Below are 57,445 nucleotides of genomic sequence, written 5' to 3'. Positions count from 1 at the left end.
AGTGCAAGGAGCAGACTTCTCGCAAGTAGTAATGATGCTTCATAGTTGGAAGAATGAGCACGTGTATTTGAATGCAAGAAAACTGTCAGGAACAGCTTTAGCTGTTTTAATTATGTAGTTAATGTTTATGTAGAGTTTCAGAATGGTGCAATAGAGCTGTAGTACAGAAACTAATTGCATGCTGAGATTGAGCATTGATGTTACTATAGGTAGTAGGAGGAGAGCTTTACAGTGTAGGAAGAGAACCCTTACACAGTTTTCATCTCCAGCTCAGCTCTATGCTTAGCTGGGCTGTATCTTCCTCCTGGCCTCTTGTCTCTCTGTTGTTGCCCACGGCTGTCATTACAAAGCTGAACTCCTTTTCTACAGTACTATGAAGAAACATATTCCTGAATGTTCCGGGTCATTTTAGTCCGCCCTCTCTGTAAAGATATAGTGCTCTGGTTTTTTGGTGGGAAATTACCAGGAGCTTTGTACTCAGCATCTCTTAGGATCAAGGTAAATATTTTTGTCTGATTTGTTATTTGGTGAAATAATAATTCCTAACATGCAGCTTGATTCAGTTGCACAAATCCGGTAGTTTATTCTGATCTTGTTCTTTTAAATAGCAGCTTTTCCCAGAGATTTTTATGTTTTTTTTAATCGGGGTTAATCTCCCCAAATGCTTGGTTGTATAACAGCATCCTGTATTTTAGTGTACAATGCTACGTAATGAATTTCTGAGAACAGGATTGGTGGTTTTTTTAATCACAGAAACTATCAGCATGGTAGAAATCTTAGGAACCCAACATTCAATCCTTCATTTATTGATTTTATTTTACGTGTTTGAAGTCGGTTTGTGATACAGATCATGGTTAATTCTGCAGTTTCCTATTCACGGGTAAGACATTTCTCTTTGAATTGTTCAGCTCAAGATCTCTGTTTCTGTATTACTAGAGGTGTGATAATCAAGGTTGATAACGAACCTAGAAAAATCTGTGTATACTGCATCAAGAGTATACTGGCTGTTTTCTAAAAGTAAAATCTTCGCAGGCTCTGTCCACTTTTCAAGTCAGCTGCTGTATCTTACCATTGGTGGGTTTGAATGTGGCAAAGAGGTCTGGTGAAAAGGAAATATTTCCTTCCCATGCCGGCATCGCAGCTCTTCCTGCCAAATGAAGAGCAAAGGCTTAGGCTCTGTCGCTGCTACCAGGCCAGCTGCGTATTCGCCCTGTTTATTTTGTGTTCTGGAGAAAGCGTTACAAATGTCTCTTTCTGCAGTTGGTCCTTGTCTTGTTCTGAGCGTGCTGAGTCAGGACAATAGAGGCAGCCCTGTCTGTCCCCTCAGAAGCAGTCGCTCTCCTGTAAAGTTAACTTTTGGCAGGGGCGCAGTACAGTAAGGAGGAAGAGAAGGGAAACCACGCAGTATCACCAGTACATCGAGTTGCTACAGTGATATCTTGCTTCCAGGCCACAAGGCCAGCGCTTTGCTTCGGTGTTGAAGTGGAAAAAATTTGACAATGTGCTTACAAAGGCATCAATGGAAGGGCTGATTTGTTCTAGTGTAGAAAAGAAGCCCTGTGATGCGGTGAATGGTTAGTATAGTGAGAGGGACTTCTCAGGGAATTAGTAAACAGGATATGGAATAAATAAATTCAAGTTATGACTTCAGTCACAAGAGAGTTTTGGGTACCCTCAGAAAGTAAAGCAGTACTTTGAATTGCAAGTGACAGGAGGCTGCTTGAATAAGTAATTTATGTCTCCTTTGTATCCTTCAGGGGAACAGCTCTCTTGGATGGCCATGCCTGATTCTGTCCTTAGGGACAATGTTGTGAGTGCAAGCATTCAATACTTGTCAAACAAGTTAATTTGTCTGCTTTTGCTAGTATTATCTCCTTTTATTTCTCAATAGCAATTGGTGCCATATAAGAAATTCCATTCATCAGTTCTGATAATTTATAATTCTACATTCAACAAAAATTTGTCCTATTTCTCCTTTTTGGAGATTGGTTTGGTGGATTATTTTTTTTTCCTGATGTGACAAAATATTTTCTTATATTGGTGCTAACTTACTGCTTATTGCTATCAGAAAAGCAACTAGCAAATCTGTTGCTAGCTGCTAATTACATATTTGAATAAAATTTCTATGTCTAATTACCCTGGTTCGTGTAAAGCAGCAGCTTTGCAGGTATCCTCCTCAGTGACCTTATGTGTTTTCTCATCTTTGATCATTGTCTTGCTTGCTTTTGGTTAAGCACAGAATTGTATCTCCATTTTTTTCTTCAGAGCAGCAGTTCACTGGAGTCTGTTCCAGAGTCTCTTTCCACTTAGACTTGGAGGTTTAAATTAGCAAAACATAAGAATTGTATTGGTCCTGTAACAGATGGTAGTATTTTGTCCATGGTAAGTAACAGCTATGGGATCAAAAGTCCTGAATGAACTGAAACACATCAGACTTCACATGCCTGGGGATCTTGCAGTTTAATTGGTTTCCCACTTAGCTATACAAGAGTCTTAGTAAAAGAAAATTCAAGGAAAAATGCAAAAATCTCAGTCATTGCTTTTGAGAAATTCATCCTACAGGTCATCTCTGTTTCCCTCATAGCATAGCATCTGAATATTGGCATCTTATTTGGGCCCTCTCCAGTATCAAACCCTTCAACAATAACAGAAAATCCTTTCCAGCCATAAACATAGGAACTGCTATACTGCAGAAGGGGAGGGCTGTGCAGTTTTGTCATGTTTTGCAAAGGAAGATACAAGAGGAACCTTTTAGATGATTATGAGCAGGCTGCCAGAATAGTGAGGATTTTTTTTCTTACTGCTCTGATGCCAGGGTAAGAACTACAAAGGTTTAGTTAAAAAAGGATTTAGAAAGGGATACAGTGTTATGCTGAATGTTCTCGGAACCTGTTTTCCATTGTGTTTGCCGGTGGCAGTTGTGCATTGTCAAAACTGTTTGTCTTTCAGTTGTCAAAACATCTCCACCTTTTTTCCAACTTTCATGAATTTTGCTCTAAGTCTACAGGATTTTTTTTTTTGAAGTGTGGCTGACCCTCAACCACTTTGAATCTGTTGAAGCTGATCCAGTAAAAAATTGTGATAGATAACAGCCACAGATACGTAAATCAGAACAAAATATATATACAAGCAGTCCTTTAAAATGCTTCAGGCTATACATTGATTGGTATTTGCCTTTATAGACAGGCTGCAGATAATAATTCACCAGTGTGTGTTCTCAGCTGAAGCAAATGGTGTTCAGCACTCTGCTCCAACAGGGGCAAGTTATATGGCTCAATCTGGATATTTTAGATTCCCTGTTCTAGGATAGGCCCCTCTGTATCTGCACAAAGTCAGAAAGGGAGGATAGATGTGCTTTTCTGTTTCATGGATAAAAAAGCTGGGAGTCTTTAAAGAAGGATGCTGGGTTTCTTTCTTCATACTAGAGGGGGGAATTCTGAAACCTTTTAATTGTGCAATATTAAGTGGTTAAGGGTTTTTTGTCGAGTCAGCAGTAGAAGACAACTTCTAAGTGGTAGCTACGCCTGTATAACCTGCTGTAAGGTCTAGGAGCAGCTATCCAAGAACTGCTGTCTGGAACAGGATTATTTTGATCTGTGTGTTTCAGGCTGAGTGCACTCCCTTCTTACTCAGGCCATTCAGACTTTCTGTTTTATTTATCTAAAGACTGCAAAGGAATAATAAATAAATAAATATGTAAAGGTGTAACTGTCAGTCACTATCCAGAAGGCTGGGATTTGCCTAAAACCAGAAATCCTTTTTTGTTGTTGTACATAATGCAGAAAATCCACAGCTTATTTCAAGCTGCAGGTAGACAGTGTGTGACAATGCAGGGCATTTTTCTAATTTGTCCTTTTATTAAATTACCTTAGTTGTAGTTCATCAGCCTAAACATATTTTTTCTCTTTAAGCACCTAATAAATCGGCATGCCTGCTTAACCATCATATTCACTGACAACTTAATAGGTTGAAAGATCTCCTTTTTCCAAATAGCCACAAATGCGTGTCTTCTGTTTGCTTTTCCCTGCGGGCAGTACCTTAGCGGGAACGAATCGGGTCGATTGGGCATACAGATCTGTTACGCAAACATCTTGATGATTCCACTCAGATATTCAGTACAGCATCATAAAAATAGGGCTGAAAGGGACCCTGGGAGGTAATTAAAGTACCAGTCCATCTATTAGCAGAATCAACTGTAGCCATCCAATTACCCATTTTATGGATGAAATGTTGTGCATAAATGGATTATATTACGCATTAAATAACAGGGTTTTTTTTATTACTGTCAGAGATTTGGAATTTTTAATTTAATATAGGTTAGGAAGATGGCAGAAAGGACTCAAAATGATTTTTGCTTTCAGTTTTTCCCCAGGATAATTCTGAAGCAAGATAAAGGATGTTTTAAATCGTATTGGGGTGCCAGTGGAGCAAGGAGGGCAATGCATCCACAGATGACTCTCAGGGCTACAGTGACTGCCATCATGTTTGCTGCCTGCTACTGCTTGGTCTTTAGTCTGTGTCAGTGAGAGAGGGGCTGTGGTAGGGATGAGAAATTTTGTATGCTGATTATCTTGTACGGTATTCTACATCAGAATCACAGTGCTCTGGAGAATCAAAGCCAAAATGTTGGGGCTAGGATGGGGAGATTGTTTAGACTTGTCTCAGTCTATAGTTTTTTTTTTTAAAAAAACAAAATCACAAAAGCATAAAAATTCAGAGCATGTGTGTCGTTTCGCCAGTGTATTTAGATGCTGTTCCTTGACCTATTATTGAAAATAATCAGTTAAGGCTGACATGTGAAAGCTTAGATTTTGTAATTTCACATCTTTAGTTACCCGGGGCAGAGCAAAACACTGTGGTCTCAGACATCCGTGCCTATTTAGATTGCCATGCTTAAATAAGCATAAAATTAAATGAAAGGGAAAGAAAACCACTTTAAGGTATAACACTTGGGCTTCTTCAGTGTCAGAAAGACCACATTCCTTCAACAAAGTTCCCCCTAGAACCAAACTCCCTCCAAAGGAGGGCTGGGCCAACAGTGGGCATGTATAAGGGGCTTCATAACAAATGCGATGGTTGGAAATGAGGTCTGAACTGTAGCTACAGAAGTTGCATGAAATCTGCCTGCCTGCCTATACTGCTTTTTGTGTAGTGTGAGTGAAGGACATGAGCAACTAATGTGAGGCAGAGGAGAAATTCACCCTAAAATCACAGTGCAGATAACTGCTGGCCAACAGCTGCCACTAATCTTTACAGACCCCTATCTTTCAAGGTGCTTGCAGCAGTGTCTGTGGGCCGGCTCAGAGCTGTCCCAGTATGGGCAGTCTGGTGTTTCTCTCATCACCACATCGTACAGGCTCTGGATATACAGTGTCCTTCTACTGAGTCCTCTTGAGCCCCTCAGCAAGCCAAGGACAGAACAGTACAGCTGGGTTTCCACAAAACACAGCCGTGGCTGCTGTCCTTCATGGGCATCCCAGGAACCCAGGAACGGAGACTCCAACTCAGCTTCCTTGTAGCACTTCCAAGGCCTCATCATGCAGAAAGGTGCCATATCCACCAGGAGACAGCTAACCTGAAGCTATCGGGGATGTCAACAGGCTGATTTGTGTGACAGCTTTTCCCACAGGAGTTGTTCCATGATGCAGCAGAAGATTCACGATGTGTTTGTAAGAGGTGAGATGGACTGGGACAGGCCTGGCTGTTCCATTTGTCACCTGCAAGAGGAGAGCAGCAAGCTCTGGTGTCTGCTTCTGAGGGTGGGAAGTAGGCATTTATGTGCCTTTAAGATGTGGATTTAGGCCTCAGTCCATTGGGTAACTTCGTTGCAAACTGTTCCTAGAGGGATGGAGGTCTGAAACTCCTTCCCTGCCAGTGCACAGTCAGATGCTATTGCTTAAAAATCCTGAGAGATTCACGTATAGCTTAACATCTGTTTGTCATCTTCTAATGTCAGGACATGTAAAAGCATCCTGAAAATTTGTCCATCTGCGCTTTCTTAATTGAGCTATTGCTTGTTTACTGCCCAAGCTGAGCACAGGAGTTCACCCTCTTAAACCACAGCTCTGGCCAGGAGAGTTTTAAGGATGGAATTCCAAATTTTGGTGAACGGTTTATTCAGAAATGAACACGTGGGACTGTACTCCTTCTGTGTTTTGTAGAACCCTCCACAAAGCCAGACTAATATGATTTGTTATACTTCACAAATCTTACAGTCTAAACTTTTAGTAAGGTAATATGCTTTGAACTGCAAAAATTTTATGCCTTTAGAGCACTTGGAAAGCCAAAAAGGTACAAAACTTAGCACCTATTGTAGTTTTTGCCTTAAAAAAATAATCTATCTTATCAGATTAATTTCTAATAAGGAGTAGAGAATCATCTTTTGCTTTCAGCTATGCAAGTTTAGAATTCAGCATTGTGGATTATTTAATGAAAGCGAAAGTTTAAAACTACACGAATACTTGCAGGGACAGAACGAGACACATCCATTCCCAGGAAATGAAGAGTTATTTCTGGTTCAGCTTCTGTGCCCTTTCTTTTCAAGCCGATGGCTAGCAGTTGGGCTGTGGAAACTGAGGAAAAAGAACGCTATTTGGAAGAGAACTGAGTTTCTGCAACAAAAATGGAATGAACACCATTAAATAAAAGGTTGTTTTATGTTTATATGATTTTCTATTATAAACATCATTTCTAGGGAAAGGCCGTGCTTCTTGTAGCTACTTCTTTGCCAAATTCTTTCATATCTTAGGTATACAATGAGTGCAACCTCTTGGTTATGATGAATTCTCATCATATGAAAACTCAGAGCACAAACAGTGGATTTTGTTAGTTTTCCCTTGGCTGATCAGAAACTGCCCTCAGATAGTTCCAAAGGGATTTTGGATATACAGATGGTAAGCAAAAATGCTTACTGTGTCAAAACCAGCAATCCCTTTCTGTCAGTGTCAGAGAAGCGATCCATCAGAAAATGAGCTTGGTTTGAGTCTTTCTGTTAAAATATTGTTAAATTATTACATAAAATAAATTCTGATAAAATGTTGAGCGCTGTGTTAAATGGTTATTGCTGAGTCTCGTCTGTATGGTATCTACACCCAAGGGGCAGAAAGAAAAAGCACTGTATTGTAGGTTATCTTGGTCTCACTTCAAAAATAACCTAGCAATTTGCAATTTAGCTGTTAAGGGAGGTTAAAATGTTAAACTCTGGTATGGTTGTACGTGGACACAGCTCAATCAAAAACAGAAAAAACCTACAGATAACCATCTGAATTCAAGTTCACAGCTTGGGGCTAAATTTACAGAACACACTTAAGCAATTTTATCCCAGAGAGGCTGGGAATCAATCTGCAGTCTGGAATCTGAGTTCCCAAGTTTAGTTTCTATTGTACATGCACAAATACCGGCTCTCATAATAATACATCGGTGCAAGCTCTTCATTATGCAACAGTATATGTAATTTTAATGCAACTTGCAAAACCTTTGCAACAATTTTTTTTTGAAGATATCTAACAGCCAGAAATTCATATTACTAACATAAACTTGACAAAATATTTTTAAATTATATAAAATTACAGATGGTCCTCTTTTATTGGACATGTTGTTTATAATATGAGAGACGCAAATGTGCATTTTCACAGAAAAAAAAAAGTCCATACATTTACACGTTTTTATTTTTAAAGGGAAATGCTTAAAGCCAATTATCGAGTTATGTTCTTTTGACTGCCTCTTCTCATAAATGTTACATGGAAAGTAAGAACCATCATATATAAATTTTATGAGTGTTAAATAGATTTCCATAAAAACGGTGTGAGAATCTCTATTTGTCACTCAGCTATTTCCATTGCAACTGTGATCTGTTTGCTACTAACAACATTTTTTTTCCCTATGCCAAGAGTAAAATTCTAACCCCATGCTGGCCCAACCGAAGGTAAAATACTTGTTGACCTGAGTTCTGTTTAGAGAACCAGGGTGTTCAGAAATTATTAACGGCAAGTTTCCACGGTTCATCTTTGGCTCTGGTCAGCTGGTTAGTGGGCTGTGGTGGGTTTGCCAAAAGCTAACTGCTCAAAGGTAAGCAAGCAGGTGTAACAATTTTCCAAATACAAAATATACTCTTAGGTTTGCTGGATCCTATTAAATGAACAGAAATAGATGATGGCAAAATTTTTGTAACATATATATTTATAGATAATATATATTCCAATTTATTTTGAAATTATGAATCATTCCATCATTGACTAATGAATTTCAAAAGAATAAATAAATCAACACCTGTTATGAAAAAAAGAATGAGATTAATTTAGGGATTCGTTATTGGCTGGTGTCTATTAAGGATCATGTTAATTGCAACCTCTATCACGTGAAACCCACATTCCTCCTTCACCCCCCAAAAGAAGACGTATTAGAAGCTCAGTTAATGAGATAAATACGTAATTGTGCTATTTTTACTTGTTTTTCTTAAGCCTCCGCTAGTGGTCACTGTTGGGGACAGGGCACATAGTTAAGTGGACGTCAAACCCCACCTACGGCTGCTATTGAGTTTCAAGAAGAGTGGCCTCTTTTGACCATTATGAAGCTTTTATTGGTTTTTTTAAAATTATTTTTTTCACCTATTTCTGTCTACAAAAAAATGAACAGATACCAGAAAAGAGTGAGGAAGTTACGAGTGGAAAAAAAACCCTCATATATTTTGCAGAAATGCTCTAAAAAAATAAAGTTGTGGTTGACAGGCAACATACATGGGTCTACATCAGGGCTTACAAAGCTACCACAATACTGTTTAGAGAAAGAAAGAAAAAAAAAAGAATAAAAAATGTTCTTCATGCATGCTTGGTTTTCTAACTATTGCTTGCTTTCTGCTTAGAATCCAAGTGGCTTGCCATGGGTTTCTTGTCTTGGTGGGAGATTTGCTCTCCTTCACCAGGCGCTTCCTGCTTAGCACCATTCATTGGCTCTTCATCAGGGTCCACTGGAAGAGGTCAGATCTGTCCTTGCAGAAGAGATGTGGGTTCAGCAGCTCTGCTTGCTTTGGTTCCGTAGGAAATTCACTCACGGGGCTGGGAACATGTCTGAATCTATGTTAGTGGTCTTTTACAGCTGTCCATGTCACTTGTCACACCCCCACACAGAAGCTTTTCGATGTGTTCCACATCCAGAAGCCACGTCTGTCACATTTCTGTCCTTCAACAGACCCAGCTCGGGCTGAACGCTGGGTGGATTTGAATGGGGAAGCAGACAGCCAGGCCAAGCTTTGGAGTGGGAGGACAAGCATGCTCAGCCCTCCATGTCCTCCTGCTCGCTTCCCTGTCTCCCTCTCCCACTGCAGGAGGGACCCAGCTCCATGATGCAGCTCTTACCTACCCGTGTCCCTGTCTGAGCTGGGATAAAAATTTCAGATGAAAGTCGGAAACTCCAGTGGGTTCACTGTTACCACTGGAAAGCCCCACCACCTAACTACTCTTATTTTTTTCCTCTCTGAAAAGCCAACCGTGCTATTGCTCAATAATGTGAAATTTGGAAAACAAAACCCTGCTATATTGCATGTAAGTGAAACTTTCTTGGAAAAAAAAAGCCCCTCGGGCCATTTTCCAGAGCACAGACTTGGCCACTGGAGTGGCACCACAGCAGTGCCTGGTGCTACCATGGGAGCAGCGGAGCTGTGTCCTCTTCTGTCCCGCTCCATGGCTCCCCAAAACACCCTCCCACTCTGGTGGTGCCCATCGACGCCTGGAAATGTTAGAAGGACCAGTTAACTGCGGATCTGCTGCTCTGTCTGGAGACACTGAAAATGGCCATGGGGAGGAGGGAAGGGGCTCCTCGCATCCCTGACCCGGCCCAGGCAGCGTTTCTGGTGGGAGTTATACCAGACGACCTGATCATAGTTTCCCCAACCTGGCCAGTAACTCTTCAAACTAAAACATGTTAATAACTTCCTTCCATGTGCTATAAAGGGCTTGTGGAGGGAGAGGTAATGAAAAACATGACCATCCTTATTTACTTCTGGGAGAAAATGTCTGGAGCCATGGATGGACCTGGGACGGTGCCCAAAGAATGGAAATACGGGTTCTTTAAAAAAACTCAGTAAGGTAATGCTCTCGTGTCCTGAGGGTCCCTCTTCCACGAGGTGCCACTCGTGGGTCGCGAAGGGCCGGGCCCTCCCCGGCTCTCCCCACGCAGGGCGGCCCTTCGGGCCAGGCCGGCCGGGCGGACGGCGCCGCCGCCTCAGCGCTTCCCGCCGCCTCAGCGCTTCCCGCCGCCCGGCTCCTCCCAAGATGGCGGCGGTCCCGCCCCGCGCGGGTGGTGTCCGGGAGCCCGTCCCCCGGCGGCGGGGTGTATGACCGCGGCAGCGCGGGGAGCGGGGCTGTCGGCAGGCGGGCGCTGGGGGCGGCAGCCGGAGCGGAGCGCGCCGGGTGAGCAGCGCGGTGCCGGCCGCGTCCCAGGTGGCGGGGTTCGGCCGCCGGGGCCGGTCGGGGAGGAAGAGGGAAACTTTCCTGGCGGAGCCCTTCCCCGCCGGGGCTCCGGCCGCTTTTCCGCGGCCATGTTGGGAGCCGGGGGCTGCCTGGCGGGGAAGGAGCTTCGCCCGGTGGGAGGCGGCGCCGGCGGCCGCTGAGCGGGGCTGTCCCGCCGCGGGGCTGGGGCGCTCCCGGCCGCCCGCGGGGCCACGGCCGCTTCCCGCCGGGAGGGAGGCGGTGGGGCGGGAGGGAGCCGGGGAGGAAAGGGACGGTAGCGGCGGCGGGCGCTGGCTCGTCCCCGGGCGCCGAGGGAGTTGCGGGGCCTTGGAAACGAGTTCGCCTTCGGGGTGGGGTGGGACAACAATGACAGCGGCCCCGCGGTGTTACATAAGCGCCTGGAGCTCCCCAACTCGTGACTGGCGCCGAGGCCCGGGCGGCGGCGGGACGGGACGGGACGGGGCGGAGGGCGCTTCCTCCCGCGGCCGGCACCCGCCGCCCGCCCGCCGCGGGGAGACCCCTCGCTCTCCCGCCGAAACTCCTCGCAAGCCAGTCGCCTGAAAAGTCCTGATGCTGTGGTTAGAAAAAATAAAAAATAATAAAAGGCAGCGGAACCGCGAGCGGTGCGGCTGCGAGCTTACGGTGCTATTTTCTTCTGTGAGACTCGCGTATTTTGTGGAGAGGAACGTGACTGGTCCGCTTCAGATATATAAGGCGCTTTAGCTGTTGTCTGAAAGCGGTTGAGGGAAAGGCGGACACGTGTTTTTCCTCTTGCCTGATCTGAAATGCTGTGTGCATAGACACTGATATTTATAAATGGCAAAACTGCTCATCGCAGCAAAAAAGCAACGAGCGAGTCTGCAGAGCAGCACATCTCAGTGTCGTCTTTGTCCCCTCTAAGAGAAACGGCTGTAGCTCCAGCCTGGATGTGAAACACGAGTGCAATAGTTGTTGGTAACCAAAATGACCTGTTATATGTCCTTAACCAGAGATCGAGGACTCCTTTGCCTGTCACGTGGTTGAATTGATAAGAGTGGTTCCAGAAGCATTATTGGATCCTAACTCGGGCTGTCCAGTGTGCGGAGTGGTTACCGTGGGGGTTGATGCTGGTTTGGCAGACACTGCATCTGAGGCTGCAAGGTGCCTGACAGCTTAACTTCGAACAAGGTTAATACAGTAGGCAAAGCGAGTCTAAAAATCAAACCCACAACACTGGAATCGGTTTCAGAACTGAGGTTGCTGATTCCTCTTTCCTGAAATAAAGAGAACTTAAATATTTGGCTTTCAAGTTCTAAGACTGTTGCGTTATTTTAGGGATGGCTATCTGAAAGAAGGGGTGTGTTTAATGATGGCAGCGTAATTGGTGCTGAGGGCCTGCAGATGATGTGCTTTGTGTGCAGTCATCGACATGCAGAAGGGAATTGGTTATTTAGTCCAGAAGGCAGTGTTCTTGCTTTTAACCTATATAATCTAAATACTGTTGACTAATCAAGTGGGAAATAAGAATCCCTGGGTAGTTAAATCTCATGTGTATCAGCTGCGTTTAACAATTTCCCAGGTGTTTTAGTGCTGTGCTGCTTAATGTTGAAAACAGCAGTGATAGTGGAGTGTTGTGAGCTTGAATCCCAAAATCTTGCTTCTGAATGCAAATTGGCCATGTGCTTTTGGAAGTGTCTGAGTTTTGCTGTGTATAGAAACCCACATAGAGAAAGTCCCTCAAACGCTAAATGAAAACCAGTGAGTAGAAATTTGGAGTTGGAGAAGCTGGATAAGTTTCTTCTGTCATACCCTCTGGAGAGAGGTAGAGCAGTGTCTTTTCACCTAGAAGCAAGTTTTCATTAGATGCAGTGATGAAGTAATTCTTTAGCAAGAGCTGTGTCCCGTTTCCCTTAAATAATGGGATAAGACTTAACTCTAGTATTACATACATCCCTGGACTAGCAGAAGATCTACCCCTAACATCTTGATGGCATTTAGTTTACAAAAATATATCATTGGCAAAATGGTCTTAATATTCAAATGGCATGGTGGCTTAGGTTTCACTGTTGCTATTAGTGGGTGCAGGAAGGTTTCAGAGCAGTAATGAGAGGTTGAACTGCAAGTTTCAGGTGAGGCATGATATGACAGAGCTTGGTACAACTCCTTTACCTCTCCAAGAGCCAAGTGAGGGCAATAGAAGCAGGGTACAAACACTGGTTTTGTTACACTTGCAGCATTTTTGGTGCACACCGAAGTGGGCTAGATGTGTTAGAGTGAAAGCTTATGGTCAAATTATGGCACGTAGATGGGGGCAGCTTGGAAGCTTTTAACACTTGCAGATGCAATTTTGTGAAAATACGTTTGTTGGATAAAAAGTTGGAAGGGGTGGTCAAGCAAACAAGTGGCATGCAAGTTTTTGTTCTTAAAGGCCATTTATTAGTGGGTGAGGTCAAATAAGGAAACCCCAGCATTAACAATGGATATGTTTCTTAGATGTTGATTGGGAAGGCTAACTACTTGATTTTTGTATTAAGAAATTAAAGGTTATTCTGTACTGCTTCAAGTTCTAAAGGTTCATTTGTGACTCATTCCGAGCTCTGTTGATAGTCAAGCTTACTTTTCCATTTAATTCATGTAATTTTGTTAGAATTATAGATGGTGCTTGTGTATGTGTATATATATATTTATTATTTTTTTTACTACTGTCAAGGATTAATTCAGTTATTTGATGAAAGGATGATAATCTTGGAATTGTTCCAAAAGAGAATACATAAAGTGCAAAACCAGGCTTTTGAAATAGAATCACATATTTAAACATTTTCCCTATGAAGTAAATGGCAGAGTTCGCTGTTGTGGAATAAGTTTTGTTTTCATATTTAGTGAAGGACTTGTTTTTACAGTTGAGGGGGATGAAAAGCTACTCTGTAGATAGGTGTGGTAGAACATGTTTACTATACTGAGGATTATTTTAGCAGTCATGAGCTGTAAGATGTGATGATGACTGTGTTAGCAAGTAGCGTCCTGTAAATTTGAGCCACATCAGTCGTCCTGTTGAAATAGATGAGTCCACTTGCATGAGAAGAGGCTTGACTGAGAGTTGTAGGACAAAGATTCTCCTTACATGAAAATAAGTATTATTGTGCAGAAGTGTTACTGAACACAAGGGTGCTTCATGTTTGTCAGCCTGTTGCTTTAATACTGCATAGTAAAAAATGCGCTGATATGTTTACTTTGTTTTTTAAAAGTTGCATAAATAGGTAAGAGTGCTGCTGGCTTGGACATAATGTGGTTTGTGTTTTGTTTTGGGGTTGTTTTTTTGGTTTTTTTTTTTAAGCCTGCTGGTGGTTGTAAATAATTTCAGTATTTTAAAAATTATTTGGGAGTGACTTTGTTTTCTCTTTGCATCATTATGTTTTACAATACAACAGCATTAAGCATAATACACGTAAGTGTATGTAATGTAGCAGGATTTTGGCATTTTGTATAAGTTTAAAATAAGGACAAATAGTTGAAGGTTAAGGATTTCAAATACAGGAATATGTTCTCTACACACATCCCAGCTCCTAAATGTAATAGCATCACAAACAAGCAGTTAGTTGCTGTGTTGAGATGCAATCTCTTGAGAAGTTGTACTGGTTCAAACAGATACGGGTAAGCTGCTAGATAGTGATGTATCTGATCTTTCTGTCAGCAGCTTTGGCTTTCCCTAGATACCGCTTGTACTTCAAACATACCATCCAGAGGTAACAGTTTTGCTTTTAAGTACTTAATATGCCTTCTACAAAAGGAAAAGTTACAGCATGTTCTTTGATATTTGCATTTCTAAAGCGTATGCGTAATTTGTTAATGCAAATTAATATTAAAGAGTGTACTGTACATGCTACTCTTCAGGTTGTCCGATAGCATCTTTCTCGAAACAGTGAGCTGTGCAGGTTAACTTCAGTGCAAACCTCTATGCAGCTTCCACAGTTTCCTCTAGATCGTCATCTTTGCTGCAGCAGTGAGGGCCTAAAAGCAAAGGAAAATGGCCTGCTGGATGAGAATCATGTGGGCCACAAGCCCCTGTGGTATTCTGGACGGTGTTTATTGCACTCAGAGGACTGGGTTGTGCTGAGTGCTCTAATGTCTGTACTCCAAGTGCTTTCTGCATAACTTTAAAATGCATCAAACACATTTGCCAAGCAGTAAAAGGGAAAAAGGCCAGTGAGTACATTTCCCAGGAAGGCCACCTAAAGCAAACCATTGTGATTACGGGGTTCTTTCAGGAAGTGACATTCACCCCCACCCCCTTCTTTAAACTTCTTCTGACTTAGCTGGTAAATGTAAAACTTCTGAGACTGAGATTTTCAGCGTACTTCTGTTCTGAAAGCTCTGTGTTGACAGTGATCCTCCCTCCTCCCCCTCCTCTCTGATGTAAGTTAGCAGCATGGAGACAAGTGAACTGCCCTTTTAACACACAGGTTATGACTGCAAAGCTGGTTACGTGACTGACAAATTTTATTTATGGTGTCATTGTTAAAGCTTTCCTTTTGGCTTTTGTTGATAGCTGTCAGATGTTTGTTTTCTAGACCTTCACTGTTCACCCATACATCACCAGGTAGCAGCATGTGGTATAAAAAAGGGCTTATGTCCTTTGGTCAAGAAAGAGCAATTCAATGCATGGCTTATCACCTTATATATTTTAAATATTGCTGGATAAATAAATTTTAAGTGTTGCTGGGGGACCGCAGTGACAGGTCCACGACTGTAGCGCTTCAGTATTGTCAGGCTTCCCGAAAATCACAACATGTGGTTTGTTTCCAAGCCCCAAGCTGTGTTTTGGCTGCCGGTGAACCCCTGGTTTCTGCTGGGCTGGTGGTTTGCAGCCTGATGATAGCCCTGCTGTGCGCATGGCTACTGGGGCTTGAGCCACTTTTTGGTACCAATTTGAGTGACTTCTTTAGGAGGTTTAGTTTAAATGGTAGGAAGAAGGTTCCTTGCAGCCAGCCATACTTGCCCTTAGTCTGTTGTTGCTGGTGAATAAGTGTTAGAAATTATTTGGCACTTTCTTTTTGAGTTAAGAATTTTAAGGAATAAATATGTCTGAACATGCCGGAGTTTGTACTGCAATACTGAAAATACACCGTAGCAGTGCTTTGTCTGACCCTGTTAGGTAGTGGCCAGCTGCCTAGCCTCCTGAAAGTATTTCTACAGTATAATATAGTATTAGGGTTGATCCCTAAATAGGAGATTTCTTACCTTGAGTTAAGAGCAGCAGCAAAGTTGAAGTGATTGCACCTGGTTAGAGAAGGAGGTTGAGTGTTGTTACTTGGCTTGTGTATTGTGTAGTTTTGTGGAAATGCTTGGAATTACTGAGCTGGTAAAAAAAAAAAAGCCTCTTTATTATGCAGCTTCTTTTCCTATAACAGGATAGCTGAGTTTAAAGGACACATGTATGTGAAAATAATATTGATATAATAAAATGAGATAGTGATGATGTGGTTATGCTACTGTGCTTGTAAACTGTGAGACTGCATGGGAAAACTTTGCTCCATTTTAAAACATGGTTAGCTAAAAGCAGAGGTCCTTTTGTGTTGCAGTTATTGGTAGGAAGTTAATTGCTCTTTGCCTAGATTTGGCTGCTTGGTAACTCTCTGTAGCTTGGTCGTACTATAATCAATTACGTATAGTCTAGTCCTCGTTAGGGCTGCTAGTAAAATTCGGTAACTTCTCTCATAATGTTAATAAAAGTAAACTAAAGAAAACCTATTACAGAAAACTTGTTTTTTAATACTGGCTGTTTTAAGTACCTGTGCATAGCAAAAAGGCATAAGCCAATGAGCAAAGCCAGGTGTGTCATAGATGTGCATTCATGAAGAAAGGGAAAATAAAATCCTGTTAACTTGAGGAAGCTTACTTGAACATGTAGATGTTCTGGTAGCTCTCAAGTGCTAAAACATGCAGGTGCTTTGAAATCTAGGAGGTGCAATTTTTAGTGTATACTTGCGTATAAGAAATACACATTGGAAATCCTATAAATGTTCTCTACTTGTAGGTTAAAGAAGCAGCATGCTGGCAAATACTATTTATTTCAGTCACTGAAGACCAAATCCTCTTTTTCACATTGACTGAGAGACAGTCTAGCTAGCTGTTAGCAAGTTGCCTCCACGTGTGCTCCCAATACAATAATCTGTAACAACAACAAACCACACAACCAATCTGGTTTTGGAGAACTGCTTGCAAGATGGATTTGGCAACGCTTCATCTTGAACAGCTGTATCGGGATCTGTTTTTCCTGTACTTATGATGCTGTGTCCCTTCCCCGAAAGAATTTAAGTAAGTCTGTTTATTTCAAGATTTAAAAGGTATGTTGATGCTTGTGGCTTCTCTTCAGTGTGCTGGGCTGGCAAAAACTTAAGGCAGGATCTAGATTGCTCTGAAACTGGTCAGATCCTTGTGATTGATTTTTCATGTCCCTCCCCCAATCCATTTAATGTTAAGCGTGGTGGTATTTGTGTATGTAAAGTTATTTGCTAGCCCAGGTGTGTGCCCCTGTGCTGCCGAAGTGGGCTGTCACCAGTTAAGCTGTTCCTTCACAGGCAGCATAGATGGGAAGGGCACACCCGGCGCCTGTCCAGGCAGCCTGGAAGGGAGGAGTACATCGCTGCTGCCAAACTGGAAAATAACATTTGCTGGGAGAGACTCTTCAAACAGCTAAACAATTGGAGTAGGGAAACATTAAGTTGTAAACAGAAAAACTTACTCCAGTTTTTGGTATCACAGCCTGGTCAAGTAATCCTTTAAGCATGGGCCCATCATGGGTTCATGTCTGCTGGAGCTTCTCGAACCAGAGCAGGATCCCAGGCTCCTGTCCTCTGCCTTTGACTTTTCTGGCGCATTTCAGAGGTGTTGGTCTGTTGTCTGTGTTGTTCTGGTGGCTTTTAGCTACTCAGAGCTGTGGAGAATTTTGGAAGGAACTTGGATGTTTTTGGACTCAGGATCTGTGGAATCTGGTTTTGAAACGATTCTCGTGTATGTTCCCAGTACTTTGGTTAAGATGAAAGATGCAATTTGCTAGTAGCAGAGGCTAAGCTAACCACTGCTAGTGCTCCTAAATAAATGCAAATGGAAAGTTGAAATATAAGGGCATTTTCCCATGGCAGCAAAGATTTGATTTTAGTATTGGATTTTTTCAGTTGATTGTTGTTGATTAAGTAAAAGGTCACATGTGTATTATAGTTTTTATATATACGTGGGGTTATATATATATATATATATAAAAACATAGAAAACCTCAGCCTTTTTACTTATACCCATTTCAGTATCCATATTTGCTGGATCTTGCTTTCTGTGCTTTGGTAGATGAGTTTGATGTCACACTGGAAACACTGGTCGTGGTGGGTCAGGCCTGCCTGTTCACCTCTGCAGAACTCGAGCTTTCAGGCTTGTGTGACTGGGGGGTTTTTTGGTTTTGCTTCTTTTTTTAATTCCTTTAATTCTAGCCATTACCTGGTTTACACATGCGTGTGCTGGCTACTTCCTCTTTCACGGCATTAAGAATTTTCTCATCTGAATGGCAGCGGTTCGACTGGCAGTACTGTGTTTCACAAGGGCTGTTCGGAGCTGTGTAAGCCTGTAGTGGTGCTTGGAGAGTGCTCAGCTTGTTGACAGACGGATAAAGGACATGGAGATGAAATGAGTTTAGGAAGTTGCTCCCTTTGCTCCTCCAGCCCTTGATTACGAACCAGGTGGTGGGTGGAGAACTGCATGTTTCTTTCCAGCAGCAGCTCTGTCTTTATTGTGCCAAGAGACAAAACCAGTATCAGCTACCATGGTTCATTATAAATAGAAGTATATTTATTATAAATAGAAGTATATACTACTATAAATAGTAGTAATAAGCAGCTGATTTCATTAACAAGCTGGATCTCTTACATGTGTATTGCTCCTGGGCTTCCACAGTGAGGCTTCTTCTACGCCAAGAGACATTCAAGGACTTTTTCCAGTGAAGCTGAGGGCAGAATACAACCACTTCCAGTTGGTCGAGGCTCTCCTGATCAGGTGCTTCCCTGTGGTGTGAACCCTTCAATACTGTTTGGGTTCTCGTCTTCTGTATTTTCTGTTGCTGCCAAATGGGAGAAGGTAGTGGGAACAGCTCTGGGACTCAGCAGTTCTGTATTTCTGTGTCTGTTTAATGGGTGCCACATGTTTCTTGCTTGGAGCAGGGGTGCTGGCATTTATGGCACGTGGCGTTACAGCTGAGGTGGTTCTTCTCGCCTTTCGTGCAGGGCGGGCTGCAAACTGGCCAGACTTGTCCGGTGGGGCAGCCAGCTTCCCCATGACTTTGTTTTCCTCAGGTCCCCTCTATGATTAGTTAGCATTACAACTCATTCAGGACGTGGGAGCTAGTCTTTCTGTTTACAAGCAGGTTAAATTGGTGTCCTCTTTCCAGCTGAGGGTTATTATGTTAAATACCAAACCTCGTGAGAAGCTAATGTCAGGACTTGGATGGTTTTGCCTTGATACAGCAGCTCAGGCAGTGTACTGGCTGTGAGGGAGGGTAGCCTGGACAATAAAACAGCATTGCTCTGCTCTTGCTGTGCTAATACATATGCTACTTGGCAAAACAGATAGTGTTTTGCTAAAAACAGCTTTTTGTATCCAAACTAGCTTCTGAGTGGGCTGGGGAATATAATAATGTCATACATCTTGAAAGCTTTACCTAGAAATTATCTCCATCCCCCAAATGCAGTTGGCCTTTCTCGGCATTCCTAGCTTAATTGCATAATGGCTATTGCAAATTTGGAGAGTTAATGCATTTGCCATGCAGGTTTGATAATAAAGGTTTTTTTGTTCATTTAGTCATTTACATTCTCTGAGCAATTCTTGCACAACTGGTCAATTAAAGTGAAATGGCAGTCCTTTATAAGTTGGAAATCAAGAGTTTACTAAAATTAACTGCAGTGTATTGAAAGAATTTCTAAATTGTAAATTGTTAGGCAGTTAAAACAGGGATTTCTATGTTTTACCTTCAAGAAGAGTTTTAGTAGGACTGGACTTGTGACAGTCATTTGCAGCAATTTAAAAACAAAACCCAAACATCTGCCTGGGTTACTATGGTAATTATAGGTTTATGAAGATACCTGACTAAACAAATGCATGGATTTACTTTTGTGATTTATTTGGACATGACTAAATGCTGGACTGAGAAATAATCTAAAGATTTCTAAAATATTTCAAGGCAGAGTATTACAGTATGAAGTAACGTGATTGCTGTTAACATATTTCCCGCATGGTTTCTGTGAGCCTGTGGCTGATGCCAGAACATCAGCCAACAGGTTGAGACAAATGAAAGGTTAAGACTGGTGGTTTGTACTGGATATATGAGTGAGGGAGTGAGTTAGCTCATCTGTGTTTCCCCACACTGCAGCCATTGCTCCACAGGCTTGTGCAATGCAGGAAGCAGTGTCTTCACAGTGGGGAATTGAAAAATCACATTCACGTAGAAAACATTGCCCTCAGAATCATAGAAATGAGACTTGGGAGAGGTCCACACATTATCCATTCCACTTTCCTGCCAATCTAGTACTGATTGATGCTTACACTGTTTTCTCTATAGTATTGGGATGAAAATGTCACAAGCATCTTTGCTTCCTTGGAGTAATCAAAAGCAGCCTCAGTATTGCCACCATCCTTTTCCATGTTTCAGCTTGCTGCTTTTTTTGACTTTATTAAATGCCAGTAATTAATAAGGGTGTGAGAAATGGTGCAAAGAGGCAACAGCATACACTGTCTTAAGGAAAAGGTAATTTTTTGTGTGTCTGTAAATAAAGTCAAAAGTTTCTGTCCCGTTACCGGTACCTTTCTGAATGCTGCAGCCATTCACCAGATTACTCAGAAGTGCTCCTGGATAAAGATTGTGTTGAAGAAGTTAAGAGATGGATCTTACTGCCTCCTTTCCTGCTGTCATCTCTACCTTAATATAGTCTCTGTAATCTCTTGGTCCGTGTTATTTCTTTGCAGTATCGTGATGCTGCTTTTTGTTGTTGTTGATACTCCTGTCTTTCAGATACCATCAGGGTTATCCTCTGCATCCTTACCAGCTGGTTACAGTAGCAATAGCAAGACAATTTGCTAAATACAACAGCTTTGGGAATACTTTTGTGAGGAGAATTATTAGAGAACTGCTTGTTAGAAGACTGTATTTCTCTTTAACTGACAGATGTTGTCTTATGTTTTAAATAGTACCCAGGACAGCTAGCTCCAGCACAGCACAGGCATTTAGTTGTTACTGACGTGTCAAGTTTTTAGCAGTGATGAAGACCTTTAGAAAGTGTTTATCATACTTCTATCTCCTCTCAACATATTTTTGGGGTCAAATGTCTTTTAACTTCACTTAACTTTATGTTCAAATTGGTCTTTTTATTGTTTCATAAGAAGCAACCGGTGAACAATGGATATATAGAATCAATATTAAAACTTTCAATTAATTGTTGTATTTAACTATAAAATATAGAATGAAGTACTAATTCATTAATGGGTTAATGGATACTTCAAACTTTGTTTTCCTCAATATTTTACACACTGAATGGTAGAAATAAAGTTTAATTAAATACCTCTTGCTGCTATTTCTGTATCATGTTTAATCTAGCTCTTGTTATTACCTTTATGGTCCTTGACAGGTAGTGCTGACTTGTGTGTGAATGTTTGGATTCTGATTACAGCTAATCAGATCTAAGTGCATAGAAAAGCTTAATTTTGCCAGTGAAGATGACACAGTGAAACATTCACGACAAACGAATGGTATCATCCTTCTCTGTATATATTGAAGGAGGCTGTGTAGGAGGTGGAACTAGTGAAGCCAAAGTAAGATTTAAAACTTAACGCTGCTTTCTCTTCTGTATCAGAAACTTAGAATTTCTAACTGCTGTGCATGTGTTTATTTCAGCAATTTTCCACACTAAAACTATTTTCAAAGCATTAGACATTGATGGCTTCCTTAAACAGGTTGCACTTCAGAAATTTACACTGTTTTACTTGGCAGTGGTGGAGAAAGTCAAGTGTTGCTCTGAAGAGCAATACATCTAATATTAATAGAGATTAGAGTACTGTATTACAGTATTGAGATACCTTCATAGCTGAAAGTTTGCTCACAAACAGTAGCGATATTACCATTTCAGACATAGCTTTAAATCAGAGGGACGTGTAAAGGTTCTGTGTAACTTAATTGCTTGTGTTTATTCAACTGTAAGTCTAATTAGCATGTCTTCCTTGCATAGGCAAAGTGCAAGAGGAAAGCTGAATTAATCTGATGTGATAACATACCAATTATTTGAAACCTGTTACAAAAAAATATATGTATATGTACTAAATGACTGATTCTGCCTGATGAACCCTTGGTTTAGAGACAGTGTGATGTTTTCCTCTGTAGATCCAAAAGATGAGTTGTGTTACAAACCAGTTATTTAATGCACATTAGATATCTGGTCTGCAGATAGTTTTGTCTGTCTTAGGTTTACAGTTTACTTGTTTCTGTCTTGTAATTGATCTTCTGTACCTTTCATGTACGTTTAACTTGTCTGATTAAGTATAATAAAAACAAGATTCAATTCTGTTTTAAATCTGTTTTATTCAGACCCTTCGAGTTGTGGAGTCAGACAGGATAAAACCTTTAACTTGTTTGCCTTTTATTAAGTGACTCTGAACAGAAACTCTTATTATGAAACTGTGTTACCCTTGGGCAAGAAGGAAAATGGGTTAGTTTGAATGTATCTGGTGAAACATGGTTGCTGATGTTGTCTGTATGTTCAGATGCAGGTGTGAGAACAAGGGCTCTGTATGACAACTGGATAATTATTTAGAAGTTAATTGGGTTGTAAGGTATAATGTGCTTTCATTTAGACCTGCTATTTCTACCTTTTCTTTCTTTATTCTATTTCTTTTGTATGCCAACGTTTCTGAGTCTTCTCTTTGCTATTCTCTGCATTAGCTTCACTGCAACAATATCTACATCTCACTTCATCCATTCCACTGGTGTGATCAGATACTGTGGTTAGTGATGTGGGTTTTGTTTTTTGTTTTTTATTGGACTTGTGTTACTGAATATGGCTTGGAAACATCCAGAATCTGCTGCTGCTGCTTTAGGACTGGATGGACCTCTGTGTGGTTGGTTTTGAGCTCTTGTACTTTTTCCAGCAGCTTAAATATTTTTTCTTTAAAGCTGTCACCTTAACTGTGAATATATGTAGTAATGGATGAGCTGCCTGCATCTTGATACCATGGCTCTTGAGAAATCTAGATTGCCTGCTTTGTATTAATGCAATGTGTGAAATGTTGTTAACAGCCTAATTGCTAATTGTAAAGATGATGATAAATGAACTGGCAATTATGGCAAGGGCAGTAGCATTTTCCTCCCTTGAAGGATTGTTGAAGAAAAAGAATGCTAAAAATTATGTGCTTATTAATTAATGCTTGTTAGCAGGGACTGTGTACTGGACAAGACTTGTTCTTGCCCAGGCCAGAAAGTAATGGCCTGCACTTACTGCAGGTTCTGCTGTATTGCTGAAGAAACTTGGGAATTGATGTTGCATCCCTCTCTTGCATACCCTGTCCTGCAGTCTAAACGTGTGCTTGCCGTGATGGTAGTATGCACTGAGCTGGGGTGAGGAAATGTTTTTGCACTGAGCTGTATGCAGTCTGCATCACTATGCCATAATAGCTTTTTTCATCTCATTTCTCCCCTCCAGCACCTTTGTGTTATTTGTGGTTCGGCTCTGTGTGATCATGTGAGCTGCTACACTGCTAATGTAATAGTAGAAGGCTTTTTCTGGCAGCGTTGAATTAGGTGTAGCTATGTAAGTCAGGGTTGCTCAGTATGTCTGTCTTCAGCTATAGCTATTCTGTGCAGCTTAGTCAGGCCTCAATCAAGAGCAGAGCTGGCATATAGAACAAACGTTCTTCTATTTTACGTAAGACCTGTAGAAGCACTGAGTCCTGGCAGGTGGTTGGTTTGGTCACTGGGATACAGTGGCAGAAAGAAACAATTATGTGGGAAGTGACTTGTCAGTGTACAGCAGTCCCCCCAAAATTACTTTCCTGCTGCTGTAGCCTGGAATGTTAATAAAAGTAGTAAATATGTTACTACTTCAACATGGGTTCTGTTTTCGCTAAGTGGGTAACTTGGTTCCTCAAAGGCTTCAGTAATATCTAAGTTTGCTCACTTTGAAGATGACTGTTCTCTCCAACAGGATACAAATGCAAAACTGGAATGGAATAGGGGAGCAAGATGATCTTGGTACGTTCAGAATTTTTATTTCTGTAGAAGCATCTTGTGAGTAAAAGTAGAAATAACTTGGTGTCAAAGACTGTTCTGCATATGGTAAAGGAGATGGGGCTTTCTGTATCAAGAAATATTTTGTCATCTTTAAGTAGTGTATTATGCTATGGAGATGAAAGCCTTTGCCCAGGGTCTTCATTGTGAAATGGGCTTACTGAGAGCATGTGTGAGAGAAGGAGGACAAACTGAAGGTATTGCAGCATTTTGAGAGTTGAGATCTATGTATTCGAAAAGGCTGCTGAACTGTGCTTGTGGTGTAGCTCTATGTAGCTAATTTTTCTTAAAGGGTCATCTATTTATTTTTGTGAAGTTTTGATTAGCAGCTGGTACTACACTGCAGTCTGGACACAGAAAATGAACCTAATGTGATGGATTGATGGTCCTTATAGACAAATAGTCATCCTTGCATAAGGGCCTGGGGACCTTTGGGAGTTTGTGTGCAAAAAATGTGAAACAAGTCGAATGTGCTAAAAGTCTGAACAGTAGGTTTAGAGGTTTTTTGATTTAATAGCATCCGTAAACCGAGACTATGTATAAGATGCTCCCACTTTTCCCTCAAGTGGAGCTGTCTAGCCCGTCATGTTGAAGCCCATGGTTCTGGTTTATTCCTCATGTGCTTTAGGGAAGATTCGAGGTATGTTTTTGACAGTTTGCCATCACTTGGGAATTGCTTTGCTTGATAAGGTCTTGAGATCCTGCATCTTGAGGACAGTAATCCAGTATCTGCTTATTACAGTAGCCAACAGTAGAAACTTCAAGAAAGTTTTAGCTGGCAGAGAGGAGGATATTGCCACCCAGTTCCAGGGCATGATCTCTTATCTTTTACAATATATCTGAATATGCTTTAAGAAGAGATTATTGTAATTTTTAAAGACTGGTAATTGATAACCTTGCATAGTTTTTGGACCGTGACATCTTGGCGTTAAAAGTTCCTTTATGTGTACAGGCAGTGTTTTAATTTAACATCTCCTTGGTCTGTGTGCTCTTGAGTAGAGGTGCACTTTTCCTAACTTTAGCTCTTGTGACTTGGGGGATGGCTTCTCTGTTGTATTCTGGTCTGTTTTTCCCATGTTTCTTTATTATTTGTAATCATGATACTTCCCAGGTAGTTTCTCATTACCGTTTCTGAATTGCCTTCCTTTCTCAGAAAAGGCTAGTGAAGGTGAATAAGCATTAGCATGCATAGGATTTCAAATGGATTTTTAATTTTTAGTTCTCTAAAAATTTATGAGAAAAATGACAGAGTGCTTACTTCTTTAAAAATCTAATCTATTAGTGTCGGAAAATAAAATTCATGTCCTGGAAAGGTGGAATAATCCAGCAGCAGTCTGTGGTTTTTGCTACCTTAATTGAGGCTGCTAGAGGAGAATTTGTAGAACTTTATAGATGAAAGTTTCAATCTAGAAGAGATGAGATTATCTTGTCCTAATAGTCCTTAACTTGCCCTGAATTCTTGCTTTAAATCCAGTCAGTAATGATTTTCACAACAAGCTGAAAGTGCGGTCTTCAGCACAAGTTCTGGAGTCATGTGTCTTGGTTTCAAGCCATAATGATTATTAAGTGATCCTGGTTGGAGTTGTTTTCTCTTAGGTCATCCTAGAGAACAGTTAATTAAAACCTTTAGCCTTTTCTCCCACTGTTTTCTTCTCCCAGTGACTTGTATTTTGAAAGCTTTCATGGTGACCTTGAACAGAGTTTGCTGTGTATTGGCAGGGAGTGCAGAGAGGCTGAACTGGAGTTGTGGAGCAGTGAGTGCTTTCCTGCAGGTTGCTGTAACTTCACACCATGAGCTTTGCTGAAACCTGTCAGTGTGACTGTGGGGTTTTTTGGGGGCTGGGGTGTGTGTGTGAGAGAGTGGGTGTTCCCCCTTGCAGACTAGCTAAAGCATCTAAATTGTTGTAATTTGCAGATAGTGTGTATAAAAGTGTAAGTTTAGAAGTAGCACATTGATTTGTACCTGCAGAAAAGTGTATTCTCTTTGCCAGTCCACTTTGCGCTCTTTTGACTTATTTCCTTCTCCACTTCATAGGGAACATGGGGATTACTAAATAACTTTAGACTGACCCTGTGACTGAGTCCTTGTTTTTGAAGTCCGAAGCAGCTGTTGGTCTACTTTGGCACTTGCAAAGGCTGTTTATTGCTAGTGTGTTGTTAGATGGGAATGGTTATTTGGCAGTTAATGGCAATTAACCCTCATTACAAATCTTGGGCTTTGGCAGTCAGATGCCTGAATTTGGTTTTTGAGCCTAGGATGACAACAAATACACAACTAAAATTTCCTGGCTTATCTTTTGCGTTCCTTCCTTAGTACTTTCTCCTTGGTAGATAGATAATAGTTGGGGCAAGCCAAAAGCATTTCTGCAGAGTGGCACCTCTGCATTAGACAAGGCTGTAGTAGAAGTAAAACTAATCACCCAAAAATCTCACTCCCAATTGCCAGTGTTGTGCCTCCTTGCCATGTGGTAGTAGTTAGTTGGTATATATGTAAAAAAGGAGGAAAATAATAAAAAAAAAAAGGTTAGATCTTCATGCTTAGTAAAACATGTAAAGGGTAGTTATTGTGTGTCCCCATGTGTATAAGTTAGTATTGGTGCTTGGAATGCTTGAAGGAAATAAGGTGTCTGTTGAAAGGTGTATTTTTGGATATGCCTATATAGTAATAGCATTAAAAAAAAAATGAATCGTGTTGATGCAACTTGAGTCTTCTGCTGTTCCCTGAGAGAAAAAAACTGCAAAGCTGTAATACCTCTGTTTACTGATCAGTTTAAGCCAATGCACTTTCTGTGCAGGGCACTGTCTAAGCACCTGCCTCCCTTCCCGTTCTTCCCCTGCAGCTAACCAGCAAACCTGAGCCCTAAAGCACTCTGATTTGTTCTTAACTTGATCAGCCCTGATCTGATTTGCTGTGTAGCTTTTGTGATGGCACAAGGGAACAGGGTGGGGGCAGATAACATAAGTTGGTATCGCTACAGAAGGAAACAAGGCTGAATTGTATCAGCTAAGTTTTGTTGTTGCAGGAGGATTTAGGGATTTACTACAACGTCTGCTTGTGGGCCTCTCTTAAAGGGAATGATCGACAAAGCTTTGAGAACTTTGACAAGAGTCATGGTTCAGAAAAGTAGAGCTGATGAAGGAGATGGAAATAACAGTTGTTTTTTTTTTTTTATTGGTGGGGGTTTTTTCCTCCTTCCACTTGGACTCCCCATCTTCCCTGTAGAGATGACTGACAAGTATTTCAGTCCTCAGCTTAACAAAGAAGGTAGTGATGGTTATTCTGATTGAAGATGTATTGGGTTTGTGTGGCAATGTTTTGGTAGCAGGGCGAGAAGCTGCCAGAAGCTTCCCCTGTGCCCGATAGACCCAATGCCAGCTGGCTCCAAGATGGACCCATCACTGGCCAAGGCTGAGCCCATCAGCAGAGGTGGTAGTGCCTCTGGGATAACATATTTAAGAAGGGGGTATGTGTGAAACCTGCACAACGGCAACTGCAGCCAGAGAGGAGTGAGAATACGTGAGGGCAACAGCCCTGCAGACACCCAGGTCAGTGCAGGAGGTGCAGGGGGTGCTCCAGGAGCCAGAGCAGAGGTTCCCCTGCAGCCCATGTTGAAGCCCCCGGTGTGGCAGGCTGTGCCCCTGCAGCCTGTGGAGGTCCACAGTGGAGCAGATATCCACCTGCAGCCCATGGAGGACCCCATGCTGGAGCAGGTCGGTGCGTTAAGGAGGCTGTGACCCTGTGGGAAGCCTGTGCTGGAGCAGGGTCCTGACAAGACCTGTGGAGGGAGGAGCCCAGGCTGGGGCAGGTTTGCTGGCTGGGCTTGTGACCCTGTGAGGGACCAACGTTGGAGCAGTCTGTTCCTGAAGGATGGCACCCCGTGGGAGGAACCCACACTGGAGCAGTTCATGGAGAACTGCAGCCCGTGGGAAGGACCCACGTTGGAGAAGTTTGTGGAGGACTGTCTCTCATGGGAGAGACCCCAGGCTGGAGCAGGGGCAGAGTGTGAGGAGCCTCCCCCTGAGGGGGAGGGAGCAGCAGAGACAATGTGCAATGAACTGACTGCAACCCCCATTCCTTGTCCCCCTGTGCCTGCTGGTGGGGAGGAGGTAGAAAAGATTGGGAGTGAAGTTGTGCACAGAAAGAGGGAGGGTGGGGGTCAAAGTGTTTTAAGATTTGTTCCTATTTCCTTGTTACCCTACTCTGATTTGATGGTAACAAATTAGGTTAATTTCCCCCCAAGTTGAGTCTGTTTTCCCTCCCCTGTCCAGCTGAGGAGGGGAAGTGATAGAGCAGCTTTGATGGGCACCTGGCATCCACCCAGGGTCAACCCATCACAGAAGAACAGAAAGAAATGTTTGCTTCACAGCAAAGATGACTTAAAGCTTTACACTTTCTAACTGATCAAATCGGAAGCCACTGGCCAGGGTAACGGAGGAGGTCAGCCTTTTTTTCTTTGATACCTGGTAGAAATAGCATAGGTGTACTTGCTTGTGTGCCTTGATGCAGCACAGTTAAATCTTTTGAATACTTTTTATAAGGCAGTTTGTGTTTTGTCTTGGCCTTCTGCAGATCAAAATAAACTCAGATTTGGTGGCTTTATAATTCCATTAACCATAAAACTGGTTAACACAATACTTGCATGCTGTAACTAATGCTGTAAGGCACGCAAAGACAATTCAAAAGTAATGCTGAGTAATATCTTTAATAGATACTTCTGTCTTCTCTGTCAGACTTCGATACAAGGTGATGTTTGTGCAGAACTTAAAAAAAGGTCGGTTTAGTTATGTCTGAGCAAGCCTGCTTGTGGAACTAATTAAACTCTCAAAGTAGTAACTTATAGGTTATTTTTTAATCACACTTAACATTGGCCGTGTGGATTTGTATAATGATAGGTAACATACTTATTTAGATGAGGCCTGATGAGAGGTTTCTCTGCCACCATGCTTCTATCAAGAAGTTTCATCCCTATTTTGTAAGCAAGGATCTGGGCTTTGAGTCATGGGAAGAAGATTGACTGGATCAGGTTGTGGCAGAGTGAGAGTCTGAGCAGCATCAAGTCTGAGCCTTGTTTCAGCCCAGTTTCATCTCTGTTACAGCTGGTGCTCTATGGATGGCAGGCAGCGTAGACCTAAAAGAAAAGGTAGGTGAATGTAGAGGATTTCCCAAACGGGGATCATGTTGGGAAGCACAGGTAGCAGGCGCTGGAGTGTTGGCTATTCTGCCCTCCTTCAGGCCTGTTCAAAGCTGTACTTGTACCAAAGGGTGTTGTGAGCGTCAGCCCTGTGGTAGCTGGAAAGGAAGGCACAGGAGAGCGGTCTTCTGCCCGCTGAGAGACAGGTCTGTCCTTAGTACTCGCCTCTGCCAGCTTTCTCGCTGTCGTCAAGCACACAGTTCAGGTTCATGGCTGCTGTACTCAGGAGGAGCTTGAGGGGAGCAGATCTGGATCAGACTGGCAGAAGTTTCCTTTGCCTGACTTCTGCCTGGGAAGCTCTAGGGTAAAAGGTAGGCTACAGAGCGGTTTGGTGACGTATGAATCACTATAGAGGCTTCTTATTTTCAGTTCCCCGTTGGATGCCTTAGGAACCTTACCCTTTCAAGAGAAAATCTTCTTTGCTGCTTGGGGAAGGATGAGGGGTGGTTTTAAGTGGTAGCTGGAACATACATACTCAGTTCATCAGCACTTCCTGAAATACGAAGTCTTCTTGCCTAAACTTTAAGCCAGTGCAGGTCACAAAGTCTTTCTCAGGAGCAGTTGCAAGCTGTGTGGCTTATCCTCTGTGCTGGTCTGCTTGTGTACGTCACCTGATCCTGATGCTGCAATGTGGTTCCAGTAGGTGAGGAGGGAGGGACTGTGGGACCTCTGCAAAAAGAAGGCAACAGTGAGCAGGCGATAGGCCACCAGCTGTGACTCACTCCCTGTTCTTTGCTCAAGTTTGCCATGAAAGCAGGTGTTGGTGGGTGCAAGCTGTGGCCTGTACAAAATGTTTCTGGCAGGTAGAGTCATAGTTTTGGCCCATGATTTAATGTCTACGTACTGCAAAAAGAGCAATACTGAGCTCGGGCATGGCGGTTTCCTATGTGAACATCAATTATATCATTTTTATTTGTTGTGTTAACATGAACATGGGTCTCCAAGCAGCTCAGTTAAGTTGATGTTTGTCAGTATTAGAATTTGGAATGATGGGCGATACTTTCTTTTGCCATCCAGACTGTAAGTTCAGGAGGATAGGCAGAGAAACATGAGCATTAAACCAGGACACAGTAACCTTACTAGAAAGGAAGCCTTCTAGTCTGTTGCCAGAGGCTTTCAAGAGCAGTGCTGTAGGTGCTGTCTGTGTGGTAAAGATAGCTGTCAGCTGGATGGAACATTTTTGCTTTCGAAAAAAAGACTATTCAGTTGCTAAAAATTCTTAGGTGTTAAGACTTCTTTAAATCTAACCCAAGTTGATGCCACTGAGCCAGCAGGTTCTGTTAGATATTTTAAGAAGTGCGGGGTTGGTACCTTCCTCAGGGAAGGCTGCTATTGAATCAGTCCTGCTCTAACAACAAACTTGTCTTTCTAATTTTAGGATACTTGTGAAAGATGGTGGATCGCTTGGCAAACAGCGAGGCAAATACTAGAAGAATAAGTATAGTGGAAAACTGCTTTGGAGCAGCTGGTCAACCTCTGACTATTCCTGGTCGTGTTCTGATCGGAGAGGGAGTACTAACAAAGCTGTGTAGGAAGAAGCCTAAAGCAAGGCAGTTCTTCTTGTTCAATGACATTCTTGTTTATGGTAACATTGTCATCCAGAAGAAGAAGTACAACAAACAGCACATAATCCCACTGGAAAATGTCACTATTGATTCCATCCAGGATGAGGGAGACTTACGGAATGGGTGGCTTATCAAGACACCAACAAAGTCTTTTGCGGTTTATGCTGCCACTGCTACAGAGAAATCCGAGTGGATGAACCACATAAATAAGTGTGTTTCTGATTTGCTTTCCAAAAGCGGGAAGACTCCTAGCAATGAACATGCAGCTGTCTGGGTACCGGACTCGGAAGCCACCGTGTGCATGCGCTGTCAGAAAGCGAAATTTACGCCTGTCAACCGTCGTCACCACTGTCGCAAGTGCGGCTTTGTTGTGTGTGGGCCTTGCTCTGAAAAGAGGTTTCTTCTCCCGAGCCAGTCTTCCAAGCCTGTGCGAATTTGCGACTTCTGCTATGATCTTCTTTCTACCGGAGAGATGACTGCTTGTCAGTCCACTAGGTCAGACTCCTACAGCCATTCACCTAAATCATCTTTAAATGATGTATCTGATGATGATGATGATGAAGACAGTAGTGATTAAGGACCAAACATATTTTTTTTCCACATGTTGCAATTTGTGTTTCAAACCATATGGAGCTGCTTTTGGGGAAGTCTATAGTGAGGTTCCTCAAAAAAAATCCTGTTCTAGCCATAAAATATGCCTGAATAGCTTCAACTGCGATGTGCCTCAATCTATGAATTCTCTAGACAATAGTTTTTTCATTCCTCTGCAGGGATAGACTGTTGAAAATGTTATCAGAATATTTTCCAACTTCTTATACTTGAGTTGCGTCTAGGTTAGACTTTTGTGGAAGGTTGGAGAATAAAATGTACTTTCTTAATTTAACAACCCATACTTCCTAATGCTTCATATTGATACATTATGTGGGGTTTTTTGGATATAGGGAGAAAAACCGTAAGCATGCATGGAACAGTGATGTTTTGGTTAATCCCTTAGAACACCCTGTTTTTCTAATCATGGTATGTATTAAGTTGAAATGTGACATAACTTGCAAATCGAAATGTCACAGAACTTAGAAATTGTCTTGTTTTGCTCTTATTTATGACTTCCTATGCCAAGCAGTGCCTTCTACCAGTTGTGCTGATTCAGGAAGAAACAAACCTATTCTGTGTTGTCTGTGTTTGCCTGATGCTGGTATCTGAGAGATTGTTGGTGCTATTGAAAATAACTGCTGTGTTCAAAGTGGAGCTTTGACAAGGTCAGAACTGTACCCTGCGGTGGGTGCCGGAGACCTGAATCACATGTCCTCCCCTCTGCAGGCAGACCCAAAGACTCCATGGATTCCCACAGGCTTCAGCGGGTTGGTTCTTGCAGGAGTTGCATTGCGGGTCAGGATCTTGAGATAAGAAGCTTAGGGTGACTCTTCATGGGGATTTATAAGTTTTCTTTTTAGAACAGTTTCTAAGTTTCATGTTCGGCAAATGCATACTGAAATTTTAGTTGGGTGATAAAGTATTTGGATGTGATAGCCTATATGTTTTTGGAAATATTTCCCAAAAATGACACTAAATTGTTTCTTGAAACATTGGTGAGAGGGTTGGGTTCCCCCCCCTAAGGGTTTGATTAGCTTGTTTAAAAATAACCTCATGTTTTGAACAAAAAGCCTGCAAGTAACCTTATAAAATTGGCTTTTCTTTTTACACAGCTGACCTCAGGATAAATGTAAGATGCTAGTTATTTCAGTCTAAATGTATACCCAGGACCAAGAAAGATGTATTTAAGAACTAGAATGAAATCGTCAGTGCAGAAAATGTCTCTACCACAGTATTCATTTTTATTTTAAATCAGTTCTTGAATACAGAAATGTCATGTTTGCATGTAAATGTAAAAGTTAGACTTGCAGAGACATGTTAAACCTCCAGATACTATGTTTCTATATTTTTATAATGGTTGTGTCAAATTTGAAGCAGAAAACCCTCTGAAATAGTTGTATGGCTATAGTAGCAACTGACTTTATAAAAAAAAAAGTTAAACTTTTGTATCTCTAAGTGACAATTTCTGCACTGTTTGCCTTGGGTGGCAATAATTGGGTTAAATATTTATTAAATAAACAATCAATGCTGCATATTGCACTAGTCTCCCATTCTGTATGCTGTAAATGTCAGTCTTTTTTTTTTAAATATAAAAATTAGTGGAGCACTTCAAAGCTGTAGCCCTCTGAGATTTCTGGTAGCTAAAGGTGCACTTAGCATCTTTAAGAAGGCACTCTAATAGTCTGTAAGACATTGCTTCAGGTGAAAATTCTGTTAATATTTTTAGCTTGGGCAATTCTAAAAATTCTTTTTTTAAAAAGCACTGAAGAGTATTTGATCTACTTTGAAATAAACATAAGAAGGGGAAAATGCTTTCTGATAAGAGATTAGGGACCAGGAAGATTCTGTAAAATTGCCAGATAAGCAATAAATAATTGTATATACTGAAAGACCAGCTGATTGAGGGAATGGTGACCTGCAGCAGGGGAAAATGGGCTGTTCTGAGAAGGCACTTTCAGTTAATAGTGCTTACTTTCTGTACCTCTCTTAGTATTTATGTTTCAGGATTTTTCTACAGAATCAAAGTACAAACTTCCCTTGTATATACCTTCTAATGACTAACAATTTTCTTCTGGATGCAATTGTTTCCTCTTTATTAAGTTGTCAAATATTAACTTGTCCTTGTGTATTTTTCCCTGTTTCTGTATGTTGTGCTTAGTTTTCAGCACTTTTTAGAGGTGGGAAGAGGGTTGCCAAGAGCTAGATCGCATCCTGTATTTTGTAGAATGTTCTTGTACCTACTTCAAATATCTTTTTATCTGTGAATGAAACTTGCACTGTGCTGCACTGATCCCTGAAGCTGTAACCAAACCAATGCGTGCGTGTGGGATTTCTCATCTGAAATTGATGTATATGGTCCAAGCTTTTTGAGAAAGCATTAAAAAAAAATAAGAGTATTTTATGGTAATACTCCTATCCCTCAGTAGTATTTGTTTAAAACTTTACAAAATGGACTTAACATCAACTTCTCTTGTACTTAAAAATTCCTGAAAGGGCTCGTTTCGTACTTTGTAATCTTGTTCTGTCAAATTATTTTATTTACAAATATATGGTGTAGCTTCAAGCCTATGTGTTTAATTTTCTTTAACTGGGCCTTCAAGGGTGACAGAAAATAGGGTGACTGTTGTATCTTGACAAGTGTTTTAGCAGCAAGTTTATTTGCTATCAGGAGGGATTAATAAACTGGCAATATGGAAAATTGCCAAAAATGGAAATAAATGTAGTTATGAATTTAGAAGCCACTCATGCACTTGAGGAACTGTTTAAAACCAGGATGACCAAGTCTGTTGCAAAGTTTGGGATTTGTTGGGCCAGTGCCAGTTGAGGCACTGGGAGAGGCTGGAGGACCTTTCATGTGCAGGACGGTGCTGAGCAGCCCAGTCCCAGTGCCGGGGTCTCCGCTCTGGGCCCTATGGAATCGTCAGTGGGGATCACATTGCTTGTAGTATCAAACTGGAGAGTTACCTAATGCTTTTCCCAGAGCTTCTGCACTCTTAAGATCTTAAAATAGTGATTAAATACAGTTGGTCCCTGTATATTGTATGTTCTGGTTTTGCTTATGGTAGACTTAACCTGCTCTTTCTTGATGATAAGCTTTCCAAATCTGACGGGATGAAAGCAGCAGCAGTGCCTGCAGTGTATCTCTTGCAAGACTGGGCAGTCAGCTTCTGCCTTATAGAAGATGCCATATTGGAGATATAAGTACTTACTGGCTTTAGCCAAGTTAATTTTGCAACTCTTCACTGGTACTTCAGTGTTCATTTGCTGGAAATACTAAAGGAAAGGTAAAAGTCTCTCTTCTGAATGTTTTAATTGAGGCCTAGTAATTTTAGCCTGTGCACCTAAACTGCTGTTGTTAGCTTAAGATAAATCAGACTGTTTTCCTTTCAGGTTTGATGCAGCTGAACTTCCTGTAGCTAATGAGTAATCTGTGAGGGTTGAGCGTTATTACTCCATTTAAGTAAAGTTTAACAAAATGGGTGAGTGGATTAATGAGTGTTGAGTTTCCAGCAGGGCTTTTAAGGTCTCTTCTCGAACAGGCAGATTATGAAAATGACATGCAGAAACCTTGTATTTATGTGGGGCTTTCCCTCTGGGCGATATACTTTAGCTAATCTCTTCATGCAGATGAAACAGTGGTTATCATAGTTGCTGGTTAATGCTTAAGTAGAAGCAGATTATGAATCGTATTTTTGTATTTTCCTGTAATTTCACTGAACAGATAGAAGAGTGCCTGGTTCTGTTAGCAGATAGAGCTGGAAGAGTCGGGAGTACTGATTTCCCTCCCCGTAGCAAATTATTGTAGTAAATATTAAAGTCTCTTGGCTGTTTACTGCCTTTCATTTGGTGAAATCTGAGCGCCTTGTTTGTGCTTGCGGTCGGTCTCTTGCCAGTGCTGGCTCCCGTGACTCATCGGGTAGCCGGCACTCTTGCCTCAAAGAATCTCTGCTCTGTTCCTTTGCTGTGATCGAGTTCGGAGCTGCCGGGGAGCGCAGCGCAGCAACGCTGGGTCTGCTGCACAGTGACAGACAGCTCTGCTGTACTGCGTGCGTCTGAAAATATTCTGAAGCTCAATCAGGAATAACAAATCTGAACCTCAGTCTTTGCAGCAGAGATTCATCGCTTTCTAAATTACTTTCTAATCATCTGAATTACTACCTGTGCCCAGACTAAAAATCAAAATGCTTCAATTGCATTTGAATGCATTTGGGATAAAAAACTGCCGATGTGAATGGATTGAATTCACAGTGAAATAATCTGCTGGGAAGCAGGAGGCATTTCAGGGTCACTTAGGCAGGCTAAACAACAGTTAGATGCACCAAGTGGAATAATCCTATTGTGATGAAGTTTTAAATTTACAAGATTTCCAGTTAACTTGATACAAGTAACTGGTAGTAATACTAGATACTGGTATTTTAAGAAACACTGTCTCAGATTAATTTCTGCAAGCATAAAAAGCTACCGGATAACAGCAGCAGCCGCCAAACCTAAGGTGGTACAAAGAGACCTAATGCCACCCCATCTGTCCAGGGACGTTCTCAGTTGTAGGGAGGGGAACTGGATTAAATGGTGAGAATGTATCTAAAAGAAACCTCCTTTAGAAATCCTTTTACACAAGATGATACCCCCAGCCTAAGCGGTGTTCAGGCAGAAAGCAAGGGGTCATTTTATTCAGCTGTTCTGAGGTATAATGTGAATAAGTTCAAGGGCTTACATCTTCAAGAGTCAGGTCTTCAGGAGTGTCTGTTGACCTTCCTTAGGTAGCCAGTTTTGCTGATGGTCAGCTGTATTACAGGCATGAGTGACTTGATAGCAATTCATTTTAGCTTCTGGCTGGATTTACTATATAGATTTTTCTCTCCAAAAGCTTTTGCCTGTATGCAAATTTAATCATAGTCTGTGTTGTAGTAAGCGTTAGGGCTTTGAGGGCTGCTTTTTATAGAGCCAGGTGCTGCTGTTGAGCACTTCTAACCTGTGAGCTTGTAATGGGTTTGCATAACATCAGCTGTCCAACAGTGAAGGAAGGGGACCTACTTGGTCTGCTTGAAATAGCACTTGGTTCCTTCTGGTACCTGTTTGCCCCAGTCCAGGTATGTGCAGCCCCTCCAGAATGACAGCTCCAAAATGAGCTGGGACACCTGCTTCTGTATGTATAGATATATAGGTACGGTCACTTTCTTTGTTTCTTTCCTTCCCCACCTGACTTGCTTCATACTTGCTTTATCAGGGTATTACCCTGGAAGATAAGATGGATAACTGAGGGCCGAGCCTACCCCTCCTGTCTGCCAGGGATGATGTGAGCACTGCTGCGGTGTTAGGGTGTGTTGTGTGATACGTACAGGAGTGCTGGGAATATGGAAGACAGCAGAGCTAACTGCTACACTGAGAAAATGAGCGTGCTAGTAGAAAGCCAACGGTGTCTGGAGGGGAGGACCTGGCCTCTCAGTCTGTTGCAAGCATGTGAAGTGCTGTGGAGCTTACTGCCAGGTGCAGAGGGAAAGGCAACCACCTTCAGTGAGAACTGGCCTTAGATGGCTTGAGTCTGCTCTGAGGCTTTTCTTCTGAAGCTGAAAGTTACCATTGGGGGAGGAAAAAAAAAAAAAAAAAGTCACCTGTAATAGTATTACTCATTGTATGCATCTGATCTGACCTTTATTATATATAAATAACTTGGCATTTTGAGTAGACTCTTAAAGGTTGGAAGGACCAACCTAGCTTTTAAACGAGAGTTGTGTAATATTTTTAACAGCACCGAAACAGTAGCATACAAAAGGAGGAACACATGAAAAAGCCCATTTTTAATCCAGTTCTCTTTTGGCTTTTAGTGATGGATATAGCTCCTCTCACATGTGATTTTTGGAAGCAGAGGAAAGTTACCCTCTGGGATACTTGCTTCCTAGTGTTTGTAGTGCACATAATGGAAAGGGTTGTAACCTCCCTTAACGGAAGCTAAGTGTGGTAAGCCCAAGCAAAACTCCTTTGTGAATAAACCCATTTTACTTGTTGCAGGAAATATTTAACATGATTCAAATGTGCGCAGTGCAGTTCTGCTCATGCCTAAAGCAAAGCAGCCCCCTGTGCTGCATAGTGGAAGCCAGTGTCTTCAGGCTTACAGGTGATGACGGCGTGTCGTGAGTGGCAGATGAGTGCAACACTAACATGGTCCCGGTCACCCTTTGTTCCAAGGGACAGGGATAATTTGGGAAGGAAAAACAGCAACCACCTGTTGCTGGTCAGCATGTGCAAACTAATGCTGAAAAATGCAATGTGTGATCCTTAGCCGCTGTAAGTGCCAGAGGCTCCTTTAGTGTCATTTTGGAGACTAGTAGCTTCTGTGCTGTCCCAAAACCATACGTGGAGAAGGAACCATGCTGGGTCTGAAACGCCCTGTGCCCATCTGCCCTGGAGCAGGGTGCTCAGCACTGCTGGCTGCTGTACAGCTGCTCTTCGGAACTGCTGGGTGCTCTTCTGCTGCACGGCTGTGCCCCCGCAGCCCCCACCCGGGTGGGCTGGGGAGCTCAGAGCTGGCGAGGGGGTATGAGGAGGATCACCCCGGGGTGCAGACGGGTTCAGGTGAAGTTTGCAGTTGGTTAGTAGAGCGAGTACAGAGACTGCAGTCTGTAGTGGCAAGCATCAGCATGTCTTGTGCGTGTCACCCGGCTTTGGTTGTGTAGGTGGGGCTCAGCAATAAATACCTGGCGCTGAAGCTGCCACCCGGGAAGCTTTATCTGCAGTTTCTGTCTTGGATCCAGTGCTCTTTGGCGGTACCCGTGTTGAGAAGCTGTTTCGGTTGTGTCAGAAGAGTGTTGGAGCTGCGTGTAGTCGTCCTCCCGCTTGCGCAAGTGTCAGCGCCTGGCATACAGGTGACGAGTGCCCAAGGCCAGCTCCCACCTCTGTCCATTTTGAGGCTGATACTGTGCATTACAGCATGCAGTGGCAGCCTAAGCAGGGTTAACAGGGAGCTTTGTTGGTCTACAGAATGTATATAATGTGGTTGCCTTGCGGTAGCAAGGGAGCAACGAGGCCACGCAAGGTTTCTTCTGCTCCTCCATCCTGTGGGCATCATACCACTGACATGAGGCCAGGACTGACCTGACTCCTTGGCTGTAGAAAAATCTGTGAGCTGTTCTCTTGTTTTCACTCTGCTTGTGTAAAGTAGGAGGGGAATGAAAAACATGCCTCTCTGTTCACCTGTGTGGAGTCACAGGATGGCTGAGGCTCTGGAGGTCATCTGGTCCAAGCCCCTGCTTGAGCAGGGCCACCTAGAGCCGGACACCCAGGTGGCTTTTGAATATCTCCAAGGGTGGAGACTCCACAGCCTCCATGAGCAACCTGTGCCAGCGCTTGGTCACCCTCACAGTGAAAAAGTGTTTCCTGGCATTCAGAGGGAACATGTTTCAGTGTGTGCCCACTGCCTGTGGTCCTGTCACGGGGCATCACTGAGAAGAGCCTGGTTCTGTCCCCTTTGCACTCTCCCTTCAGGTATTTGTACACATCAGTGAGGTCCCCCTCGAGTCTACTCTTCTCCAAGCTGAATATATTCCCACTTCTCCCAGCTTTCCTTGTAGGAGACATGCTCCAGTCCCTTAATCAGCCTTGCGGCCCTTCATTGGATTCTCTCCAGTATGTCCATGTCTCTCTTCTACTGGGAAGCCCAGAACTGGGACCCAGCACTCCAGGTGTGGCCTCACCAGTGCTGAGCACAGGGAAGGATCTCTGGATCGCCTCCCTTGACCTGCTGACAGTACGTTCCCCCATGCAGCTGGGGATTCTGTTAGCCGCCTTTGCTGCCAGGGCGTGTTTCTGCCTCATGTAAGTTGGATCCTAAAGTGCTGCTTTATGTCTATAAACTTTTGGTAACTTGATTCTTTATTCCAGTTCTATTGGTTCCCCCCTGTGTTGTTATGTGTCTGTCCCCCATACCCCCACCCCATCCCACCCCCCAAAAAAAAACAGTAAGAGAAAGCTTATATTTTTATCGTTTTGGAAAGACGGAGGAAAAGATTCTAAAAGTTGTTGGTATTTTCTTGATTTGCACTGAGGTTTTCCCACAGAAGGATGTTTCCCTCCCCTTGTTGCCATCCCTTTGCTCTGCCACGCGTTCTCACCCATACAGTATTTCTTTCTAGGTGGGAGAACTAGTATCCAACCTCGTAAATATTTTTATGTTTTCTAGCAGAAGTGCTGACGTCAGTTTGATTTGGCATTGCTAGCATAGCACAATCATTTGATTTGCTCCAGCCTGGAGTTCGTGTGCCAGATGTCTTGGTGTAGCCTGCTGTGTTTGGGATGCTTGGGTCCCAGGTGGCACGTGACCCCCAGCACATCATGCCCCACTTGTGAGTCAGCCTACGACTAAAATAGCACATATGTTGGTGTTGGTACTAGGACAGCTTATGGTAGTGGGAGGAGGACTTTCCTCACCTGGATGTGTTTGTCCTTAATGCCCAAAGCAGTTTAATGCAGGCAGAGGAATATTCTGGCTGGTGCAGTAGCTGTAACCCTCCTGGCGTGGCTTGTAACGCTGACCATGCTTCCGACCATCCAGAAGCCGGAGGGAGGATGTGGTGCTTGGAGCAAGCAACCACCAAGCAAACCGGGATGGGTATTTGCCTTGGCGTTCGGCACTCGTGTCTGCCCTGGAGAAGCAGTGTGTCCGGTGCAGGCGTTGCCCGGCTTGTGGGCAGGGAGGCTGCGGGAGCAGGGAGCGGTGCTTCTCCCGCCGGGCTGCAACGCCTCTGCAAGGCAACACCCGGGCTCTTGGGGAAACAGCCCTGCATCGTGCTGAGATAAGGGCTCCTTTGTTGCTTCACTTCTCACAAATGCCTGGACCTGCCTTCTCTAACGCATTTGGAAGAAAAAAGGGCAGATAAAGGAGAAGGGGAGATGAGTCACAGAGAAACAACTGGTTCAAGACAACGCGACAGAAGCCCTGAGTAGGTTTGGAGCTGTTGGTGTGCTCCTTTGCTGTACGCAGTTTCCTCCCTTCACCAACCAGAGAGCTGGTGATGAGGTCCAACCTCCCGTTTCTCACAGAAGCAGCATCCTCTGCTATCTCACAGGGAGGCAGGACAGTGCTGGGACCCTGGGTGCAAATCCATCCCACCTGTACCGTGCTTGTGCACCGGGAGCACCCTTGACATTGCTGTGGCTCCAGGAGAGTTGCACCAGGCTCCTCTTTGCATTAGTCCCCCGCTGTACAGGGTGCATGACCCATACAGTGGTGCTACCTGGATGTTAAGAGCTGCATTTTGTGGGTTTTGGGATGTGGGGAGAAGGCAGTGTGTGTACAGGTTAAAGCGAACTCCTGTTAGTTGTTAGCTTGTTGTTAGCCAAGCAGTTGGGGCTGGCTTTATGCACATTTCACGTGTAATGGCATGAAGGTAGCTGAACCAAGGTCAAATAATAAGGTAACACTGCAGGTGGGATTTTCCTCTTGAATTTGAGTAACTGCTTGTGCTGGGAGTTGCAGAGGCCATGGTGGGACGAAAAGGGTTTCCCAGGCTGTGCCTGCCTTTGCTGTGCTGGCTGCTAGTGGCTGTCAGTGGCTTTTTTTAGCGGGTGGATGTAAGGTGCAGCTTATGCTCCACAGAGCTCTAAATGGTCTAAATCCCTGCTGCGTCAGAGCCTGCCTGCCCCCAGATGACACTTGCCTGGTTCAGCTGCCTGCTTGACCATGGCCGTGTCCCTGGGCTGCGCACGGGCTGTTCCCAGGGATATGATTGGGGTCAAGTGGAGCCTAATTCACAGTGCAGTGTGCAATGCAGCCTTCATGGAAGCTCTTCAGTGCTTTCAGAAACCCTCCCCCAAACCTTTAAGTCCCCTGCTTACCTAGATTCATTGATTCTATCGAAGATGCTATTGATCTCCTTTCCCTTGACCAGTGCTTAATGGATTTCCAATGCAGCTTGTCCTAAGAACAAGGTGGGCTAGTGGGGGCTGCGGGAGCCGCTGTGGTCAGTGGCTGTGAAGTGGGGAGCTCGCCAGCAGCTGTGCTGTTGCTGTTTTCTGTCCTCTCCTTGTGCCGAGGCAAGGGCAGTGCAATGCCTCTGCTTCGATGCGCTCTGCTGAGGCGAAGGCATGAAAGCCCTTGCAACTGTGAGGGAGGGCAGCTCCTCCATCCCAGGGAGCAACCACAGATAAGGGAACACTTGCACCTGGTGTGAAAATGGAGGCTGCTTCCCAAGGGATTCACAGAGGAGCAGCTGCAAAAGAAAATTGGCTGCCCTTTCCCTAGCATGCTGCAGGGGAAAGCAGGAAAGGTACAGAGGGGAGGGGAAGGGCAGCCAGTTTCTGCTGTTTGCCTATAAGCTGAGGGCAAGGAGGAAAAATTCAGTTTGTAGGTGCTGCTAGTTGGTTTTGCGACACAATTCCTAATAAAAATAACAGTCAAAACCCTTTAAGGGAATCCTTATCCATGTGGGCCCGACAGCAAATGTAGCAATACAACTAACGTGGACACAAATGCACAATTTACTTGAAACCCGTAAACAGGAGCTCGCACCTTGATAAAACACTTGGAGGTAAGTGACTGCCACTTGTTACCTGTCCTGTGGGGAAATTGTTTGGGGCCTGGTGCTACCAGAGCTGAGCTGTTGGTGAGACCCAGCCGTGTTACTCGACCAGAGTAAGAGGCAGGGGGACAGTCACAGCAGCCACTAACACTTGCTGGGCAGCCAAAGCTGTGCTTAAGCGGTGTGGAGTTAATTTTAGGTTTTTCCTCTTTCTCAAGTTTCAACTCTTCACAGAGGAGAAGCTTTAAGATTTCATTCCCATCCTGGATTTGCTGCCTGCAACAAAGTGCCGGTCCAGATCGAGCACGACTGCTCAGCCCCAAACACGTGCCATTCGCAGGTCTGATTTGCCTGCTCTTGTAAATAAAAGTTTCCTCACCTGCGTGAGAGGACCTATAAAGTAACTTTCCAGTGGTCTCAAAGCACTTTGCAGAGTGTGCTGGCTATCGTTTTGCTTGGCATGGGGACACCAATGAAGTTGTGACTTGCTGAATGTCAGGCTGAGGCTAGACACAAACCCTCTCCAACATTTCCCGTTTGGATAAGGACTGTGTCCCTCCCTCCTTAGGTGAAATGACCCCAGTAATGGGGAAGGGGAGTTTATCCCCCTTGCCATGAGCCACTGCCTTGCCCTGCAGAAGGTGCTCCTGGTGAGCCCCAGTGGTTTGCAGAAACGGGTGGACGTTGGCTTCTGGCTGGTCCTCCCAGGGACATCCCACATTGGGGCTGGCACCCGCTTTTGCGGGATCCACAACCAGGAAAGAGGATGTGTCTCTTGATCCCTCTTTCCTCCCTCTGTTTGAGCCTGGGCTTTGTAGCTACAGTCTCTCTAGAGTTTTTCTGTAGTCTGAGTCTGTATGAATGCGGCCCTACCGCTTGGTGGGGAAGGACGCAGGAGATGGCACCCACCTCCTCTCCCAGCCAGGGGCAGCTCGGGTAGCCCATGCTGGCACGCCAGTGTGCCGGGTTGGAGGACAGCGCTAAAAGGCAAGTGCAGGAAAGGAGCCAGACTTCAGCAGGCATCCAGCTCTTCACCAGCACGTTACCAGGGTGTGCTGCAGAGCAGCTGCCTTGCCTATTTTTTGTAAAGCACAAAACTGGTGGTTGCTTATTTATCTGATGAGTTGAGGGAAGTGCTAAGCGAGCAATCTTCTCCCCTGCAGGCTGCCATGTGTAGGTTTCTGTTTTTAAAAGGGAAAGAAGAAAGATTTAAAGATATTTGATCTGCAATCTGGCTCTGAGCTGGTTGAATATTTACTTTGTTGTATATGCAGTTAGTTATTAAAAGCCTTATCGTGGAAGGAAATCAGACAGAAGGCTCATGATTCAAACTGAGCAGGCACATGGGTGTGGAGAACATCACAGGGAGACTGTGTTGCATGGAGAAGAAACTGCTCATTGCCATAACCTTATTTATGCCGTGCTTTCTGTGGCACAAAGGGCATCTGCTGATCATTGTGCAGAGACACTGTATCCTCCGGGGCCTTTCTCCGTAAAGCCCTTCAGCCCTGCTGGTACCCACGTAGCTGACATGTAGTGCTAGAGCCGCTGTTTGCAATGCAAAGCTGTTGCCGCATAGGATGAGAGACATGCTGCACGTGTTTCTGAAACGCTCTAACTGTCCCTAGCAAGAGTTGTACAGAAGTACTGTAAATAGGCAGCCTGTGAGCCAGGAGACATAGTTTCTGGAGGTGTGCTCTGCTGTGGGTTTCCCTGATGCCTGCTGCAGGCTGGCTTCATTTATCAGCCTGTCCTGCGGTGGGGGTGATGGCAAGATCTTTATTCACTATCTCTGAGTTCACAAGACTTCTGCAAGGCTTCTACTTTTTCTTTTCCTTATCAAATTATGTGAGGATATGGTGAGCAGATTCAAAAAATGTTTAGGGGTGTGTGTGTGTGGTGTGGGGCAGAAGGGTTGCTTTCTTCAGAAGACCTGATTGAAACCGTGCCTCTGAGTATGGAAGCACAAACTGGATGAGAAACCAAGAATGAGAACAGCCCGTGGAGAAGGCAGGAGTTTGGCTGGAGGCCGTGCATACAGAGACTGCCGGCAGTGCTGTGCGTTCCTTTTTGGGTAGCAATATAGTGCCGTTTGCCTAATGCGAAGCGAGGTTGGGTGCCTGTCCGCGGGCAGGCAGGACGATGCTGTAATATCCCCCGGCGCAAGGGCTGTGTGCTGTTTCAGCGATGCTTCCACAAAAGGGTGAGGGGTGAATGACACGGCCGGTCATTAATTTCCTTCCCGACCAGATTCTGCCCCTCTCACGTTCTGCTGTAATTTCTTTTGGGTTGGTAACACTGCACAGCTTTCCCCTTCGGCGAAGAAGTCAGGACAGTTAATTTGCTCTGGCAGCTGCAGCGGGGGAACCCCCTCGCAGGCTGTGAGCATTGCAGCCGGCTGCAGAGGGCCATGAAAGCGGTGCTGCTGGCTCTTGATATATTCGGTGTTTTTCTAAAGCTCCACCTCCCCGGAGTAATATGAAGTACATCAAAATGTCAGATGCCATTATGCAGTAAGTGGTTTGGGAGGAAAACTGAAACAGAACCCTAAAGGCTCCCCAATCTGAAGGAGAGATAAAGAGCCCAAGTGTATTATATGTAAGTTCTTGCTTTTTGAGCATTGAGTTGCTGTCTTTGAATTCTTGAGGGATGGCAGCTGTGTGCAAGGCACTACCCTGCTCCTGCTTTTTATCTTCTCTTTTATTTGGCAGTTTTGGTATCTTTCCTGCTGAAGCCACAGTGTAGCTAATGGCTTTGAAGCCCTTTCCAAAGCCTGATCCTGCCACCTTGGGTGCATCTTCACTGTCCTTGCCTCCGGTTCTCCTCCCTGGTTAAGTCCCTCGCCCTTGGCCTCCATCGCAAATGGCACAATGGCCTAAAAGTACAAGGCCTTTAAACAAGGTGGTCCCCTCTTCTCGTTTAATAATTTAGGAGCATCTTGCATTGGCAAAACTCTGGCAGCGGAGTGCTGGGGCTGGCCTGGGTAAACCCAACCTCTCCCTTTGGGGCAGCTGTTGGTGGTGTGATCGCTGCTGGAGGCACTGTGTGGGTTCCTGCCGAGGTCCAGAAAGTTTCTTCAACTGCTGCCTGCTCAAATGCAGACAGGGAAAAGCTACAAGCCTGCAGTATAGCTCCTGAGCCTGAGAGGTACGAGTTACAGGGGGGGCACATGAGGCCATCATTTGTACTGCTGAGGATCAGCAGCCATGCAAAAAGGCAGGGGAGGACAGCCAGGGAAGGGGCTGCAGAGGGAAAAATGGAGAGAAATGTCTGGAAGTGAGCTGAGAAAGAGGAAGGGAAGATAGATTAGAGAACCAGAAGGTAAAGTTGGTAAAAAAAAAAAAAAGAAAAAAAAAAAAAAAAGAACAAGGATTTGAGATGTGGTCAGCCCGGTCTGGGATGACTCTTGTCCTCCTGGACATTTCTCTTGGTGGAGTGGTTTCTCCACCAGGCAGAAGGAAACAAAGCTATAGCTTTGTAGAAAGTCAGAACGTAAAAATTAGTAATAATTTGCTAACAAAAAAACACTGTCTGAGAGAGAAGCTGGAGTGGCTCCGCTAGTGACCACTTTTGCTCATCTATTCTAATGCAGCAGAGGGTCTGGTGCTCCTCTGGAGCTGGTGCTGATGCGGTCCCTGCCCTGTCCTGCCTGCCAGCACCACTGGTCTCTGCTTTGGCTGCAGGTGCTCAGGTGCCGCATGGGATCCCTGGTGCCATCAGGACCGAGGGCTGGATCCTTTGAGTCCCATCCCTGTTTGGTGTTTGGGGACTGGCTGTGAGCGTGTCTCCTTCCAGTGCTGACCCCTGTCCTTCAGCTTTCCATCATGTACCTTGAGTCGAGCCCAGCACCAGCACAATTCATATGAAAAGCCCAGCCCCCTGCTTCAGGCAGCCCTTTTCCCTCTGGTCAGCTTAAACAACCTGACTGAAACAGAAATTTTCTGGGATCTGATTTTTCTATTTCAAAAGTGGTAAGAACATGCACTTCCCAGCCCTTCTTGTAACCACTTTGGCAGCTGGTTGCGCAGGTGTGTCTCCCTGCACCCTACATCACCCCACGGGAATCTCCTTGTGTAGGTGAGACGTGTTTTTTAGCCCTTCACCATGGGTGATCTTGGGGGGCGTGCCATTGTCTGGCTGCCTTTGTGCCATTACCTGCCGGGATAAAGTCCCAATTAGTCGCTTGGCCAAGCGAGCTATCTGCTGCAAAAATTTGGCTTACAGAAGAGGTTGCAGGGCGAGGTGCATCCAGAGTTTACAGCAGAAAATCAGGACAATATGGTAGAAAATGCATGAAGCTTTTCGTTTCCGTAGCCTTTCAGCCCCTTCTCACCCCCCAGCACAGGGCTGGCCCTAGCCTTGCTCTGTGCTGCTAACAGAGAAAATTGGACTTTAGATGAGACCTGCACCTGGGAGTATAATTAATGCGAAGTTATCTGCATCTTAGAGGAAGAATCTGAGTCTGCATTAGTGTGTGATAAACCATCCCTACCCACTTTGAAACATACCAGTCGTGTTTGTGGTTGCGGCGAAGCATGTAGGGAGTCAAACCGCAGTTTCTAACATCCAGACCTGACACAGCCTCATCGTTAGGTGAGTGATCACTCATCAAGGGCAAGCTGGTGTCTGGCTAAACACCAAAAAACCTCGCAGCACCCCATCAAGTGTCCACAGCCTGTTTTGCACAGCTGTTTGGCCAGGTTTTGAGTAGGGAGAGACCAAGCAAAATAACTGCTTAAAGCCATGGAACGACTGTCCTTTTACAAGGCAAAGCTACATGTGTATACAATCTTCCTGAAGTTTCAGGTCTTGAGTGAGTAAAACCAGCCTGGATCCAAAAGTAATGCCTTCTTTCACGGCTCACCTTCTGAAATTCTGGAGAGCAAAGAAACCAGCACTGCTGCGAACAGCAGCTCCTTTGGGACAGTCCCCACGTGCTGCCCACTGGCAGTGGCAGCTCCTCATCTGTCGGCACACGGGGAGGGTTGGGCTCACTGCTGTGGCCGTGCAGCCACAAGGCTTTTTTAATTTTGAGCTCATGGCTGGACACCCGCAATATTCACCATTGCTGTGTGGGCAGCGCATCATCAGCAGTGAGCAAAAGTGGAATGACCAGGACTTGCTTCTCACTGACAACAGCCAGAAGCACTTGACATTGATGAGACTGTTTCTTTGGGGAAGGAGAGCCAGGCCTAACCCAAGGACCTTGCAATGCCTTCTTCTGCTCCTGGCTGAACTGCTTTTCCCCAAGCTGGGCAGCTCAATATCAAGGCATGAAGCGCAGCTGGTTGCTGTGCGTGGAGGGGTAGGATAGGGATGCTCCAGCACCTCGTGGGGCAGGGATGGTGCTGCTGCACAGTGACGCAAGCAGATCCAAAGCAAATCCACTGCAGCTTTCCATGATGCTATGGACAACCCCAGGGTATCACTGGTGCAGGGGCCACCGCTGATCAGATCTTGATGTGACCTCAACCTGGACCATCAAATCCAATTTTCTTTATTTTCCTATTAGCTGTTATTAACTGATGGTTTTAGCATAAGCTTAGCATTTTTAGCCATAAGGAGGGACTTGGCAAGCTCTCCCACATACCCTAGGAGTACATGCCCTCTGTTCTTGCCTGCACCAGGACAAATCATGTCAAATTACAAGGGCTCATTGATGAGCAAATCCCCTCACTGACTGTAAGCGGTTCCCACCTGCCTGCTGGGTGAGCACGTTCCCTTCCAGCATTTGGGCATGCTGGCAAGAGCGGGGTGGAGATCTTAGCCCTGGCTTCCTCTCCCAGCCTTGCCATTTCTCTGGCTAACAAGGCAAGCCCCCTCATCTGACATCCCGGTGTGAGCCAGCAGAGCCCACACAGCCTTCATAAGCCAGATTTTAATTTAATTCCCACATTGCTGAGGTGGGGTAAGCACAAAGCCCAACTGCCTGTGTGGACCTGGGGATCCTGCCAGCCTCTTGCAGCCCTTTCCCTCAGCTCCCCATCGACTCCTGGGGCTGGGTTGGAGCCTGTGGTGCTGCCAGGTCTGGTCTCAGAGGGAACGCCAGGAACACGGGGCACCTGCATAACCTGAAATGGCTGTAAGCATGATGCATAAGCGAGGTCATGGTGTAATTTGGTTTCCTAAGTTTAGGGCAAGCCCTATGAACACATCCCTGGGCTTCAGATGCTATTTAATGTGCCTGAACTGCGCGGTGTTAGGCGGAACCGATGGGTAGATATCTGCTCCGCCTGGTTTTCGCTTGATGAAACAGAAAGACCATGATGGTTAGGGCTGAATCATAACCAGCCTGGCCTATTCGTAAAGTATCGTCTCTCTAACCAGAAATCTGTGCCAAGAGAAGCAGACATTCGTGGCTCCTGGGCTGGGAAGGAGGCTGTGGCCACGGGACACCTGGTAGAGCAGCAATAAACCACTGTTTATTAGCTGCTATGAAAACAGGTTCTCCCATCTGAATCCTGGCCAAATTACAAGCAGCACGATGAATTAGTACCAGTTAATGTGCTCGTCATAACTACTTCAAGGGAAATTACTAGGAATCACAAATGCACTATTCATTTAAATATTATTAATTTATTTTAACTTGCTGCAAGTGGGCAGACAGGAAGGGATGCAGGGAGTAAACAGTGATTAGCACTAATTGGCACGGCGTGTGCTTCACGGAGCTCACATTCAGCTGGACCTACAAATGCAGGGGGTGCTGCTGGATGGCAGGGAAGATCCCCTGGCCTCAGTGTGAGGGTGGTGGCAATTTTAAATGTCATGGCCATCGAGCCAGGCACATGTGATGCAGGAGCCAGCTGAGAGATGGAGCCGCCTCGGTGGTTGCATGGTGCCATGGTGCCAGCCCATGCCACCATCCTCCAGGCACTTTGGGGTGAGGAGCTGCACAGCACTGGTGCCAGCTCCCGGTCCCCATCCCATCCCCACAGGGACGGTGCTGAGTCCCAGGCTGGCACTGCCTGGTGGCACTGCTGGAGGCATGGGCAGGAAAGCCAGGCTAGGGTGCAGTTTGGCCCCCTTGAGCTTGCAACACCCATGCAACTGCACAGCAGATACATATCTTCAGTCTTTGGTTTTTCATGGCACTTACAGAATAACGGGTTATTAGACTCATGGCACGGAGAGCAGCAGCTGGCTGCAGCCTGCTGCCCCTCACTGGCATCTCCTGCCCCCTCCCAAATGAGTTTCTCCAGTGGGAGGAAATAAGGTTCCCCATCTTGCCTTGGATGGATCCCTGGGCCTCTCTGGACCAAACTCACTTTGGACATGCGCCAAAGGCACGCCTGATTTTCCACTTGCCTCCAAACACTCAGACTTTCCTCCCCAGTATTACCCCCTCCAAGCTACAGCATGAGAGCCCTCAGTTCAGTAGCTCTCGGAGCAAGGTGCCTGTGGTAGCTTTGCCGTGTGGGTGCTCCACAGAGCCTCCCCGCAGGCCGAAGCGGCTCTCCATATTGGCACCAGCAATGTCCCACGCTGCCGAAGGCATGAGCTCCAGAAAAGCTTCGAGGCAGCGCAGGGCACGGTTTGAGGGGCTCGCCAGTGGGGACGAAGGGCAGATCCTGCAAGCTCAGAGCAATGTCCCTTGTTTGCTATATCTCTACTGACCCAGAAAATGGGAATCCAAGTACAGCACCTCGCATTCCCCTTGCACTCCCCAGCGAACACCACCCTGCCAAGCGCCCGTGGCATGTGCAAGCCGTTGCAGAAGCTGTGGTCGAAAGATACCTCAGACAGATCTGAGGCTGAAGCAACAGAAACTCTGATTTTTTGAAGTCTTCTTCAGATGGGAAGAAAACCAAAGGAATGATTGTTTTTCTTTGGTACAGCTGTTTCCCTGGTGAAAAATAGCAGTTTTTACATCTCTGAGCAGATCAGAGCAACTGAAGCATCAAGGACTGGCACAGTCAGTACCCGTGAGGCTAAACTTGCTTCAAAACCACTCCAAAGTGTGTGGGTTTGGGTAAAGAAGTGGGCCCTGCTTGTGCGGTGTGTGAAGGGGGGTGCTGCCAAGCTGGGGGCACCCGCAGAGGCAAGGGAGTGACATCCGGAAAGCCTGGGACACGCAAATAGCCTGAGAATGCGGGGGTGCTAGCTCAGGTGTCTCGTACTAAACTTGCTGCTCTGAAAGAGGCATCGATGAGCCTCCCTGGCCAGAAGCAGGACCTGATCCAGCCTGGCAGGTGGTTTTCCCCAGTTCCTTGGCACCTCATCCTGGGATGGTTTCGGTCTGGCAGGCAGGCAGCACCTACTGGAGAAGGGCACTTCAGACCCCACAGTGCCAGGTGCCACTTTCACCCACCTGCCTGGTTATGAACACCCTGTGAGACTAGAAACTGGGTGTTTTTCAGCAGTCTGATGTTTCAGAACAGAACTTGGGTTTTGGTTAAATTTAAAAAAATAAAGCAATGAAAAAGGTGTTATGCAGGCAAGGGTATTTCCTGCTGCTCCTGGTGTTTGGCAGTACCGTGGCATCCCTGGCAGAGGCACACGTGGGGTTTAAAGGTCCAGGCTCTGGCTTTTATTTTCTCTTTTAGTGGGATACTCAACTTCACAGTTTTGATCATCCCATTTTTGCTTGTAGCAGGGATGGGATCTCCATACCGTGTCATGAACAGAGATCTGTAGCTTTTTTGGGGGTTTTGGCTTTTCTCATTCCTGCAGTACCTGAGCTTTTCTTCTGCAAGCTGGATATTTCCAGTGGGAGTCGGAAATAGCTCAAACCTGTACATAATTCATCCAGCATGTTTTTAAAGTTGCTGTTCCCAAAGTTGCCACAGTGCCAATGCCTAAGCAAGCAGTGCTGAGCAGAGCATCCTATGGGCCATGCGTCCCGCTGTGTTCTAAAGGGGCTTTCTGCTCTGCACGTCTCACTGCTTGCAGTAGTAAAGACCCCTCTGTGCAGGCCACGTGGCTACAGGATTTATGGAAAATTCACTGTCTGGAGACAGCCATTGAACCCAGGATCAAGAGGAGGAGAGGTGCACACAAGTGCCAAGAGGAACAGCATCAATTCTGGGGCCCCAGAGAGAAGAAAAAAGACAAGGAGGGCACTTAGCTGGCTCTGATCATAGGGAGAAAAAATGCAGCCTCTCTACTTTGTTTGCAAGGAAAATAAATTCCTGCAAATTTTAAATTGCAGTGTTGAAAAGTATCTTTTTTCCCTGTTTGGTGGGGTAAGAAGAGCTTGTGCATTGCCCTTCTGCAGTTCCACAAGCAACAGCTGGAGGTAGCTCAAACCTTTTGATGGCTGAGCTGTGGGAGGGAAGCTCCTCTGGACCTGTGCAGTGACTTGGTAAAGCGTAACCCTGCGTGTGCTGGGGTAATGCTCTTCACTCACAGCGTGTCTTCAGCTGCCGGAGTGAGGGAAGGCAGCTCCGAAGGGCTTTGGAGATAGGTGCCTAGTTTTGCTTAATTTCCCTAAGTTCTAAGTTCTTTCAGGGAGCTGGAGAAGAGCAGCTATGCTACCAGTTGCTAACAACCCTTCCCAGTTTCTTATCGCCGCTGAAATAGAAACATCCACCTAGTGCAGGAGGAGACAGCACGTGGTACACAAACAACTCCTCGTGTCTCCCCTTCTCCCTCATGAGGCAGGGATAGTTCTTCAGATCTCACTGCTGACACCCTGTACTGTGGTAGTTAAGAAATGAGGGGAAGTGCAATAAGAAGGTCAAAGTCCGACGCTATGGAGGGAGAGGAGGGAGCCCAGGAGGAGAGGAGGGACATGCTGGCCGAGAGCCTGCGGCGTGGTGAGGAGGCACCGTGCAGCAGCCAGCCCTCACCCAGCGGGTCAGCACTTCAGTGTTTCACTCTCCCTTCCTGAGCTGCTGCTGTCGACATGGAGCAGCTCCTCTTCTGGCCAGTGCTGTTGGCGTGGTGGTCCTCTCCAAGGGCATTTATGTCACCCTTTGCAGTGCTGTATCCATCACTGTCCCTTGCGGTCTCCTTTGCGCTCATATGTGCCCCCATCCCTCCCTGTGTTTTCTCTGGAAAGGCAGATTGGTCCTGCCCTTCCCATGCACACTTCAGCTCTTCTTCTCTGCTATGTGCTACCTCCCTCAAGCTTCTTCACTAGTTATGTTCAGTCTCCTGTCTACTACTTGGCTGCTAGTCACACTCTATGCTCCTCAGCATCACCTTCCCTCATTGCAACATCTCTTTTTTCCCCCCACCAAGTGCCTGTGGGTGAAATAGGGGTGGCAGTGACAGCACAGCCACTGATAGATTCTTTCTGTGTCAAATCAGCAGTCTCTCACCAGCCTTAATACCTATCTGCTCTGATAGCAAGAGAAACATTTGTGAGCTTCAGGCACTTTCACTGGCCAGAGGAAACAACTGCAGGGTCGTGTTTGCCATTACAGAGGTGATCCTCTTGCATTTTAAATGCATGATGCTTTTAACGAAGGTTAAAGAACGGCAGGAATAGGTGAGCTCCTTGCTCCAGACTCTTATCTTTTATGAGACACCTAAATAGTGGTTTGTTAAAGTTTCTCTTTCGTGATAGATTTCCCCCTGTATATCTCCCATATTCCTTAGCTACATTTAAGCACATCAGTTGGTTCAGCTGTAACTGATGTATCTAGGAGTGATGGTGGTTAAACACCATTGACTTGCAAGCAGGTAAAGACAATGAAAGTCTACTTGATTATTTATACTACTTTCTTGCCTCTGCAAAAACGATTCCTAAAAACCCTATCAAATTGGAAAAGCGGTGAATACAGTAAGTGAACGGACATTTCAGTGGGCAGAAGTTATCTATAATGTATCTCTGTTTATTTCTAAAGGTCGAACACTTTAAGGAGAACAGCTCTGTCAGGAACGGTTCTGCCAGTTCGGGATCCTATCGGATGCATGATACGATTTCCATAATTTGAAAATGTGGTTTAAAGAATGAAAAAGGATGAAACCCCAGTAAGTCTTTCTCTTTCCCACCATGTGCCACTACCCCAGAATCTGCCTTAGAGGTGATCTGAAGTGTACACTTTCATACGGTAATAATGCTATAAAATAATCAGTGCATTTTAACATGGCCACTAACTCTAAACTCTTCAGTCTCAACGTTTGGTATTTTAGCTGTGGGAAGTACTGAACAAGAAATCACACACACAAAATCTGCCCCAGAGAGCCAGCAAGGCTGAGGGCTCCCTGTAATGCCAGTCAGCAGCGGTGCGGGGACACCTCTGCAGCCCCGTGCGTAGGAGCGAGCACGTGTGTTGGCAGGGGACAGTAGGAAGGGCAGTGCCACCAGTGTCTTGTATATGCTGGGGGTTGGTCTCCCAAGAACAAGGACCAGTTTTGCAGCTGGCCAGTGATGCTCTGGAAATTGCAGTGGACCTGAGCAACACAGGTGAGGCAGTGAGTGGCTGTGCCTTTATTTTTGAAGTATCCAGCATGGGGAAAACAAGCAACAGGGTGGGATCCCACTTGGCAGCCTTCCACCGCCACAGCACCTCTGCTCCATGCTGCAGTACAGCTGGCCAGATAGCTTCCAAGGCAGCAGTGGGTTTCATCCCCAGGCTTTAGCTACGTGTTCACTTAACCAACTAAAGAAGGTGGTGGTGTTTTGATCTTTTAAAATTTATCATTCACCCAGATACTTTCCAGTGCTTACCCCAGAGGAATTCAAACCTGTTGCCAAACTTTTTTTCTCAGTTATTTTTTGTGACCTGTCTGAAGGCGGAGGAAGCACACACCGAAAACTACTGGAGCAAGCAATGGTAGAGGCAGGTATGAAAGACACTTGGGTAAAATGCAAGCAGGAGTATGTGCACAGTGTTTTGCAAAAGCTTCAATTAGTTTAATTGTTTCCATTGAATTAATGCAATTCCATATTTAGAAAAGCTGCTGAGGTATGACTCTCTTAAACTAATTTTCTGAGGAGAGTATCAAAGTCTGGCTGACTGTTCTTATTTCTGGCTTCCTAACTCTAAAGACAGAGCTGAAAGGGATGATGCAAAATCATCCCAGCTGGTTTGATGCAACCACCACGCTCTAAACCAAGCAAAGGCACTGTCACTTGTTCCCCAGTACACGTTAAACCAGTCCTAGTGGGAAGCTGTTCTAGAGCCAGCTTGCCTTGCCCAGTTATAGGATGTTTTAGTGCTCAGACACATGATCAGTTTAGGGGAACATGTCGGCCAAATGTCTTCGTGTTGCCTTTAATCAGTGGCAAAGGAAGATTTTCTTTTGGTGTGCAATTGCATGTTGATAGCATTTGACTCAGGCCTTACCCTTTTGCAATTCTGGGAGATAGTTTTGAGAGCAGAAGCCCCCAGAAACTAGCAGGGGTGATGGTTGAATGGATATGTGTGTGCCAGCCCTGCTCATCCCACCAAGAAGTCATAAGCATGAAAGTCACTGCAACGAAACCACGGAGCTGCGTTAACATCAGCAGCAGAGGAAAGCTGGCACGGGGACTGGTCTTCCCTTCACTGAAGGCTAATACTACTCCCTCAGTGGGCATCCCTTGCGGTAAGCCTGTTGTGGAGACGAGAGGGTTAAGTTTGTGCTGTTCGCCAGTTACAAGGCAGTTCTGAAAGGGCACAGTTTGTTGCAGGCCCTGTGCAGGCAGTAGCATTTTTAAATCAATTTCCAAGTTGCAAAGCACACGGAGCCATTTGTTCCTCGGAGGTGTCTCTCAGACCAAAGCAAAGCCGGTGGATTTAACTTGAACAAACGGCATTTGTGTATGTGCTATTGGCTAAAATCAGATTTTAGCTCCCCAAGGAAAATCTGAAATAAATCCGTTGAAGGGCTGTTGGCGTGTGGCCTTGCCTCTGCTGGCATGGGAAGGAATGCATCCAGCGGGATGGACCAGTTGTGGCAGAATCGCCCGGGTTCACGGGGCCTGACCCCAGCTGAAGATCAGCCTCTCCGTGACTCTGGTGCATGCCACGTTTTTTCCATGGTGCGTGCGGCACAAGTGCCGCACACTGTATTTTGAGCAGCGAGCTGAGAGGATTACCGACAAGAAGCAGCACTGCGCGCGGAACATTCCCCCACCGCGATGCAGAGGGATTTCGGTGTGTAACTCCTGACGCAGCTGTGTGAGACACACAATAAACTGGGTTTGCATCAGTCCCCTAATGCTTCGCCCAGCTGCTGCCCCTGGAAAGCACCGCTCAGCTCTGCAGCCTGTGGGGTGAGAAGGGCCAGAGTGGAGCTGTGCCACCACCGCTGGGTGCAGATGTGATGGGGTGGAGATACTGGGCCCCTCCTTTACCCCCTTCCTCCGCAGCCGCGGCTGCCCTGAGAGCCAGTCTGGTCCTGCAGGGAGAAGAAATTCCTTCCAAGAAAACCGCTGCGCTCCTCAGTGAGTTTCCATATTTAAATGATGGTCTTGCAATTTCTCTAATACCAAGGCTCCATCAGTGACCAGGAGTGTTGCTTGATCCCTGCCCAGCCACCGGCCGTTTCATCCTTTAATTCAGGTTAATGCTCCAAAGCAGCACAGTACTTATCCCCATTACACAACCACGCTCAGGCTGTCCTGCTGGCAGGCATTTCAGTGCCTGCGTACCTTATTTTAGCATCAGCTCCTCTCAAAACTATTAAGTTCCTGACGCTGTTTGCATCATGTTGATTTACTTTATGAACCAAATGAAGCTAATTGCTCAAGAGTATAAGATGTAAAAATCTCTGGGTCACCACCACATTTTATTTACACTGATTCAAAGCTTTGGCTGTAATTATTCTAATTCTTACATTCTTTTTTTTTTTTTTTTTTGCTTTCCTCATCAGAGGTGTGATCTTTAATACTTTTTTTAATGGCTAGCAGTTTATGGAGATATTTTAAAAGGTAGGCAACGCATGTAACTACTCATTGTCTGAACTCTCCAAACTTTTAAAGAAGTGCAGCCTGCCCCCTCCCTCTCCTCTTCCCCCACTCTCCAGCTGCTGACACCTGCCTGCCCCAGGCTCAGCACGCTCATGGCTTGCAGCCCCAGATCCCTGCTACCTGTGTGGGATTTAGGGGAGGAGGGGGAGGTGTTCAAGGGCTTTCATTTCCCAGGCAGCATCCTCCATCTCCTTCTGCTTTCAAACCCATTGCTACTCTTTTGGCAGCAGCCACCAAGGAGCTCCTGCTGAGAGCCCCTTTTTTGCATTTAAGGTGCACGTCAGAAAAATGGAGCCCAGTAGCCGGCGGGAGGGGTTGATGCTGTACCTTAAAACTTCGGGTATAATTAGCAGAGTGAGGGGAGCTCCTCAGGTGTGCTTTTCCAGTGAGTAGGCTCCTCAGTGCTCACCCACATCTACCTAGATGGCAGCAACTCTGAAGTTTTCCTGAAAACACCTTTGCATTTCAGGAAGAATTTGCCTCTGTGTTTCAAAAAACACAACAGCTGCTTCTGCCCCACTTGTAGCCTTGCTCTCAGACCTTTCTTTCCATCTGCAAACCCTTACTTTTTTTCCCCCCTCCCTGTAGTACAGCCTCCAGCACAGCAGATTTAAGGCTGCTGACAACAGACTTGCTTTTCTTAGTTACCCTTCTTGGGCCTCTTAGATGTGGCCTGTGACCTCCTGGGGCCCAAAGCTACACTAGGGACCACAGCACAAGGCTGCATGTCCCGGAGCAGCAAGCTCTTTCTCCATCAGAAGTTTAGAAGGATGGTTGTCAAATGCAATAGTTGAAATGGTTAGACTCATTGAGAAACTAAATTTGCTTGCTCAAAGTTTGCATTGCAAGCGTGGCCTGAGCTTTTTCCCAGGCCGCCCAGGCTGAGATAAGACTTTTTTCTGAAGGATGAATAAGCATAGTTTCAAGTCTGTCAAGAAAACAACAGCCTACAGGCAAGAAAAAAAGTGTGGGAAACAATGTTTTATTTTTAAATGGTTGAAGTGTGAATGTGCTTAGTTAAGGGAAGACTGTCAAAAATAGCACTAAGTGCTTAAATCCCACTGGTGTTAGCTTAGTGAAGTTCTCCCACGTACTTCTTTTCTTGGCTAAAACACAGCCCAAACCATCAGGCAGCAGCAAGAGGTGTTCCTCCTGTCCCTCCCGGGACCCACCGGACAGCCAGCGTGGAAACTCATGGTCTCTCTTTCTTGGATGTATACTATATCCAGCTCCCCTGCAGACTGGAGAGGGATTTCTGGTGGCAACCTGCACCAGGGTTCAGCCTGAGCTTCCAGCAGGGATAGTCCTGTCTTAGGGCAGAAGGCACTATCCGCTCCTCCGAGATGCCTTCCAGACCTGTGTTTGTGTCATTCATTCGAGCATGGCTGCAGAAAAGCAGGAAAATATTTCATTTCAGACAAGTTAATGAACTCCCATTTTCAGCCCTTAGTCCTTTAAAAAACAGAACAGGAAACAAGAGTAACTTGCAACATCTGACACAAAAGGAAAGTAGCTGCTTTGTTCTTTTATGGCCTGTTACCCTGTCGAGCAATGATGTGAGAATGTGTTGGGACAAACCTGATGAGGTGCTCTCTGCCATGAGGTGCCCATTAGGCTGTTTGTTTTTCCCCTATTTAAAGGTGTCATTTGCCTTAGGATGGATCCTGCAAATACCCAGGGTAACCACATGCCCAGTGCTGGCCGAGAACCCCGAGCAGTGAAGTGTTATTGCAAGGTCTGCAAAACAATTTGACATCTGGAAATTATCCACTTTACAAACATATTCTTCATAAAGAAGTAATGCTCTCCAGGTTTTAGGAGGGATTTCCAATATACCGTGGGGGGAAAAAATCTTTTGCAAAAACAGAGCGACAAAGGATTTTAGCTTACACTAGCGACCCTGGTGTGAAGCACCTGGCTGGATACTCTGGGTGCTAAGACTGCTGACGGCTGTGTCACGGTATCCCCCGTGCTCAGGAGAGCAGTGATGTGCAGTACTCACATTCA

The 57,445-nt window shown here is 44.8% G+C and overlaps 1 protein-coding gene across 4 annotated transcripts; it reads left to right on the top strand.

Moving 5' to 3' along the window:
* The first annotated feature begins 647 nt into the window (after positions 1-647).
* On the top strand, positions 648-33,645 carry PLEKHF2 (pleckstrin homology and FYVE domain containing 2). Of its 4 annotated transcripts, none has more exons than XM_037382063.1 (2): positions 648-880; positions 30,304-33,645. In XM_037382063.1, exon 2 carries the CDS (start codon positions 30,318-30,320, stop codon positions 31,065-31,067), a length of 750 nt encoding a protein of 249 aa, XP_037237960.1. In that variant the 5' UTR covers positions 648-880; positions 30,304-30,317; the 3' UTR covers positions 31,068-33,645. The 4 variants fall into 4 exon arrangements, with proteins under 4 accessions (XP_037237960.1, XP_037237959.1, XP_037237963.1 ...); XM_037382062.1 differs by lacking the exon at positions 648-880 and adding an exon at positions 10,262-10,406; XM_037382066.1 differs by lacking the exon at positions 648-880 and adding an exon at positions 28,058-28,874.
* Positions 33,646-57,445: the final 23,800 nt, after the last annotated feature.

The sequence above is a fragment of the Falco rusticolus genome, chromosome 3, assembly GCF_015220075.1.
Source record: "Falco rusticolus isolate bFalRus1 chromosome 3, bFalRus1.pri, whole genome shotgun sequence".
Lineage (NCBI taxonomy): Eukaryota > Metazoa > Chordata > Aves > Falconiformes > Falconidae > Falco > Falco rusticolus.
This window is presented reverse-complemented; position numbering and strand designations above follow the sequence as displayed.

Coding starts and splice junctions, on each gene's coding strand:
- PLEKHF2 (XM_037382063.1), top strand. CDS start 30,318: ATGGTGGATCGCTTGGCAAACAGCGAGGCAAATACTAGAAGAATAAGT.